Raw genomic sequence first — 72,089 nt, forward strand, 5'->3', positions numbered from 1 at the left:
TCGAGACAGGTCGCATAGCGAACTTTACGGCTTTTCTCAAAATAACAACGCATTAGTATCTTTAGGCGCGTATTTAATAATGTTATCTTCCTAAACTTGGGTGCACATTTATGTGACCCAAATCCAAATCTCAACGAAGTCGAAATGTGTCGTTAATCACGGGTACATTGATTGTGACGTGGTTTGAGATTTATTTCCATGACGTTGCAAATTCCTTTAAAAAATAATGAATGAGACGAGCCTCGACAAACAAGAATACACAAACTACGGGGCCCTCAACGGACAGTTATTTCAAATGCTTAGATTTCGAGACAGGCCGCATAGCGAACTTTACGGCTTTTCTCAAAATAACAATGCGTTAGTATCTTTAGGCGCGTATTTAATAATGTTATCTTCCTAAACTCGGGTGCACATTTATGTGACCCAAATCCAAATCTCAACGAAGTTGGAACGTATCGAAAATTGCGGGTACATTTATGTGGCGCAATTCGAGATGCATTCTCACGACGTTGCAATTCTTTGAATAAATAATAACAAAGCGGTAAACAGTTAAAATTTGCACGTAGGTTCATAATTGTATAAAATCAGATAATCAAGCCGAATATGACAGTTGAGCGACCGTGCTAGAACCACGGAACTCGGGAATGCCTAACACCTTCTCCCGGGTTAACAGAATTCCTTATCCGGATTTATGGTGCGCAGACTGTTAAACAGAGTCATTCTTTTCCTCGATTCGGGATTCAACCGGTGACTTGGGACACCACAAATCTCCCAAGTGGCGACTCTGAATCTTTAAATAAATCCCGTTTCGATTGTTCTTTGATTGGAAAAACTCCCTTCTGCGCCCCTTTGCGGCGGCGCGGGTGAAAAAGGAGGTGTGACAGCTCTGGCGACTCTGCTGGGGACCACGAACTCAAAAATCTCTGGTTCAGGGTTCAAGAGTTCGAGCTTAAAATAATTGATATATTTGGCTTTGTTTTTTATCTGGTTTTATTACATGTTTGGGCCTTATGTGCTAAATGTTGCTTTTACCGCTTTGATATTATCTGAACTATATATGTAAACTGCTACGAAATCCCTCTCTTCTTTCTCTTGAGGAGTGCACGCTGGTCGTGACTTCTTTCTGTTAGCGTCATATCCCAAAATAGAACGAGGATTCGGAGGAGTTGCAAAACCGGATGATCTTTTGGTTACAGGTACGCATTTCCCATCCTCGGCTCGAGTTGTCCTCTCGGGTAAGCCAGGTCTAGAACAAACACCCAGGATAAACCTAGTATAACAAAACCTCATGCCGGATCCCTAGTAGGAACGCATATTTTCATCATGTGCACTTGACTTAGGGGACTCAACACAGGGGTTGGGTCCGTCTAGGACAAGCAACCTGAAATATAAAGACCATCCTGCTGCATCCTGTTTGTTTTACGCATTTATTTGCCGCAGACTTGCATGCTAACCGGCTTTTGAAAATACTGGAATATCGGAAAAAGAGAAAAAACAAAATAGCAGTGTAGAGAGATAATTCTGGAAAAAAAAACAGTGCCCAAAAAGCAAACTCTATCAAAATTTTGAGAAAACGAAAAAAATGTTTTTTAGTGTAATTTATTTAAACAAGTCTTATTTTCAGAATTAGTTTATTGTCGTTGCCCGAACTACGCCGGTTTGATTCTCACCGGATGTGAGATACGTAGGTAACCCTCATCGGGTCCAACCTCCCCTTTTGCAAAAATAGCCAAAAGAACAGAATTTACTGTTATTTGGAAAATAGTTAGAGTAATGCCATTCTTGTCAGAAATAGCCGAATGTCCTTAAAAAGGGCGCCGAAATGTCGTTTTTGCAAGAACGGCCACCTGTGGTCATTTTTCGCAAGGCTTTCATCAATGAGCCGACACAGCCTTAAAATCTTCATTCTCGAAGTGCTGAAAGACCGTATTTGCGAAATTGGGTTTTATTTTATTTTTGAAAAATGTGTGTTAATTTTATTTTAAGTCAAATAAGTCTTAAACTTTAAACACCCTAATAAATGTGCAGAATGAGCACAAATCAAAATTTACACATAATGATAGTGAACAAGATCCCTTCGGAGTTGCACATATGGTGGGATGACTTGGGCGAATCAGGGCGCGACACGATCAAGCTATACCTGAGAGACCTCATTAGGTTGCTGAAGATTAATCCTGGGGGAATATCATAAAAGCTTTTGTTACATTTTGGGACACAACCCACAATGTAGTCCACTTCTCATATTTTGAACTCACGCCAAAAGAGGTAGCAGGTTATAGGGACATTACTGAGGGGCTAAGGCACAAATATCTGATTGCTCCAAGAGCCGTCAATACGCACCAGGTCATGGATCTACTAAAGATAAGCAAGGGAGTCCCGTACTCTGAGTCGGATAAAGTTTCTCTACTCTGCAGTTCATGGACATATAAGAGGGTTCGACGATCAAAAAAGCGGGGTTTGCAGCAAAGGGAATCGGGCAAAATGGGATAAACATAGGCGGTTCGCCTTCATGGTAGCATCCTTAGGCATTGTGGTGTTTCCCCGGAAAGACAGAAATATTTATTTAAAGGTGGTAGGAGTCGTCAAAACCCTGATTACCAGCAACAAAAGCACGCTTGCCCCATGATGGTATCCAAGATGTACTGAGCTCTCACAGCTTGTAAAGCCGAGGCAGATTTCTTCGAGAGGTACATAAGCACGAGCAAAGCATATGCGACAAATAAAGAGGGACTACGAAGGGAACATCACTATATTGAGCAAAACAATATCCACTCTCAAAAGAGCGGATCTTTAGACAAGCCCAAGATGCCAGAACAGATAGGAAGCATTGCTATGATCTGATGGCCCGGATGGAGAAACAGATGAATGGGTTTCCGGATCAACTCTTTCACAACGCTCAAAGTGCTGGAGATACGGAATCAATAAATAGAGTGATTTCTTATGAAAAGGGACAGAATCAAGGTAAGAATCGACGATATCAGGCACTACATCACCATAAAGTGCCTAGCTTGTGAGGATATGTCCCGTGCCACCTTATTGGCTTCAAAAATGATTCATGTCCGCCAGGTTATGGAAGATTTAAAAGATCTGCAGAGGGGCTGTGCACCAAAACCTGCGGCAAGGCCGAACGACGCCCCGCGGGCGCCAAAATTAAAACCTCTGAGACGTTCACAGTTTGAAGTCTGTATGTTCTTTGTCTTCAGAGTCTGTTGACCGTTGGAGTTTGTAATTTCCCTTTTACATAAAGTCTGTAGTCTGTGTCAAGTCCGTCAGTTTCCTTTCAAAAAGTGTTTTGCCTTGTGATAGATCTTTTGCTAATAAAGATTGAAAAATCCAAAAATGGTGTCTTTGTTTTTTTTCGCACTTGTGGTCAGAACTACGCACGGTTTGATTCATGCGGGGACATGATACGTAGGCAATCCACATAAGATTGGACCACTACTAAAAAGAAAAAGAAAAAGGGAGCACAATTATAAGAAGCCGGAATGACGCACGTCACTGAAGCAAATGCATGATAGAAAGGGTTTAATTTCCTAGTTGCATTGCATCCCTAATGTGTGTTTTCTTATCTGTTGAAAACCCTAACGCTAATAGGTTGCTTCAATTTTGTCCTCTTCCAATTCCAGAAAGGTGGTTGGTTGTGATTCTAAAGTAACGCTTCCCTGCAATACAAAGGCAAAAAACAATGGCAGAGAGCAACAAAACTGAGTGGGTTGGTACCGATGCCCGAAAGCGGTTGGTTGAATAGGACTACGGGTTGGTAGAAAAGGTTAAAATGTTGAGACAGCATGTGGCAGACATGTATCATACATGGATGACTGGGAAAGCACCACCCCCGCCACCGCCTAGCTTCTTGAACTTTGTCCTTACCCAAGCACCTAACACAATAACTGATGATCCCCCATACTCTCCATATCTACCCACTTATAACAGCTTTCCCAGCCACCCGAGTAGCTCCATCACTCGTCGTCCAACTATATTCTCCCAACACTACTCCCCTCCCTACTTCTCTCCACAGGACCCCCAAAAACATGCTTCACTTTCCCAGTACCCAGCTCCACAAAATGCATATACACCCTCACAAGCCTACCGAAAGCCCTCTGGATCAGGTTTCTGCCCTAATCAAGCATTTAAGAATGAGAGGTTGCTGAAGAAAGAAAAGGCTTTCACCCCTGTTGGAGGATCATATGCCAGTTTGTTCCAAAAGTTGAAGCAATTGGACATGCTGAAGCCGATTCATATAAAAATGCCAAAACCCTCTGTCAAAGAAGTTTGATTTTTCTCGAAGGTGCGCATATTGCTCAGATGCCCCGGGGCATGACACAGAGAAGTGTTGGAAGCTGAAGAAAGCAATTCAGAAGCTTATTGATGCAGGTGACATTGTCATGCAAAATCCAGATGCAACAGACACTCGCCAAAGTCCGTCGCCTAATCATAATGAGATGCATATGTTGAATATGACTTGTTTTGAAAAGGAATATGAGAAGTCTTCTGAGATCCTCAGAGGTCCGCACGTTGCAGAGTTTTTAGTGCTATCAGAGGTTGCCCCTAAGAATGAGCCCGCAAAGGGAACCCAAGAGCAATTTGTTAAGAACAATGAGATAGAAGCTGGTGGAGGTCCCAGTAATATTGATGCCAAATTCAGTGGCTAAGATGTCGAGCTTGGCAATTGGAAAGACGCTCCTTTCTTGGTTTGTCAGGGAGGAGATTTGGTGGTTCATTTTGTTATCATTTCTGTTGTCCGGGTTATTTGCAGGGTTGCAATCCAGACATTGTCTTGGGTCAAACCCTCTTATCCTTCCATTTTGTCATAGTGGTTTGTTTAGTATTGTCTAGGATTGTGTTAGGTTTGTTCCAAGGTTTTACCCCAGTTATTTTGCTTGTTTCGTTATACGGACCGTTTCACCGCTTGTCTAATGCAAATTCCGGTCTTTTGTTACCTCCGGTCATCTTCTTTGTTTAACTCTTATTATCCTTTTGTTTTGCCTTTGGTCAACGCCGATTCTAGTGACATGACATGCGCGCACAGTTTGGGCCTAATCTTAAAAGTTAATTATAAAGTCATTGGGAGATGATCGGGACACTTAAGGGAAATAAGAACAGCTTGAGATCATTTGAAGCCCGAGCCACGTGAAACTGGGGCAAGTAAAACATAAAGAAAAAACATAAAAGCAAGTTAGCCATATTGACAAGGGGGCCGTTCATGGTAACAAAAGTGAGAGTATTGCCCAACGGTGCTTTAAAAATGACAAATGGAAAGGCGAATGTATGGATATGGTTATCAAGTCCGGCACAATCAGAAGATGTGGCGAATATTTAATTGTGTTGTTTGTGTTTGGCATGTTTTGAAGATTGGAATGACGAAGGCATTTTATTCTGCTATCTAATCACTTTATCCTTCGTTAACCCTTTTGAGCCTTATTGGTTTTCTTTCGTACCCTTCGTTCAGAATCAGTAGCAAAGACTAGAATACACAAGCATGGAAGATAAAGAAAAAGAAAAAAAGAGGAAAAGAAAACAACAGAAACTACAGAAACAACAAAACAACAAAAGAGAAAGGAGAAAGGAGAAATGAGCAAAAGAGAAAGAAAAAGAAAAAAAAAAGAAAATCATAAATAAATGGAAAGAAAAAAAAAAGGAATTGGGAACTACGTTTGACCTGATTCCTCAAAGAAGGATACATAGGCGCCTCACGGCTCGGTCATAGTATAACGTAGTGTGCATAGTGTAACATAGTGTAAATTTTCCACTTATTGTAACATAGTGTAAAATACCCAAGCAAGAAACTGGGGCTGAAGTTGTGTTTGATGTAAAGAAATCTGGTTCCGAAGGTTGTAAATTTTGAACCCAAATTGATTTGTTTTGAGCCGCTAATACCCTTTCTTTCTAGCCCCATCCAAAACCCCACGTTACGGTCCAAAGAAAGACCTTTTGACCAGACTTCGAAAGATGCCAGGTCATGCAAATGGAAGTCGAGAATAACACTCTGATCCCCGACAGAAAAGTAATAAAATGAGAGAGACTTATCGGTGAAAACCTTCACGGGCACCTTGAGGCGGCTATAAGTTGAGAAAAAAACCAAAATGAGAGAGACTTGATAGTGAAAACCCTTCGGGCACTACAAGTCGAATAAAGATTGAGAATCATACAGGAAATCACCAGACGAATATTGTGAAAGGCGATTAACGACGGAGGATAGGCCACGTGTGCATGTCATGGCCAATAGAGTTGGTATCCACATCTGATAGGTTTTACTTTGTAGTTTTCTTGTTAGGAGTCATTTCTTTCTTTTGCCTTTTACTCTATTCCTTTTACCTTTGTCATTTCCTCTTCTTGAGTCTCTTTGGTCAGAACAAGCAAGAAATGATTTCAAAATTTGCAATCAGCTTTCCAATTATGCAAGACGAGATCTGACTAGTACATCAAAGTGGTATAAGTCAGGAAAGAACAAGCGCAATGAGCTGGTAATAGTCAACGTGCTTTGAGGTTCGCGCAAAATACCCAAGATTGGTCCATATCAATTCAGGGGCAGTGCAATGAAAAGAGGGCCAGAGGGATTGAACCGAGGGTATATTCAATGATGAGATTGACAAAAGGATGGACCAGTGTCAAGAAGGATATCCCCAGTAGAAATCGAGGGTTATAAGGCCAAGGCCAGCGGAAAATCAAGAAAGAACAACGCGGAAAGCAATGGACATAATCGGGAAATTCGTAGGAGATGGGACTAAAAGGTTGGGGAAATGCCAGTTCACAGACAGTACCGCAAAAGAAGATATTGGGTCTGCACCGAGAAAAGGTATTTCAGTAACACAGACGATGGAGGGAGTGGTTAATCAATGAACATGCAAGATCTTCAAGTGAAATTGGCTGTCATGAAAATACATAAGGTCAGATAAGGAGACTGGAAAATGGTTAAGAGGTTTGTGAATGAGGAATCGCCAAAAAGGACAGAAGGTATCAACCAAGCTTCAAGATGGTCAGACAACGCACAGATGGGAAAATGGTTGATAACATCCCCAGCAGGAGTATCACAACCAACCACCACGTTTTAAACTGGCCAAATTTTCTTTGATTTGAAGTAGGGACAGGGAATGTTACTGGTGACGGAAAGATGCGCCACAAGAAAGATTGTCAAACTGGGGCAGAAAATTTTCGTTCATTTCGAAAATTTTCGGGAAGTCTAACACAAGTTTGGTGAAAAGCGGTATCCCCAGCAGTTTTTCGGGAGAAGGCAAAACAAATTTTAAAGAAAGCAATGTCAGGAGGAAGATAACCCGAGTTTTAAGGGAGGTAGTCTTCGAAGGAAGAATATAACCAAAAAAAAGAAGAAGAAGAAGAAGAAGAAGAAGGAAAAAAAAAGAAAAAAGAAAAAAGAGGAAGACCAGTTTTGCAAAAGGAAACGGTTTGCAGAGGAATGAAACATCAGTCTTAAGGGAAGTAGTCTTGAAGGAGTAAGATAACATATTTTTGAAAAAGTGTTATCCCCAGCAGTTCACATAGAAATGAGACATCAATTTTGAGGGAAGTGGTTTTGAAGAACGGAATGACATTTTATTTTTCGAAGTTGTTGTTGAGTTCAGGAGCCCCGCTTGAAGAACGGAATGGCGATTTATTTTTCGAAATTGTTGTTGAGGTCAGGAGCCCCGCCTGAAGAACAGAATGACGATTTATTTTTCGAAGTTATTGTTGAGGTCAGGAGCCCCGCCTGAAGAACGGAATGATGATTTATTTTTCGAAGTTGTTATTGAAGTCTCGCCCGCCTGAAGAAAGGAATGGCGATTTATTTTTCGAAGTTGTTGTTGAGGTCAGGAGCCCCGCCTGAAGAACGGAATAACTATTTATTTTTCGAAGTTGTTGTTGAAGTCTCACCCGCCTGAAGAAAGGAATGACGATTTATTTTTCGAAGTTGTTGTTGAGGTCAGGAGCCCTGCCTGAAGAACAGAATGGCGTTTTATTTTTCGAAGTTGTTGTTGAGGTCAGGAGCCCCGCCTGAAGAACGAAATGACTTTTTATTTTTCGAAGTTGTTGTTGAGGTCAAGAGCCCCGCCTGAAGAACGGAATGACGTTTTATTTTTCGAAGTTGTTGTTGAGGTCAGGAGCCCCGCCTGAAGAAAGGATTGGCATTTTATTTTCAAATTTTGAAGTTGGGAGCCCACCCATATAATAGAGGAATACATTTCAGTCTTTACATTTCAAGTTTTGAAGTTGGGAGCTCGCTCATATAACAGAGGAATACATTTCAGTCTTTACATTTCAAGTTTTGAAGTTGGGAGCCCGCCCATATAACAGAGGAATACATTTCAGTCTTTGCATTTCAAGTTTTAAAGTTGGAAGCCCGCCCATATAACAGAGGAATACATTTTAGTCTTTACATTTCAAGTTTTGAAGTTGGGCGCCCGCCCATATAACAGAGGAATACATTTTAGTCTTTACATTTCAAGTTTTGAAGTTGGGAGCCCGCCCATATAACAGAGGAATACATTGAAGTTTGAAGTCAGTAAAGCGGAGTGTTACAACAAAAACCCCCAGCAGAAATCAGAAGGAAGACCACAAGTCGAGCCAGAAGTAAAGAAATGACAGAGGGGTTATCTTTAAGGAGTTATATCGAAGTCAGGAGCCCGCTTGGAGAATAAAGGTGTTATATTTTAAGAAGTAATTGGTGTTTGAAGTCAGTAAAGTAGAGGAATACAACCGAAATCCCCAGCGGGAAACAACAAAAATCCCTAGCAGAGGAAGGTAGTTCAAGATTCGATGGAAAAATAATGCGAAGCTCATGAGAAGGAAATAAGCAGTTCAAATTCGGAGATCAGAAGGAAGACCACAAGTCGAGCCAAAAAGAAAGAAACATCAGAGGAAACACCAGTCACCGAGACATCAAAGCAACAAGAGACACAAGAGCACGACTAAAGATCTAGATAAGATTTTGTAATTCATAGACTATAGTTTAGTCTAGCTTTTGTTTTCTTTCAGCATGGTGTAATAAGGAGGTCGGCAAGCAGTAATACCAACATGCAACAGCAGTGACATTGCAGTCCCATGGTAGGCCCAACTACCAAAACTTCCCGAACTACATTAACCTGATTCCCTTCTAGCCAGGGATATGTAGGAAACCTTTGAAGCAAAGGTTCGGTTAAATCTTTTCAAAATTGCTTCACACGGAGTATTCCAACGGACAAAAATTGCTCGTATCTGCTCACTTTATCTTTGCACGAAAACTCTTCGTGTTTTCGGACAAAGAGGGGCAGCTGTGAGCACGTGATTTTTGCCCTACGAGAACTACTCCCAAAAATTCAAAATAAAATAATTTTCCTTTGTGTGCAATTTTGAGAATTTTCGTGGCATTTTTGGATAATTATTTGTATTTGTCTGTGCATGTTTATTTATTAGATTAATAAAAAATATACAAAATATGTCGCATTTGCATTTAGGATTTAATTCTACAATTAGGAGCAATTAAGTTTGTCTTACAAGAACAAAAAAATCATAAAAATAATGTACGTCGTAGTTTTAGCATTTAATGTCCAAATTGTGTGATTTTATCGTTAATTGCTATGTAATTATGTCTTAATTGTTAAGAGTTGATTAGTACTTTTATAAATTAATTTAGTTCTATAGGTTAATATAGAATTTTTAGAATTTTAGTTTTATCTTTAAGAAAAGAAAAAAGAAAAAGAAGCAATGGAAATAAAAGAAGAAGAAAATCGGATTGGGCCTTTTCTTCAATTTTAAACCACAGGCCCAAAGAACCAAACCCCACCGGGTCGACCCGACCCGGTCCACCCCATAACCCCAAACAAACACCCCCTTCTTCCATTTTTCATTTTTTCATTTTTTCTAAACCCCTAACCTAAAAAACCTAAACACATGCCCCCCCTTTCTTCTCCTTCTCCAAATAAACCTCCCATGGCTGCCTACCCCTCCAACTCCAGCTCCAAACGACCCCCCCCCATGGCTGCCCTCTCCTCTTCATCTACCCCAAACGACCCCTCCAGCTCCGGCTCCCATGCACATGGCTGCCCTCCTCCAAACCAGCGACGCGAGCTCCAGCCAGTCCGCCATGGCCGCTGCTTCTTCTTCTTCGTCTGTCGCTTCTTCTTCTTCTTCATCTGTCGCTGCTTAGCACGCACACACACAGTCCGTCTTCACTACCCCAGCTCCGCCTCACGACCAGCACAGCCAGCCCGTCGCCAGCTGACCATCGACCACCCTTGTCCGTCGAGCAGCAGCGAGCAGCAACATCTCCAAGCCACTGCTGCTCCAGCTCCACTGTCGCACCAATGACCTCTCGTCGTCTCCCCCAGTCCATCCCCAAACGACCACAAACCAGTGAACTCCTTCGTCACTTCATAAAAAAAATGAAAAGGGGCTGAAAACAGCGAGGTTTGTTCATGCGTGTCGAGGTCGCCGTTCGAACCCGGTCTTTAAACTAGTAGGTTTCCGTTCTCTTTTCTTTTTAGTTAATTCAACAAATTCGTCTTCCCCTCCTTTTCTTCTTTCTCTAATTGTGTTTGTGTTCCGATGGGTTAGTTTGAATTCGAACCCAGGTCTTTGTTTGTATTATAGATAATTCATGTTCGTTTTGTTTGAAGTTTGTTAGTTCTGGTTTAAATGTAGGAACCCCAGTTTGTTAGTTTGTATTAGTTTGAATTCGAACCCAGGAATATAGACTACGATTTAATGTCGAGTGTTTTATGTACTGGTCCTTAGATTTTAGCTTCAGGGTTCATCGTTGATACACTTTCAATATTCCTACATTTTTTGTACAGGTTTAACTTAGAATTGTGTTATTTCAGCCCATGTATTTGTGTATCAATCGTAGTCTGAAATATGACCGTAATAGTTCAACATAGTTTTGTTCTAAATCATTCATCTTTGTTATGATGTTGTTTGATCTAGTTTGAGTTCAATTGATGATTGTGTTTAGTGACTTGGATTTACTTGTTTGTTCTGCTAAGTTTGTTTGGATATGAATCCGGCTTTGTTGAATTGTCCTAATGTCATTGATTGGGAGTTAGTTTCATATGTTTAAATTAGTCAATTGTTAGGATTTCTCAATTAAGGTTGGTTATAGATGCTAAAGTTTGGTTAATTGACTTAGGAAGATTGGATATAGCTGATGGGGTATAATGGTAATTTCAGTAGTTTCAGAGGCATTTTTGGGATTTTAAGTTTTAATAAATGATTAATTTGAGTTCTCTGTCCACTAAGTACTAATAATATTAAAATAATACATTATTTAATACATAGTGGGGGACAAGACATGTGGTAGTGGAAATTAATACATTGTTTAATATAGTGGGGGACAAAACATGCAGTAGTGGGGAATAAGGGAATTAAATAAAGAAAAGACATGTGGTAGTGGGAATTAATAAATTTGTTTAATATAGTCGGGGACAAGGCATGCAAGTGTGGGGAACAAAACATAATGGTATGAAAAATTTAAAAAGGATTGATTAAAATATGTTGCCCATACCTGTTTTTGGGTTATAAATAATATCATTTCAAGACAGAAAAGGGGGCTGGTTTTTGAGAGGAGAAAAAAGATTCTGAAAATCTTAAAAGAGTGCTGGAGAGTTAAAAGAGAAAAACAAAAAGAAAGAGAAGGTTTTTCATTGCATCTGTAGGAGTAACTCGAATTCGGGACAGTGAACCTGATTCCTTTTTGAATGCTTAATTGGTTCAGTGGTCTACGAGTTCAGTTTTGGGTTTAATACACGCGTGGTTGAGTCTGTTTGTGGTGATGTTGGTTGTTGCTGTTTAGTCTTTTACAAACTTTTGGGGCTCTTCTATCGAGCTTGTTTGGTTTTCTTCAAATTTTTCCGAGCCTCGAATTTGGTTTGAACTGATGCGGTTGGGTTGTTGTTGTTTTGCTGTGTTACTACTGTTGCTGACTGCTCCTTCATCTTCTTGTATTTTTATTATCCAGGTACATGTTCTAAAGCTCTCAAATTTAATGGAAAGGAAGTAAAGAGTTGTTGGAATGAATTTCTGAATTTCTCTTGCTTCTTTGTGTTTAATTTAATGTATAAGCAGTAGTTCACTTGATATCGTATAGTATGTATTAGAATGACTTGGGAATGCATAAACTGGACTGTTGAATCTATTTCTACAAACATGTGAATATCAATTGTAATTAATCTTAGTTTGTGATTACTAGTTATGAAATAGTGTAGTTATTCCTTTTTTCAGTAGTCGTGTAATAGTTTCAAATAGGTTATGCCACAAAATGGGTTCAAATAGTTCATGGAAATCAGCATGTTGGTTTAATAGGGTTAGTTCTGAAATTGCGAGTTCACTTGAGTAAGTAACATCACTTTAATTAGCAATGTGAATAACGTTAGTAACTAATATTCTCAAATGTTAGTGATTGATGTTAGCTTGATGTCAGTTTTTAAGCATCGACGCATTTCTTCGACAAGTCGTAAAAATCGTTAAAAAAATGGTTTTGTATTACACATAGTTAATTCCAATAGTTCAATTCATCTAATAATGTTAGTTTAAATTAATCAAAGAATAGTTAGTTTGTTTGATATTACTAGGTGTCAATCTTGTGTTCTATTCATAATCTCAACTTTAGTGTTATTAGCTAATAGAACAAGGAACGATACAATCTCCCTTGAGCAAGCTTTGTTGCAATTTTCCGTTTGCATTTGTCTTGATCTAATAAATAATAAGAGGCATGAGCTTATAAACATGAAACTAATTAGGACCTCTTCTCTTTTATTTTAGAGACGAACTTAATAGAAAAATGTAGTCACTTTTAGGATTGTATAAATGAGACGAGCCTCGACAAACAAAAATACACAAGCTGCAGGGCCCTCTATACGTGTTAGTAAAATTACTTAGACTCGGGATGGGACGTTTAGCAAAATTTCACGGCCTCGCCAAAACAATGATACGCTAGTCGCTTTAGGCGCGCCTTTAATAATTTACTCTCTTAAACTCGGGTGTACATTTATGTGACCGAAATCCAAGTCTCAACAAAGTCGAAATGTGTCGTTAATCACGGGTACATTGATTGTGACGTGGTTTGAGATGCATTTCCATGACGTTGCAAATTCCTTTAAAAAATAGTGAATGAGACGAGCCTCGACAAACAAGAATACACAAACTGCGGGGCCCTCAACGGACAGTTATTTCAAATGCTTAGATTTCGAGACAGGTCGCATAGCGAACTTTACGGCTTTTCTCAAAATAACAACGCATTAGTATCTTTAGGCGCGTATTTAATAATGTTATCTTCCTAAACTTGGGTGCACATTTATGTGACCCAAATCCAAATCTCAACGAAGTTGGAACGTATCGAAAATTGCGGGTACATTTATGTGGCGCAATTCGAGATGCATTCTCACAATGTTGCAATTCTTTGAATAAATAATAACAAAAGAGGTTAACAGTTAAATTTACACGTAGGTTCATAATTGTATAAAATCAGATAATCAAGCCGAATATGACAGTTGAGCGATCGTGCTAGAACCACGGAACTCGGGAATGCCTAACACCTTCTCCCGGGTTAACAGAATTCCTTATCCGGATTTATGGTGCGCAGACTGTTAAACAGAGTCATTCTTTTCCTCGATTCGGGATTCAACCGGTGACTTTGGACACCACAAATCTCCCAAGTGGCGACTCTGAATCTTTAAATAAATCCCGTTTCGATTGTCCTTTGATTGGAAAAACTCCCTTCCGCGCCCCTTTGCAGTGGCGCAGGTGAAAAAGGAGGTGTGACAGTGGGAACTCGCTCTCTTCAGTCACTTCCTCCGCCTTGGCCTTCATTCTCATGATTGATGCACTAATTCTTTGTGCAGCCTTTCGATTTTCATCTTGTAGCTCGACTACTTGCCTCAGAATATCCCTAAAATATGCATCACGTTCCATATCATGTACTTCATTGCTCCTATCAAACTCATAAACATTATTAGAAACATCATAATAAGAGCTCTAAGAAGGATAATAAGAATTAGGACAACCAACCCAATGGCCATCTTGACCACCACATATATTACAAATATTCCACTCAAAGGATTGAGATTGTACGCACAACTCGCTCCCGGGAACATTCTGACAATTTTTCCACCAGTGAGGTCCTCCACAATATGGACAAGGATCATTATAATAGGAATAACCAATATTTGACCAATTCTCATTCCAAGAAGCCATGTCAACAAAGATAATAAAATATTAAACTAAGATAAAAATAAAAAGAAACTTGAATAGACAAAAAGTAAAAATCTAAACTAGTAGACTAGTTAATTTCTAAGTCCCATGCAACCGCGCCAAAAACTTGTTGCTCCCAAACGCACAGGCAAGTATACGTGGTAGACAAGTAATATAGGATTGTAAGTCCAGATATCGTACTCACAGGGACTTGTGATTAACTATCAACTAAATTAAACCCAAACAATTAATCTATTCAAGCGAATTCTAAAGTATGAATATTTAACTAAAATTAATCTAGAGCAATAAACTATTAGATTAAAGAAAAAAAAAGTCGACGAATTATAGAGACGAATTCAATGTGAGTGAATATGCTAGAGCTGTGGCTTAGATAACAATCCCGTTGAGTTTTCTACCTAAATTGTCTAATTAATTTATCTAGTTTATTGATTGACAAGGTTAATATTGCTCGTAGCCTTCTCCCGAAGTACAACTCGCCTATTCAAGCTAACCTAACGCCTATATTCCTATGGAATTAGAAATAACATGAACGTATTTATAATTCCTGTATAGTAACCAAGCAAGCGATTAGGTATATTCCTATCCTAACCGCAAATCCGCCCCCCCCCCCTCCTAAGAGTTAAAATCTTCCTCTACTCAATCTTATATGCAATCTAGAATTCCCTCTCCCGAGTTCAACCCTAAATTCGTAGATAGTATTCAATTGGTGATCAAGCAATCAAATAATTAAGCGCAAGATTGAATAAATAAACCAATATGATAAAATAATAAGAACAATTCAAGCTTCAAACTACAGCGTTCATGTTGCACCCAAAACTCTAGAACTAATAAACTATGAGATTAAAAGAAGAAAATAGAAGAAAATTAGTTAGAAGCCTCCTCCAAGCGTGGTGTGTGTTGCCCCACGTGAATTCTCCTCCAAAGTATGTTAGATATCCTCAAAAGTGGAGTTCTCCCCCCCCCCCAAAAAAAAAAAAGGTTTAGTCTTGCTTTTATACGTGTTGGGTAGGTCTAGGACCGAAATAACCTTGTCCAGGGCGAAATTGGACAAAATCACGTCACCGGCGCCAGGCGCCCACTAGAGCACTGCCCAAATTTCACATACTGTTTTCAGCGCCATAGGTGGCGCCAGGCGCTGCCTGTGGCGCCCAAATGGCCTTTTTTCGATTTTGTTCATTTTAGCTCAAATCTTACGCGTTTCGCCCCCAATTGCTCCTGAATCATTCCTACAAGTAAAAACACTTCAAATTAATATAAATCATAGCATTTAACATCCCAAATTCATGAAACAAGAGTAAAATATGAGGCGATATACGTAGAAATATGTATATATATATATGCTTTAAGCTAAACTTCAATTTATCCTACAAAAGGTTCCATCAAAAGGCTAGATAACAAATTAACTATTCATAATAGTATGTAAAACTACAATACTAAAAGTCATAACCAACAATGAATAATAGGAAGAGGGAGGAAAAACTCGTAGAAGAATTTTCCGTCTTGCTCCTATTGTGTCTCTGTCTCCTTAGGTCCAATCTGTGTCAAAAGTATGTCTCACCTCTTCAAAATAGCGTTTTTACATGTATTTATACCAAGTAGGGTCGGGCCCAGACGAAAATACCTTCTCCCGCGCGAAATAGGACACTCACTCTGTAAAATTTGCACTACAGCGCCGCATGGGGCGACGCGCCATGCATGCTGGTAGTGGAAAAGCTCAGATTTCTGATTTTGACAGGCTGCAGAAAATTTACACAGGCGCAACGCACCACGCGCCATGGTAGTAGGAATTTGCCAAAATGCAAAACATGAAAGTTGTAGCCCTTTCAAATAGCTTTCCAACGATATATTGTGGAGCACAAACGGAGTTCTGAACGAAAACTTATATATATTTTACTAGACAATGCACCGTATGCCCGCTCGATTCTCCGTTTCGTTCTTAACTATCATCCGTTCATTTTCAAACACGATCCCGGCTTAATTCCTTGGGCTTTTGCTTAGACTTCAAAGCTTCAAATCATTTGAATTCATTTCATAACATCTATATTGCTCGGAATCACTCCTACAAGGCATAACATATACAATTAGCGAAAAACACTAGTGATTAAAGCTCAAACTCAATTAAAGTACAGTAAATTAGAGTGCGATAAGCGACTAAAATACGTAATTATAGTTTATCATCACTATTCTAGAAGCATAAAATTTTGTTTACTAATATTAGTGTATATGATTAAATTCCTTTCATGGATCCTGACGATACGGTTCAAATATCAAAGTAGCTTGTCTTAATCGGTAATCCCTCCCATAATCGTGCATAGGCAGTTATCTGTTTCTTGGACTTTTAACCCAAAAAATATTAGCCCTGAGATCAATTTCATGAAATTCATGTCATGCTGGAAGATCAGAGGTTGGAATCAAATGCTGTGTAGAAGCTACTCGATTGAGACACATGTGACATTGAAGTCGATTGCTTCTTCTTAGACCATTTACGCTTGATCCATCAAATGCTTATTGATGTGTACTACTACTGCGTAGTGGCGGAGCCATATTGAATTAAGGGGTGTCAAATGACATCCTTCGCCCAAAAATTATACTATTTTGCTAAATAATTTTTTTTTATTTTATATATATTTACTATACGTTGACTCTCCTTGACTTTTCGATATATCTAATTATTTATATTTTGATACCCCTTGATGAAATTCTGAATCCGCCATTGCTACTACATATATTTAACAAAACTTAGACAAATGAAAAGTAGTTACTTTACACTTTTTGTGTTTATTGAAATTTAAACTCTAATGTCCAGTAACTTGTTTCCAACCTCATTGTTGATAAGCCACACCCTTAAATGAAGTGGGAGAGTCACATACAACCCAGGGTGTCAATTTACACCTCTTTGTCGAAAAATTATTTTGTATTGCTAGATAAATATTTTTTGTTTTATGTATATTTACTATACGTTGACTCCCCTAAACTATTTGGCATGTTCTTTTAAAATATATTTTGGCACATCTTAATGAAAATTCTGACTCCGTCACTGCTTAAATAGCGTCATCTCATCCATCACTTCTAGCAACACTTTATCGTTTGATGCATGCTTGCGTCCATAACGTCACAAATAAGTCATGCGCTATATCTTTTGAAGGTCTATAAAAGAATGAGAGGACACTTGGAAAGAAGTCCCTTTGAAGCTACTCTAAGCACACAACATATATATATATATATATATATATATATATATATATATATATATATATATATATATATATGCGTCAACTGAAATGATAAAAGTAAGAAAATTGGAGGGGTTGGGGAAGTAGGTATGATTATCACGTAATCCCCAACTAAATCACCAATAATAGTAGGCTTGTCAACCAAATCCTTGTTTTAAGAAATCGTTATTTTTGCGTCAGCTTTATCCAATTTATGTTCTTTCTCTTTGGGTTCTTCTACTTTCGGCAGTTTGGATTAAGAGCGTAATTAAACAGAAAAATTACTTTTCTTTGATAGCTTTGGAACTACGTGAACTCTTTAAGAAATTAACTCCTTTTCCTTTTTGTTCATTGAAGTCACATAATGATGCCTTTTGTATAAAGCTCGAAGAAGACTTGTTTTACGAGCTGGATGGACTGATTAAGTTTGCTGTCCACAAATCAAATAAAAAGAGTATGCTTAATGTGCTTGTAAAACCCTCTCTAATTTTCCAAAAATCATTGAAAGAAATCTTTTGTCAACGTTAAATATTACTTCAGTATGCAAACTATAAATTTTGTTTTAAAAGGTAAATATAAGAACGCACCTTTGGCAGGGCAAAGTTTTTTGTTTTTAGTGGTATATCATCGAAAAAACCCTTCAAAATCAAAGTTTATTTCATTTTGTGAGATGTCCATTGGGGTCAAGCAAAGTTTTGTATTGTTACAAGCGTCATTGCTCAACTTGTCCAATATTATATATACTGGAATCACTCTAAATTGTCCAGCCCATATTGATACTACAATTTATAGAACTCAACCTAATTATTTACTTACTTTCTAGCTTTGACTTGTTTTAGAAACAAAATACCTAATGACAATAGATAGTGTAATATAAGATTTAAAGTTTCTGGGAATTACCAAGAAAGAACTGATAATAACATAAATGGATGATTCATATTCACTGGCCGGCTTATTTGTTTCCACTACAAGAAAAAGGCCCATTTTAAAACATGTTCGTCTGATTCATAACAGTTATCCCCTTCTCAATCCTTATATTAATCTTACCCTCGTGGTATAGAAATATTCTGCATCTGAAGTTAACTGAGTTTTTAACCAAAATAGGAGTTGGTCTAATTTTGTCCTTGATATTTCATCTTGAGTACTTGTAGTCCTTTATCTTTGCTAAAATGGAGCACATTTAGTCTAGTTAACAGCAAATCCAAACAAAAGGCACAAAACTAACTGCTCTTTTCCACGTGCAATGCATGTGACAGTAGAAACAAGACCCACATAGGCTCATCTTCTCCAAATAACCAATTCAGCGTAACCACTGAACCGCGTGGAAAACCCAGATGAAGTTCTTCTCTAAACACAACGTGTAATGAATGATTAGCATGACTAGTGACATAATCAATCCCAAAATAGGCAAAACTAAACTATACCATCAGTTCTTATCTTAAAGGAATTATTAAATTTTTTCTTTGTTGTTCTTGAAACTATTTATAGGTTAGGAATCAAAAAAATTCTGCTCACCCCACCACAGCATAAAGATGAGTAAATTCAGCGCCAACAAATGATAATATTACGGCTCTGACTATTCAATTGGACAAAATGTTGATATAATTAGCCAGTTTTGTTTACCCTTAAAACTAATAACAATTAAAATTTGTATGCGGTTTTAAGGATACATGGATTGATTCAACACAAGTAATCAAATGTTAGATAAACGAATTAAAAATGAGATAAATAACCAAATCAGTTGTGACGTTGAGCCCGAGCTCGAATTTTAGCTTAACAATGGTTTTGCCCTCAACCGGACCCTGAATTCGAAGTCAAATACGTATGAAGAACTATGATTAAAATAAAAACCTTTCAATAGCTAGAACGCAGAGAAATAATTTAGTATTATCTTGATATGGGTGTTACAATGTGTCTATTGAATAAGAGGCCTCCCCTTTATATAGCAGGGGAGTTTTACCTCTAGTACAATTCTAAAAAGGGTAAAAATCATCCTTGTAAATCAATCGTTGATACGCTATCGGTATCGAGCGAGATCTGCATCGTGATATCCGGTTGGGTGCGGATATCACGTCCCGTTGTTAGTCGTGTGCAACCATTTGTAATGCTTTCCGAGGTCTTGAACTCATTCCGGGCTCGGGAGGTGTTGACTTGTAGGGCCTGGTGGCGAGTATTCCGTTCTGGCCTCGAACCAATGAGTTCTCAGATTTGGTCTCTATCTCATACATTCGTACTTCGTCTGACTCACCGAGAGCTCGGGGTGTATGCTGGCCCCGAGTTCATCCGTATACAGATAGTCCCCGCGTTTTTCATATAGTAGGTTTTTCGAAACGATGGGAAACGATAGATGTATCCCGGTTCCTTCCTTCGTACGTTACAACCGAGACAATAGAGAAGCTGAAACTCCCGGGAAGGTTCGAGCAACTTTGATTTTACAGCGGTGCTATTGCCGCCTGTTGATCCTGCAACATTTCGAAAATCACTCGTAGACTGACTCCATTGCCTTCACCTTCGGGTGCTCCTTGAGCTGTTGGTCGGGCTCCTCCGCGAACGCTGGTCTTGGAACTCATTTCGGGCTCGGGGGTGTTGACTTGTCGGGCCCGGTGGCGAGCACCCCATTCCGGCCTCGAACCAATGAGTTCTCAAATTCGATCTCTATCTCATATATTCGTACTTGGTCTGATTCACCGAGAACTTGGGGTGTGTGTTGACCCCTAGTTCACCCATATACAAGTTTATTTACTTGAACATGAAGCATTAGCGGTTCCATATGCAGTTTTAGTTTACACGACTAAATTTACAAGTTTCGAACCGTCGGGATTGAGTTTCTCTTTCATGACTGCAAGATATAAAGCATGTAGCTTCACATATAATTAGGGATTGAGGGTGTACAGGGGAAAATGGTGTTTTAGGAAGACGACCTCTATAAGGCTCATGTTTTTACTGTCAAGTGAGATGGGGCCGTTAGTTTTGTGGGCTTTGTTGTTAACTAGACTATGTGCTCCATTTTAGCAAAGATAAAGTACTATATGTGCTCAAAGTAAAATATCAAGGATAAAATTAGACGTACTCCTATATACTCCTATATTTAAGGGACAACTTTGGTTAAAACTCGAAGTTAACTCGTGATAACTCAAATGCTAACGATGCAGGATAAATGAAAATAGTTTTATTTTAAAGGGTTGAATTCTCCATATATTCTAATGTCGACCTTGTTATTTTAATTGATAAAACATCTAGTTTGTTGAACTACTATATCGAAGACTATACTAATCACATAAAATATTTTGAATGTATCACATATTGCTAGTTTGGCCTCAATGTTTCGTTATTCTTGTGACTGGCCATTATGTCTTTCCTTAATATATCCATTTTTGTCCCATTATCGATTAGTCCAAAAACGTAAAAACAGGCATGTGTTACGCATGAAATCCTTCTAAGGTTAGGGTTGGGAATTACCGAAAGTATGAAGAGAGAAGCAAAATGCAGTAATCATCCTTGATTAATATCATCAAATCAAGTTTAACATTAATATGCCGTAATATCATATGTTGTTGTTTGACTCAAAAGTTGTCAAATACTTTTTAAGCAAACCAATCAAAAGAAATGAAGGGGTAAATCATAGTCAATCGTAACTAATACTGGATCAAAAGTCAAAATTGCATCAAGAAATATTAAACAGAAATAATATCGGAGAGTTTTATTGATCATAGAAATTTGCCCTGCCTCTCCTTAAAGAGGGTCAGGAAATTACAATGATATTGCCCATTTTTGGGTAATTGAAAATGGAATCTCTATCCTTTCCCGTAGGTTAAGGATTTTGTTCTTAGAACTCTGCCACCCGTTTTTGGGCTATCTGAGTAATGGAGAAGAAGCCTCGGGCCGGAGATCTCTTTCAGCTCTTTTACCTTGTATTTATAGTCGAAAACTTCCCGTGCTTGTCATGATTTATCATGGTCAGGTCGGGGAGGTTTTCCCCGTCGTGGAGAGGCCTTGACCTCGTCGCTTATATCGAAAGTAACAATGACGAGACGAAGTCGAGTTTGTTGACTACTTTCGTAGGATGGTTGGGACGGGGTCATTGTCGTCGTGGTCGAGTGGTCAGATTTTGACCAATATAGTTAGTCCCTCCGTTTGTCGGGGTCATGCCTTGCCGACCTCGGCGGACGGATCATATGTGTAATGTAGTCGGGGGCAGTCGAATTCGTATTTTGTTCCTTAGTCGCGTTATGAATTTCGAAATTGCCCGGGGGCATCTTTCTAGTACTCGTGTACCGTTATGATGGTTTCGAAACTGAAGCGCCGGTTGATAAACGAAACGTCACTTCGTGCAGGTAGTCATAATGGCACACGTTTCCGAGAAGCTGAATCGTTTCACGTTTGGTCAGGTTCTAATGGCGACTACTGGGTTTTGTGCACGGAGAATTTATGTCTTATAAATTGAAGGAATCTGTCATTTGCTTTTCACATTTCATTGTTCATCTTTGAGAGAATTCCCAGGATATCTCCCTTTCTGTTAATTTGAGCTCTTCCTAACTCCTTTGCTCGCAACAATCTTTAATTCTCTCACTTTCCCCGCAAAGTTCTTTCTCTTCTTTTTTGTGGGCTAAAGATGGCAGGCACTTCTTCTCATGATAATCTCCCGGTTGCCCCTCCGGCAGCTGAGAACCCTGCTCCGGCAGCCGGAGATGCAGAACCGGTGGAATGCGAAGATGTTCCTTCGATGGAGGAAATATTATCCCGCCCGGGGAGGGCAGTGGTAGATTTTGGCGCCGATGGCAGCGAAGAGCAAGTAGATATTCCTCCCTTCATAGGGGAGGTTGGGATAGCGGATTTACGGGAACGATGGGGCATTCCCAATTATGTCGAGATGGTACCGGCAGGGAGAGACGACCGGGGTCTAAATTGACCGTCCCGGGTTCTGCATGTTCTATGCTTACCCCTTCCTCGTGGGGTATACGCTCCCACTGCTATGTTGGTGGTCGACTTCTGCCGCTATTATGAGGTGTGTCCTGCCTAACTTTCTCCTTACCTGTACAAGATGTTCCTCATGTTCATCAAATATGTGGAGCTGGCCGGTCGCGAGGTTACTCTGGGACACGTACTCAGCCTATTCGCTCCTCAGAAGATTCGCGGTACGATGATCCATGCGCGTCCCCGAGGGTCAAAAGGTCTGGTGGTCAAGATGGATGACAGGACCAATCGTCGCTTTTTTGAGAACTTTTTCTATGTGCGGACCGAGCACCTCGTGGCGGACCCAACTGGATTTCCCAAAGTGTGGAATTTTGCCCGTAAGTCTTCGCCCCTGATTAGTGGAGTACTCGTTTTGTCCCCATCCTCTTTTCCTTTTATGTTGTATGTATTGATCTACCTCGTTGCTTTGCAGTCGAGAAGCTACCTCCGCCCCCTTTGGAGGGGATTCGAGAGTGGGTCGAGGCTGTCCTTCACCATACAGTAGAACCTTTTACGAGAGATTCGGGCGTAGGCCCCTTACAGGTGAGATAACGTCCTTATTTTCTATTCGTTCTCTTTTGTTTCGGTTTTACCTTTCGAACATTGTCTGTTGTTGCCAGGGAGAGTTCGTAAAGTTAGGGCTCCTTAACTAGCCTTCCGTCGGCCGGCTGCGTCTGCTCGCCTCAACGCGGTGTTCGTCGCTCGTCCTTCGTCGAGGGCTGCCTCAGTCGAGTCTACAGCCTTGGCTACTCCGACCCGGGCCTCCTCCCAGGATGAAGTTCCCTCTGGTGCTATCTTCCATCAGAATGATTCGTCATCGATCGGGGAGGAAGAAGGGTCGTCGAAGAGGCGAAGGGTAGGGTTTGAGATGGCGCCTCCGACAGTGATCAATTTGGATTTTCCTCCGACGGGACCAGAGGAAAACATTGTTGCAACGTCTTCCACAGGGGTAGAGCGAGTAGGCAAAGTTGGTGCTGGTAGTCAGAGCCAGGAAAATATGGCCGTTGTGGTGGTTCAGTCTGATGCTCCTGTTGCAGATAACGCAGGACGTCTTGCCGGAGTTGAGAATCGGCCCCCTAGTGCGTCCGTAATGACATTAAGCGCACCTTCTTCATCCACGGCGGGTCGTGTCCCACCCTCGGTGGCGGAGAGAGGAAAGAGTGTAGTGGTCGATGAGTATGAATCTAAATCCGACTTGGACCCCGATGATGTTCGGATGTTTGAGGAGGGCATTACTCACTTAGTCGTACATACGAGGGGGGGGGGTCGGCCCGTGTTCTCCACATTCCTTCCGACGTGAACCTTCTGGAGCAGGGGGATAACTTGGTGCCGCAGTTTAGCTTGCTATGCTCGGAGGCCGAGAACAAGTCCCTGCAGAACATCTCTGATGCCGAATCGAGGGACAAAGTGGCTGTTATGGGTTTGCGGGTATGCTATCTCTGACTTTTGTTTTTCCCTTGACGCGAACAAGTATTGGTCTAACTGTTTTCTTATTTTTCAGACGTATCTGGTGGAGGTGGAGTGCATCCGTAGAGCCAATATCAGGTCGAGGATTTTCTTGCAGATGTTGGGGAAGTATCGTCGCTATCGCAATAGGTGTCGTGAGTTGCATGAAAGGTTAAGGACGGACCCCCGAAACCAGGCTCTGGGCGAGGAATTGGAGAGGGGGGATCGCGAGCTGATGCAGACGATCCGCAGCAAGAGCGAGCTCGAAGAGAAACTTCGCCTCAAGAACGAGAAGTTTGTGCTGGGAAAGGGGGTCGCCGCTGAATGCGAGCACTTGCAAGGCAAGTTGAGGGAGATGCAGTTGGAGATAGATCGACGTCGGGCACATTTTGAGGAGGCGAGCGCCGAATGGAGAGGGAAGCTTTCTGTGATAGAAGGCAGGGTTGTCGATTTGGAGCACATTGAGAGAGCCTGGTCTGAGGCCCTAGCGAAGGCAGCGGCTCTGGAAGAAACTATTTGCGTACTCTAGTCCCAGCAAGAAAATGAGAGGGCGACTGCGACCCTTATGGAGGAAAGGCTCGAGGAGAGGATCAGCACACTCGGTCAGGAGGCAGGGACTCTGGTAGAGCAAGCTGCGGCCTTGGAGGCAGAGAACCAACATCTGAGGGCCCAGGCTGGACCGTCCCGTGCTGCCGTCCCTCGCCTGACTCATGAGCTTTGGATCTATGCCGAAGCCTAGCGGGACATATTCAAGAGTTTATGGGAAGCAGGCACCGTGACAGAGGCTGCCTACGAGGAGGCGCGAGTGAAGGCTCGCGAAGCTCGTGCTAACTGTGGGTATGATGTGGCGACGCCCGAAGCTGATGAAGATGCAGGCGGTGATCATGAGGAGCCCTATGGGGATGATGGTGACAACATCGGTGATGGCGCCGAGTAAAAAAAAATTGTACTTTGTTTTTCTTTTTGTTTCGTTCGCCGGTTCGCGTTTGTGTGCTTCTTATTGTTTTCCTTCTTTTCCTTCCTTTCCCTTCTTTTTTTTAGTTGACCGTCCTGGACCGGGTGTAAGCGGCGATAACCCGCATTCCTGACTTTATGAATAATAAATTCTCTTTTTTGCTACTTGTCTTGCGTTTAAGTTTTTCTTTCGGTTGATTTATGATCTTGTCGCGAAGTGAGGGCTCGTCAGATGAGTCCCGGTTTTACATCTTCTCGTGTCAAAGGCTTGTAGCCTTAAGGGTGTTTTTTCGAATCTATCAAAGTAACAAACTGTCTTGAGTTCGAGCAAGGTCGAACCTATCGAACTTTGGTGGCGAAGGCATTTGGCCTTAGTCCTAGTTCGAGCGAAGTCGAACTTTGTCAAACTTTGATGGCGAAGGCACTTAGCCTAAGTCCCAATTCGAGCGAGGTCGAACTTGTCAAACTTTGATGGTGAAGGCACTTAGCCTGAGTCCCAGTTCGAGCGAGGTCGAACTCGTCAAACTTTGATGGCGAAGGCACTTAGCCTGAGTCCCAGTTCGAGCGAGGTCAAACTTGTCAAACTTTGATGGCGAAGGCACTTAGCCTAACTCCCAGTTCGAGCTAGGTCGAACTTACCAAACTTTAGTGGCGAAGGCACTTAGCCTGAGTCCCAGTTCGAGCAAGGTCGACCTTGTCAAACTTTGATGGCGAAGGCACTTAGCCTTAGTTTCAGTTCGAGTGAAGTCGAACTTGTCAAACTTTGATGGCGAAGGCACTTAGCCTTAGTTTCAGTTCAAGCGAGGTCGAACTTTGTCAAACTTTGATGGCGAAGGCACTTAGCCTGAGTCCCAGTTCGAGCGAGGTCGAACTTGTCAAACTTTGATGGCGAAGGCACTTAGCCATAATTTCAGTTCGAGCGAGGTCGAACTTTGTCAAACTTTGATGGCGAAGGCACTTAGCTTGAGTCCCTATTTGAGCGAGGTCGAACTTGTCAAACTTTGATGGCGAAGGCACTTAGCCCGAGTCCCAGTTCGAGCGAGGTCGAACTTTTCAAGCTTTGATGGCGAAGGCACTTAGCCTGAGTTGACGCATTCGATTCTTCTTTTCTCGATGCGCTGCCTTCGAATCTGGTTTGAGTTGGATTTTTTTTGGTGTTTCTTTGGCTTCGATCCAGGAAGAACTAGGTATTTTCACTAGGAAATCCCCACAGACGGCGCCAAATTGTTTGACTCAAAAGTTGTCAAATACTTTTTAAGCAAATCAATCAAAAGAGATGAAGGGGTAAATCATAGTCAATCGTAATTAATACTGGATCGAAAGTCAAAATCGCATCACATAAATATTAGACAGAAATAATATCGGAGAGTTTTATTGATCATAGAAATTTGTCCTGCCTCTCCTTAAATAGGGTCAGAAAATTACAATGATATTGCCCATTGTTGGGTAATTGAATTAAGGAAGAAGCCTCGGGCCAAAGACCTCTTTTACCTTGCATTTATAGTCGAAAACTTCCCGTGCTTGTCATGATTTATCATGGTCAGGTCGGGGAGGTTTCCCGTTGTGGAGAGGCCTTGACCTCGTCGCTCATATCGAAAGTAACAATGACGAGACGAAGTCGAGTTTGTTGACTACTTTCGTAGGATGGTTGGGACGGGGTCATTGCCGCCGTGGTCGTGTGGTCAGATTTTGATCAATACAGTTGTGACTATCACTGTTTTTCGTACTGGATTTTGAAAACTAAACTGAAAAGATGTAAGCTGAGATTCAAGAGGTACAAATTTGAAACAAGACTGAGTATACTCAACTTAATTTAAATAATATTTTGACTCAATTTTTTTTTTTTTTTTTTTTTTGGGAATTCACGTGTATAAGTACAATAGGTTAGAACATATGAATAATTTGATTTTTTTATATGCTTTTGCTGTCGATAATCAACAATCTTAATTTGTCACGAATCTGAAGGAGCTCAACATATTGAAGGATGGGGTTGAAGCAAATAGAGCACACTCAATGCAACGCAGAATTCGGTTGAAGTAGAGAGTGGACTACTACATTGGCTAAGATGAATTTAAGCCTTAAACAGACTGACTAAAGTGAGCTCATTTTTTGGAGAAAAACACTATAGAATATTTTGAGCATATTGATAATTAGACTACCTACGAGTAGGGAATATGTAGGAAAATAGATTAGTAATAACGAGTCAGAAAACAACTAAAGTTTATAGTAATAAATGGAGCAGCTTAAGACAATAATAAATCTCTATCGTAACCTTTGCACCGAGGATGCGGGATTTCATATCTCATAACAATTTCATAATTTTGATGATTTTGTCTTTCGTAGACTGAAATAGGCTGTTAAAATGCAAGAAAACAAAGTACTATATTAAATAACTATATTAACATTTGGTCTATAGTCTATATGTAGAATAAGATAAGGAAATTAAATATTGAATCTTAGACTGGTCGTTTAATTTTGACCACGTAAATAATTTACTCCCTTTAACTATCAACATCAACAATCAACACGACTATTTCAAATACAGTAATCACAATAATTTTATTAAGTTTTAGGAAATATTTCGTCTAGTAAGAGTGAAATAATTAAGATAGTGAATTTCAAATACAAAATGTTTATATAAAAAAAAAAAAAAACTTGGTAAAGGAAAAAAAGAAAAAGAAGAAGAGGAGAACTACAATATTTGTAAGTTACCACCATTGTTTCTATTTGTATACGCATTGATGTACGTAGGCGTAGAATTGAAAAGACAACGGGGAAGGAAGGTCCAGATATTGGCAAACTTCTAGTGGTTTGTCCAGACAGATAAGGCCGCAAAATAGGTGGACAAATTGGGGGTTGATAGAGAATCCGACCAAACTATCACATCATTTCTTACCAATTGACTATCATTTCTCGCTCCCAATCATCTATGCCAAAACAAGCAGCCAAGCCGCCGTACTTGAAACTAAAAATCTCTACTGAACTACTTAAAAACAATCTTCGATTGAATCGGTTCTATCACAAATCTTACAATTCAAATTTCTATAACTCCCTCTCTATTTGAAGCAAGACTTAATTAATGCTGGTCTAGACGAGACACGTCCATGCCCAATTTGGATGCAAAACATTTGATTTGGATGCAAAACCTTTGATTTGGGTACGAAGTAGGGGCGGAGCTAGCCCTTTAGATACGGATTCGGCTAACCCAATAACTTTTATCCAAACTCTGTATTTATCTTAAAAAGTTATTGAATTATACACAAATTCTTAATTTAAGAATTAGAATATTGAACCCATAAGTTTCAAATACTGGCTCCGCCTCTGTACGAAGTGTATCTTGCGGGTAGGGGGCAGGTGGTCAATTAGATATAGTCCTTTTATATAGTAACTATTTAGTCCATATTTCATTGGATGATCGATACAAAGGCTAGAAATTGAAACATATTGAATCCACATTGTTCATATCCTTAGTTTCAGGCCTTTTTCTCGATGTGATAACAATGTAAAGGCAGATATTATGTTGATTGGTGCTAGAGAAAAGGAGTGAATAAGAAATAGAGAGGGGGAAGTTTGAAAAGGACAAAATGAAAGAAAGTAAAATGTGGGCGGAAGAAGGAGAATGGAGAAAGAAATAAGAGAGAGAGAGAATGGAGGGGTTGTGCGTGGGCTTTTGATAGAATCCCATCCCAGGTTAGGCGGATCTCCTCCCCATTCTCATTCACTTCCCTTCCTTTCTTCTTTACACATAATAATTTCTGTTTGATTTCCTCTTCCGCTCTGTAATCTCTTTCCATTTCCCTACAAAATCTGTATATAAGTAACTCAGCAACAGCACGCGCACAACACTATTTGTTTGTCTAACTCTGACTCTGACTCTGACTCTGACTACCCCTCTCATTTTCATTCTCTTTTTTTATCGTTTTCTCGCCGCAGATCCCTTCATCTTCTCTTTCTTTTGTCTTCTTTGTTCTTCTTCCCCTTTCTTCTCCCTCTGTAACGTCGACTTTCCTTTTCGATCTGGACCGTTCGATGCTTCGACTTTTCTCCCTTTGACTGACTTCAACTCTTCTAGTTTTTGCTGGTGGCACTGAGCTTCTACCATGGGCCAGTGTTACGGCAAGACCATCCCCACCGTTCGGGACTCTGATGGAACAACTATCACTACTATTACCTCCGTCGCTGGCGACTCCGATCACCCCTTACCGGCGACTCCGGTCAACAACAACGTTCCCTCAGTCAAAAATACTCCTGCTCGATCCTCTGCTAACAGTCCTTGGCCAAGCCCTTACCCTCACGGTGTAGTAGCAGGTGTGACTCCTTCTCCTGCCAGGTCCACGCCTAGAAGGTTCTTCAAACGACCTTTTCCTCCGCCGTCTCCGGCCAAGCACATTAAGGCGTCGCTTGCCAGGCGATTTGGCCATGCGAAGCCCCCGACGGAGGGGCCAATTCCCGAGGATGGTACGGCTGAGCCTGATCAGTCGCTTGATAAGAATTTTGGATACAATAAGAACTTCGGTGCTAAGTATGAATTGGGGAAAGAGATCGGCCGGGGGCATTTTGGTCATACCTGTCACGCGAAAGGCAAGAAAGGAGACCTTAAGGACCTGCCTCTTGCTGTCAAAATCATCTCCAAAGCTAAGGTAGCTTCTCCTTCATTTTTTTGTTTGTTTGTTTTTGCTTTGTCTTTTTCTTCCTCTTTGAAAGCATTGGTCTTGTCAGTTATGTCCAAGGAGACTGCTCCTTTGTTCTTTTAATAATCATTTCGCCGTGCTGAGCTATTTTGAGCATACAAGATAACAAATTTGCAGTAGTCAAACTCTTAGCATAGTCAAATTTAATGTCTAATTGTTACCTTTTCCTTTTGGATTTCTGTATTTAGAGGGTAAAGTTCGAATTTTTAAATATGGATGAAACGTTAAAGGGCTAAAAAATCCATCAAAGCTGTTGAAATCTGCAAATAGCAGATAATCTTCCAGATGTGGTTATATTTAGTTTCTGGTTTCAAATATTCTAAATGCATTTATATTCTTCCTTGTGGACTACTCCTAAACGTATGAGGTCTCACGTTATGAAGGAAGGTGTTACAGAGAAACAAATGTGGAAATGATGAAGAAGATGTGAGCATGTTCAGTACGGATTTCATGCGTGGTTTTGTTTTCACTGCAGCATATGCCATCATTCGTTTGAGGAAGTGCACCCTTGTAAATTCTGGGATCCACTGTCGAGCTTATACCGTGGATGATCTGTTTAATCCAACCAAATCAGAACTGAGATCTTTTTTTTTTTGTTTAAAGAATTTTCGTTTTCACTGAAAATTCAAGAATATTACTGTTTATGTTTTTTTTTATAAGGGTTTTATGTTTTGTTAATCAAACAACAACAACAACAACCCAGTGAATTCCCTCAAGTAGGGTCTTGGGAGGGTAATGTGTACGCAGACCAAGGGTAGTGTGTACACAGACCTTACCCCTACTCGGGGAGTAGAGAGGCTGTTTCCAATAGGCCCTCGACTCAAGGAGATGAAAAGGGACAATATATCAGTACCATCTACTGAATCGTTGGTTGGAGTTTCCTCCGAATGACATATACTTTGTGTACTCAGGACAGGCGTAAACTGATTTTAGTATCCAGAATCAGCAAGGTTTTTGTGGTACAACCTGGAAATTGGAAAACAAAAATGAAAGTTATTGAAAATAAAAAAAGGTTTGGCAATATTGGTTTGGCTCTGGTATTCATATAAACTTTAGCTTGCAGCTTGCTTGTGAATAAGGTCTTGTTTTGGGGTTGAGCGAAGGTTAACCTGGAAGGCTGGAATGATTTTCGTTTGAAATGGTATTTCAAGTGAATCTAAAGATTAGTTTTTTTTTTTTTTTCAATTTTCCTTTTGGAAGCTCATATATTGCTGCTTCTCTTCATATTCAGTAGCCTAATATGAACTTTTTGAGTTTAATATGCTCATAGGGTTTGCCATCCTTGAATTTGGTATGGCTTACTGGAGTATGCTTAGAATCAAAAATATACTCAAAAAACTATACTTACCCATACCTTTATCTTGCAATCAAAAATATGGTTGAATGATTAGAATATCATATAGGCTCAAAGGAGCTTGCTGTCAAGACTTTACAGTTATGCTATTTACTCCTTAAGTTTTTAATGAATGAACAAAAATCGCTATTCTCTTTGGACCGGTTAGGAGGGTAAAGGTCTTATAATAGAGCTTTATATTAGCTCAATGTCTCTTTGGTGATTGTGGTGTTCAGGCAAGCTTTGCACCTCAACTATTCCACTGGTACTTACTGCCTCATATCACACCAGCATAAGTACCGGGGAACTCTCCCCACCAAGTCTAGGCAGATGGGAAGAAATTATCTAATTATTTGTCTTTACGCGGATTTGGCCTATGGTCTCCAAAGTTTTCACCCACTTCATTTTGCCACTAGGCCACATTATCTTAGCTCAATATTGGTCAACACATCTTACGATCATTGTGGTGATGGTATGCTAGTGATTTTGTATGCCGAGTGGTCGTTTTAATACTCCCTTCATTTCAAAAACTACAAAACGGCTTGGAGTACAAGGATCAAACCTTCTAATTTATATTTCAATTCAGACACTTTCACATAAAATTTAGATATTTAGAAACGACATAAAAAAGATACTGTAATTAGAACTTTTTACAATTTTAATTTTTTTAAATATATATGTAAAAGTTGTAGTCAAAGAAATAGTTGTTTGACTTCCCAAATAGTAATAGTGTCATATAAAGTGGAACATAAGGAGTAAGTGATTTAGAACACTTGAAGCGATTGCTCAAATATTATGCCCTATGGTTTGCCAGCTATATTTTAGGGAAAGAATGCTGACAAGGTATTTATATAGAACTCATTGGTCTTTCAAGCAACTCAACTCTATTAGATATAACATATCTAGCAACTTAATCTCAAACCTTTTATGACTAGCATTAACCATTTTAGTTGAAATGCTTGAGGGAATAACTATCAATATTTCAAGAAACCTTTTTATGCATAGAGAAATTTAATCCAGTCTGCAGCTTTACATTCTTTGGCAATCCTATTGTCGATTCCTGGCGATGTAAACATCATGTTTTATTTTTACTGTTTTCTCCCTTTAAATACTAGCCTAGGTGTAAAGTTTTATTAGCTTCCTTAAATTTTTGTCGCATTTATGAATAAGAAGGTTTAGATCCGAAAGCTTTTACCGATGGAATGCATCCAACCGTTGTGTTGAAGACTATTTTCACAGGTGAAATCATAAGGATCGCAAATTATGGGTCCTAGATTACTGTAATTTATAAATCTATTGAGGATGTAAATAAATGTGTGTGTACACAATTTATGATGTTAAATTCGTGTATTACATGCATGTACTATTTACCTTTTTGCTGCATTTTATACCTAGATCTACTCCTGTATTCACTGAATTACGTATTGAGTTCTCTTAGCTGCCGTTTTAATGCAGCTGGTCGTGTTCTCTTTTTTTGTTGGTATGTACACTATAATGGAAAGGGGGAAATACTTTATTGTAAAGTTCGAAGTTGAGCATTTAATATTGTTGTTTTAAATTGCTGTGATGTCATTTTCTTTTGGTGAAAAAGCTTGACTGTATAATCTTACATGAATTGTAAATGAACAAGATTTTGAAAATCTGTAGCTTGACTGCATTAACTTGTGTGAATTATAAATGAACAAGATTTTAATTAATCTGTATGTTTCTTTTATCGATTGAGTCTATCAGGTCTGATTCTTTTAATTCAGGATTTTAGGATTTTTTGCTGAATAGTTTCATTAGAACTCTAGTGGTTGATACCCAGTCATCATCACAGAATGCTGCTTGTTTCCCAATGTTTATTGATTTACTGACTTATGTTCAAATTTTATGTCCAGATGACAACGGCAATATCCATCGAAGATGTGCGCAGAGAAGTGAAAATTTTAAAGGCTCTTTCATGCCATAAACATCTTGTCAAATTTCATGATGCTTGTGAGGATGCTAATAATGTGTACATAGTAATGGAGTATGTGCTTCATCTTTCATTAATATATTGTTTGTCTTTTAACTTCTCATACACAGATTCCAGTAACCAATGCCAAATCTAGATTTTTTTCAGGACTGTCAGTATTTGATTTAGTAATGAGCAGGTAGTATTCTCCTCCCACTAGGATAGCTTTGTGACTTATGGTCCTTTATATTTTGAATATGCAGATTGTGTGAAGGAGGGGAATTACTTGACAGAATATTGTCAAGGTAAATGGAATTCTTTTCGTAAACTAAGTAATCTTTTTTGGGTGCTTGTAGTTTGTATTTTAATGTTCTATATTTCTATTGCAGGGGTGGTAAATATTCAGAGGATGATGCCAAACTTATTGTTGTCCAAATTCTTAGTGTAGTTGCATTTTGTCATCTCCAAGGTGTGGTCCACCGTGACTTGAAGCCTGAGGTTTGTAGGAATTGTTTTGCTCTCTGTGAAGACTAATTGCTTTCTGTTTCCTTGTGGTATCGTCATTAACAATGCTTTTTCCATTGTTGGCATCACAGAATTTCCTTTTCACCTCCAGAAATGAAGATGCTGATATGAAGCTTATTGATTTCGGGCTTTCCGACTTTATAAGACCAGGTAACTTTCTTAGAATGCTTTCTTAAAATCTGTTTAAGTTATCATACCGCCAGTCTGAAGCACTCAGCTAGATTAACACGCATTTTATCCCAATTACTGATGTCATTTTAGCAATGGGTTGTTGTTAGAAGTGACTTATGCTTGAAATTTCAACGTGCTTGCAGAAGTGAGTGAACCTATAGTTGCCTCCATGTCGTCTGTATCAATTAGGTTTCTGTATGCTGCGTCTCTGGTGATTTCTACCTTTCTACTAGTAAAGTATGTCACTGAAGTCAGTAAGAACTTAAGTACTCAACCTTGAGAAGTACTAGATCTGCTCCACAATATGATTGTCAAGTTTTCCCTGGCCGGTGACTTTTTCGCTTGCTTCTGGACCTAATTAGCTTCTTTACCGCCGCCCCAAACTGTTCGTATGAGCAGGATTCTCTTACTTTAATTCTGTTCATGTGAGCAGGAAGGTGTGACACCGTGAAGATTGAAGGTGTTGCAAGTGGATGAGGTAGACTTAAGATCATTTGGATTGGAGTAGTTGCAATTCATCAACAATTCTTGGAATCAGTGTGGACTTAGTGGAGAACTGAACACAATGGAAGTAGATCCCCCTAGGCGATACCAACTAGTTGGAATTAAGGTTTAGTGTTATTGATACAATTAGATCAGGTCCAGGTTTGTCAAATACCTTTTTAGTTTCCTTAGAGATTGTATGACAGCATAAGGGTAGTTGTGAGAATTAGAGAATTCGTAGTTTTATGGAACTCATAATTTTAAGACAAATTGTTATGTGGTAGATAGGGACGGGCTCCAAATGGAGCAGATGTATATAGGGGATTCAAACAGCCAACTGCGACTAGTTTGGTATTGAGGCACATTTGTTGTAGTAGTTGTTCTATCTCACATAAAGTTATTAGTATCGAGCTAGATGTTCATTTTTAGTATAGTTGGAGTAAAGTATATTTCAATGTTCTGCTGGCTTCATGATTCCTCACTGTCACTTATTTCTGTCCTTTGTTGTTTTTGTTCTGAAATGAATTGGTTCCAATTCTACACCGACAATGAGCTATGAGGAAACAGTCCTTGTTCTATTATCATGGCCTTGTATTGGAGTAGAAGTGTAAAATAATGAAAGAAAATGACTTGGGCACTGACACTTTATTCGCCCCCCCCCCCCCCCTCCCCCCAAAAAAAACAACCTCCTCAAGATAAGGACATGGACAATGATACTTTTTTTTAATAAGAAAAAAGTCATGGGCAATGGTATTAGTAATTAAAGAAACTCTCATAGCCATAAACTACAGTTTGATTGATTAGCCACAAACTCTATACTGCTACTGTTAATATGTGGCTAATATAGAAGTTTGGTTGGCATCATGGCGTTTATTATTTTCAAAGGGTGCTTAGATCAACTCAAGAGTTTATTTGTCTTTGACATATTCCACATTTGGTGTTTTGCAGATGAAAGACTTAATGATATTGTGGGAAGTGCATATTATGTGGCACCAGAAGTTCTCCACAGATCTTACAGCTTGGAAGCGGATATCTGGAGTATTGGGGTGATAACCTACATTTTGTTATGTGGAAGCAGACCATTCTGGGCAAGGACAGAATCTGGAATTTTTCGTGCAGTATTGAGAGCTGACCCTAACTTTGAAGACTTGCCTTGGCCTTCTGTGTCCCCTGAGGCCAAGGACTTTGTAAAGAGGCTTTTAAATAAGGACTACCGTAAGAGGATGACTGCTGCTCAAGCTTTGAGTAAGTAATTAACCCCCTCCACAAATTCAGTGGTTGATTCTCAGCCTGTTGTTTTTTCATGTGAGGGTTTCAAAAAATTATGATGGGTCAGCTTGACCGAACTGAATTGTGGAGCACAGTACAATATGTTTAGAGGCGACCATTGTCCATATAGGGGATTGGATCAGATATTCTTATACTCATCACACTATGTTCCCGGTTTATGGGGTACTTTTTAATTTCAATTCACGGGATGGTCATGATGAAGGGAAACCTTGGCGTAACTAGTAAAGTTGCTGCTATGTGACCAGGAGGTCATGGGTTCGAGCCATGAAAATAGCGTCTTGCAGAAATGTAGGGTAAATAGACCCTTGTGGACCGATCCTTCCCCGTACCCCGTGCATAGCGGGAACTTAGTACATTGGGCTGCCTTTTTTTTGGATGGTCATGATATATGGTGAAAAACTTTTTGTCAGGTGTACTTGCAGTGTGCTTTAAGCTTTCTCAAAAATTGGAGGTGTGGGTGGGGGTGGTGTTATTGTTGCTAAACATTTGTTATTTTTAGCTGAACCATATTCTATAATAGATTTACTTGGGTGTTTGTTATGTCCATGCACACAGTTTCTTGTAAAAATATATAAAGTAACACAAATTTTTGCAATTTCAGCACATCCATGGTTGCGCAGCGAAAGCCATCCTATTCCTTTGGATATATTGGTCTATAAGTTGGTGAAGTCATATTTGCATGCTACACCCCTCAAACGTGCAGCACTAAAGGTATAATGTTTTCTTTTTATTCGTTTTTCCTTTTTCTCAGTTGACAATTATAACAGGGGATGAAAACCAACTATATAACCAAATTATATTTCTCGTGTTTAGAAAATTTTGACATTCATCTGGAATTACATCCGGAAATATTGTTGAAGACCCTATTGCATGCCAAATTGTTCTATAGAAGGTCTGTAAATTAGGGCAGTTAGATTTCGGATATTAATTTACTGTAAGTACTAAAACTTTTGGTAGTCCAGAAGAGAGCAAACTGATGACTGATTGTTCTAGATATGAAGCAACTAGGAAGAGGTAAAAAGAAAATAATTGAGTTGGAGAAGCAAATGGAAACTGGAAAACATATACGTAACTAAAAATTTCTTAAGAAAAATTATGTATCTAAATATGATCAATGCAGTTGGCAGGATAGTTCTCCTCCCACTTTATCTAAGTTGGTATCTTGTATTACTACACAATCAACTTTGGGCTCTCATTCAAACTTTGCTATCTTTCCACCTGCGAGTCTAGATTTGGAATGCTTACTGGCATTCATTTCAACACAATTCTGCTTTAAGTATCGAACTTTCCTCCTTGTATAGGCTCCTGCATTCTAAGCCTCACCGGATAGTGAGTGCAGAGTCTTCCTGTCTATTTCCTTGCTTTTGCTTTGGAGCTTTTCTTCTTAACAATTAATTAAAAAATGGAAGACTCCATTCGAGCAATCTGGGAAGTCAATTAATAGAGAATTCTCTTAGCTCAGCTCCTTGCCCCCGAGAAAATGGTTATCTGACATTGTTTATTTATTGTTATATAATATCGGATAAAAATGTCATTTTCTTCTCACTTTTAATTAGTCTCATGGTTAACCCTGTTATTTTGTTCATCTTTCTGGTGATTGATATGGAAGTGTCTTTTATTGATGAAATTCTTTGTTGTGGTGCTGTTTTTCTTGGATGGGTTGCTCTTCTGACTTGCTAATTTAACTTGGATCAAAATGTAATCAGAATCTTGCTATGTAACAATGTGCTAAATTTTAAATACTTTTGTGGCTGTATGTTCAGGCTCTTTCTAAAGCTTTAACGGAAGATGAACTGGTTTACCTTAGAGCGCAATTCAGGCTTATGGAACCTAGTAAAGACGGCCGTGTTTCTCTTGAAAACTTCAAAATGGTTAGTATCTTGACAACTTCTCTTCCCGTCATTTTTATGATAAATTAATAATGATTTATGAGACCGAACTGATCAAACATAATAACAGAGATGTCAGATTCTCTTTAGCTATCTCTCTGTCAGTTGTGCAATCAGAAGTTACAAGCAGAATGTTTTGAAACTGCAGGCTCTTATAGGAAATGCTACTGATGCTATGAAGGAGTCAAGGGTGCCAGATATTCTGAATGCGGTGAGATGCGTCTGATCTTTGTAATCAACTTTTAAACAACTTTTCATAGGTAGATACCTGGTTAAGTTTCAGTGGAGAAATATGTAGCCTGCTTCCATCTCCGAATAATTTGGAAAGTGTAGCCAGCCATTTTACTACTGAAGGCTAGCTTCCATGCATATATTGTCTCGGACATGTTGGGAGATCTGCTTGTGGACGTACATGGAGATCTGTCTTCTGACCGAGCCAAAAGGATTTTTCTTTTGAAAGGCTCAAATATTTAATTATCATTTGTCTTCAATCATTTTTATCATTATGTGAAGCTTATTATCCTTTTACGTTTCAGATGGCAACACTGTCATATAGGAAGCTGGACTTTGAAGAATTTTGTGCAGCTGCAATCAGCACATATCAATTGGAGGCCCTTGAGGGATGGGAGCAGATTGCATCAGTGGCATTTGAACATTTTGAGCGAGAGGGGAATCGGCCTATTTCAGTGGAGGAGTTGGCTAGGGTATCTTTCTATTACTATAGCTGTTAAGTACTCTTCAATATTCAACAAATTCTTGTTTGAGGAAATTCTGAGTTTGGTTCACAACTATGCAGGAGTTGAATGTAGGCCCGACTGCTCATTCCATTCTCAGAGATTGGATAAGAAGTGACGGAAAACTGAGTTTACTTGGATATACCAAATTTTTACATGGTGTGACACTTCGTAGTGCACATATGAGACATCATTAGCATGTGTTTTTCTCCATTTCTTAACCTACTCATTTGGTTAGTGTTTGACAAAATGATAGAGATCAACTGTTGATTTAAAAGAAAAAAAAAAGGTGTTGATGATATGAAAGAGATTTTTCCCTTCTTTCTTTCTAGTTTTCTTTTCAAGTGGGATTTTGGTGGCAGGCGAGATTTATACATATACGAGTGGCAAATTACTCGGAAGTTCGGGTGGCAGGAATTTGTTCAGTGAGATGTGTGTGTAGGTCATGGATTTCTTTTATTTGAATTCACTTCTTACTTGCACAGGAACTTTTAGAAGCTAAGAAATATGCAAGTACACCTGATGTGCAGTAGCATATTTAATAGTTGTGCAAATAGGAATGTAGATAATCAGAATTTCTAACTTGCTGTTTCTTATAATTTACTCTTTTTTCTTTCTAGTGATTTATAGAAAATAGGAATATTAATTATAGTCTGGTCCAAATGTGAAAAATCAACTATGGCAATCTGTTGAAGCCCCATGGAGTTAAATCTCTCCAACTAATTCGGATGACATTTGATTGTATGAGCATAGCTCCTGCTCCTGCTCCTGCTCCTGCTAAGATAAATAAATCGGGCACAAGATCTGATCCATCAAAGGTCTGGTTTATCAGAGAAAAGGAAGTTAAGCAAAAGTTTGTAGAATAAAGGGAGTGTACAATTAATGAATTTACACGACGAGAATCCGAATGAGTTAAATTCCCAACAGAAAAGGATAATTCTTTCTAGTATCAACTATTGTAATAGTATCTTTACAAGTTGTTATATTTGTTCTATTAATTAATAGGAACTCCCTTTTCTACAATTCTAAGTGCTAATTTACAATATACTTATGCTATAAGCCTGTAGGTACATATGTTCCGCTTCCTCCAAGTATGAAAAAACAATTATTTCTAATGTTTGTGCATATGTTAGTACATTTATATACTTTGATCTTCATTTTTTTAAAGTAACTATAATTTCTATGTGATTTTTACATTTTTGGGGATTTAACCTAATTTTAATAATTAATAAAATATTAAAAACTAAACATTCAACCGGCTTACCTTTCTCTACCAATTACGTCATGTCTCATAACAAGTGTTATTTTTCGACGTGAAGATTACGTTCTTCCGTTATATGCAATTATCAATATTCTAATTTAAATCAATTCGCATCTTTTTTATCATGAATTACATATCCAATTCAACTCTTGAACTTGTATGTTTTAAAAGAAAAAACTGCCCCTGAAACAACTTTCTACTAGTAACATATTAAGATCCAATAATTAGGAAGAAACGTAAGCTTACCTCCCGCAATTTCATAATGATGAATGGACATATCGTCCACCTCTACAACATAATAATCCTTAGGATCCCTCCAAATTTAATTCTAATCTTACGAATGAAAAAATGAAATCGGGATAAAGAATACCTTTCTTTTAATAGATCTTAGGTGATGTAAATTCAAATTATTCAGAGTTCACTAAAGCAAACTAAAAAAATCCTTAAAGAAACCGGTATTTTCATGATTATTGAGACTTTATATTCCACAAGCAGTATTTAAATGATAATGTGGGCTGCAAATTTAACAGAAAGAGAAGAAGAATACAGAAAAGAAAACGATAAAGTAAACCAGAATTCAACTTAACCATTACTTTAAGCTAACAAATTCAGTCACCAATGACAAAGCATTGGAAACAAACAGAAGCATTTGTCGTCATTATCATCGGCTATCCCTATCCATTCCTTGCCTCCATCTCTACCATTCTAAGAATCTAAAAAACTAAAAAAACTGATAATTATAGATTCTCAAGCCCTAAAGCACGGAACATAAAGATGGTGATGGTGGTGGTGGTGGTGTTTATCAATCTCTCCCTGAACGCAGCGGAAGTGTTCAACATGACAAGGAATAGTAATATTTCCCTTGTGATCAAAACCATAAACTTCCTCTGCTTCTTTGAGCAACTGAATGAAAAGCGGGTGATTGAAATAAGAAACAGGAACAACAAATCTCTGTTGCTCTTCTTCTTCTTGCCCTACTTTTATAGCCAGATACCCTTTGGGCAGAACATCTTTTTTCCCATGTTTCTTCCCTTGATGATGATGAATAAGAAGGTGAGAAAAGTGCAGATGTTTGTTAAGAAGACTCAGACTCCTCTCTCCACCACCCATTTATATTACTTAATCCTGCAAATTAAACAAATAGTACTAGAAAAAGAAATAACAGAGGCTTTAAACTATTTTAATGGAAGGAGGGTTAGAGAAAAAGGGAAGAATTAGAAAGGATAGCCTGTTTGAAAAGGGTTAAAGAAGAATAACAGAGAGACCTTGGGAAGTTAGTCATGGCTGAATTTGTAACATATAGGAAGATGGAGAAGAAGAGAATAATGTGGAATAAAAAGGTTTGATAGAGATTCCTAAACCTATTCCAAAGCTTATATACGGGCCCATATGTTGAGGTGTATGTATTTGATTTGGCATAAGGCTTTAATAAATGAAGGAAAAACATTTAAAATTTAAAACTGAAAGAGAATATAAATATTGCGTAATATTTGCGTGTGCTTAGAATTATATTATTAGGATATTATTCTTTTCTTAGAGATTAAATATGTAACACTCTTTACTATTTAGTTTTATTTAACCTTATTCTATACGTAAAAATAATTTTTATTTTCCTATTCTTAATACTACATTTTTACAGACGCATATGTATCACAGATGGAATTCAAAATATTAATAGTCTATTTTTTCCCCCCTAAACTTTTTTCCGAATCAAGTGTCGCTACATAAGTTGAAATAATCCTTTTTTGCTTTTGCGATTAGAATTTTTTTTTTAATTTTATACTAGCGATGATGATATTATTGAGAAACGTTTTTATCAAAATATTTTTGCTTCTCACTTCGGTCAACTAACAATTAATTTTTCTGTGAATTTCCACTTGGCAATGAAATTTTAAGTGGTAAAGCTTGTGAGCACGTGATTTTTGCTCTATATGAATTACTCCCAGAAATTCAAAACAAAATAATTTCTTTCGGTGTTTGCAATTTTGTGGATTTTCATGGCATTTTCTGATAATTGTGTGCACTTTTGTCTGTGCATTTTAATTAACGAAAAATACAAAAATATATGTGCATTGGTTTCTAGGATTTAATTTAGCATTTTAAGAATTAATTAGTGATTAGTTATTTTATAAAAAAAGAAAAATCACAAAAATAGTTTAATTTGCATTTTTGGAATTAATGTTTGATTTTAGTGGTTTTTAATTTAATTAGTGGTGATAATTATCATTTAGGTTCAACTACTGCTTTTAAGATTTAATTTTGAAAAAGAAAAAAGAAGAAGAAGAAATGAATTTTTGTAAATTGATTTGAAATTAGAAAAATGAAAAAAAGAGAGAAGAAAGAAAAGAGGAAGAGAATGAAGGAGATCATTTATTTGGGCCAATTTATTGATTTAATTCCCCAGCCCAATCAGTTACCATCTGATCCAGCCCAGTTTCACCCCATTTTACCCGGTCCAAACATCAGGTTCTGAGACAACTAAAACGATGTAGTATTGAAGCCATACTACGTCGTTTTGAGTTCCAGAGTTAAAAAAAGATCTCGGTCGTTCAATATCCACCATCCAACGGTCGAGAATCCCCCCCCCCTCCGTTATATTAATATGTCCAAACAGCCTGTAGAGACCAGTTCATTCAAAGGCCCCTGTACTGTTCTCATCTCTCTCGTCTCTATCAATTTTCAACCTTAGAACAACCCTTAGGAATTCCGCCATTTTCACAAGTGATTGACCTTCCAAACATCACCAAAAATCAACCCTCTACTCCCCATGATCCTTCAAGTACCATGCTGGTACAAATCTCTGCAAATTCCCCCCCTCGAATCCAGTCAATCCAGATTTAAAAGAAGGAAAAGAAGAGAAGGGTAAAACCTCTCAAAGTCATCGAGTCTCAGAGGACGATTAGGGCTGAAGTCGCCCTTGGTGGTTTGTTCTCAACGAGAACAATCGATTGAGGCCGATTTTGGATCGAATCAAATTCCGCATGAGTTCATCAAGCCTCATCCGCATACCTATGTAGGTATTTCCATTTTTCCCTCGTTCTTCTCTGTTTCATTGTTTCGTTTCTTGCCACTGTCCCCTCTGTTTCCTCTTTTCTTGTTTATTTTTGTTTACTGTTTTAAATTGTTATGTTTGCGTGATCGAAATCGAGTCGTTTCAGCGCAATGTTTAGTTGATTTCGGATTAGTAATTGCCAGTTTTACTTTGTTTTATTTAGTTGTTCAATTCTGTTTTTGGGTCTAATTTCAGAATGTGAAGTCGTTTGTTTTCTTTAATTTGATTGGGGAATTCACCGGCCTAAAATGAAATTGGGTCTGCTAAGGGTGAAAAGCCCATTTAGTTGTTTAACTCGATGGGGCAGGGGCCCAAGGGTATTTGGGCAGTTTGGGGTGCAAGGTCTGTCAGTAGGTAAATACAGGGTGCAGGGAGGGTAGTTTAGGAAATAGGACATGGGGGAATCTTTTGATAACAGAAATAGAAGCTTCTAGGGAGGGGTTCTGGGATATTTCAGACCTTTCGATGGGTTAGCTTGGGTAGCAAGTCATAAATTTAGGGATCCCTAAGCTAAAATAAGAGTTTAAAAGGGGGTAGAAAGTGAATATGTGATTCTGAAGGTTGCCCTATGGCCTGGCCTCTAAAGGCATATCATTTTTGCCTTTAAAGGCAAGAATTGAAGAGCTAAAAATCCACAAAAAACAAAACGGCTGAAAGGTTTCAAAAGGCACTGTTTCATTGATTTCTTTTGGTGATCTTTGAAATTTTCTTGGTGCTAAAACAATTTTCTGGTTAGCTGGTATCAAGATGGGATAAAATCGAGTTTGTTTTGAGGTCTGTTGGTCCATTGAGCGACTAAAATTAGAATTTGGGTCATTGTATCTTCTCTGCTGGTTTAAAAATTGATCTGTTGGTCCACTTTCTGGTTTGCTGGGCTCCACTGTTGTTGCTGTTGTCGATCCCTGTTGTTAACACTGCTGATTCCTCTTTATTTCTTTGTTCTCAATCTCAGGTACAATTCTGCATTCCCTTTAAATGTAAAGTTGATTTGGAATAAAAAAAATGGAGATCTGGAACTCTTGAATCATATTCTTCAACAAGTTTGGGTCGTAGATTATCTTATTTGCCTGTTTCATCTTATTTAGAGAATTTCATTTACAAGCTATAATATGTAATTCGAATCTGAGTTATGAACATCATATGTTAGATAATGTCTGCCTTAGTTTGGCCGTTAAATGTAGCTGTTGGTATTACTTGTTTGCTTTAAGGCTGGTATATGGGCTTGATTGAGTGCAGTGGATTCATTTTTGCGATATGCTAAGGGCAATTTCTGTAGGTTTTGAATGGGTGCCTCAATATCATAGTTTTGTTGGATTTAGGTAGTAAGGCTTAATATTATCAATGTTCTGTTTGCCTTTGGCAGTGGTTAAGATGTGATTTAGCCTAAATGGGTTTGTGTTTAGCTTAGTTTTGCCTTCAGAATTTGAACATTATTTTAGCTTAGTTCTGTCAAATGATTAGTATGGTTCAACAAGTCACAAAGCTGATGCAATGGTGTGAGATTTTTTTTATTAACTCTATTTCCTTGACATTGACAAATTTCATGTAATGCTAATAATCCAACTTGTTCGAAAATGGGTTCAGACTCCTTCCACGATCAGGGTTTCGATCTTTTAATTCAAAACAAGCGTCCATTTCAATTCAATCCATTATGCCATGTTGTGTACATTAACTAGCACTCTTTGGTCAGTAAATAGGGGCACAAGCTTGGGCATAACGCAGGCCCAGATGAGAATGAGGTCACATTCCTCCCTCTTTTCTCGTCACGCATTAGGCTTTTTAAGCCTGAAGCCCGGGAATTTCCCAAGTTGGAATGCCTGCTTGTTTATTTTGAAGAGATGCTTTTGGGTTTGTGAATCTGTAGTACATTGTTCAGTCTATCTCATGAGGCCAAGTCCTCAATTCAAGACAATTAGAATCCCTCCAGCCTTCCTCATTTAATTGTTGGAGGTGTGCCATGATATAGTACAAGTAGTCTTGGCCCTCGTAATTTAATTTAAAAACCTCTTAATTAGAATAATTCGAGGTGCGCCATGCCGAACAAAAAGGACAAATTGCATGGCCCTAGCCTAATTAATTTTGTTTCAATCTTTAGAATCCGAGGCGTGCTGTTTAGTAAATTTCCACGGCCCTCGCAAAGTTAATAACACGTTAGCTGCTTTAGGCGCGTATTTTAATAATTTAATTTTCTAAACTCGGGTGCGCATTTATGTGACCCAAATCCAAATCCTAACAACGTTATATAAAATGTGTTGCGTACTGCGGGTGTATTTATGTGACGCGGTTCAAAACATATTTTATGTGACGTTGAATTTTTCTTAAAAATGGTTAAAATCGGTTAATAAAGTTAAAAAAAATACACATAGGTTTCAAAGTGTTTAAAATCAGATAATTAGGCCATTTATAACAGTTGAGCGACCGTGCTAGAACCATGGAACTCGGGAATGCCTAACATCTTCTCCCGGGTTAACATAATTCCTTATCCGGATTTCTGGTTCGCGGACCGTAATACAGAGTCAATCTTTTCCTCGATTCGGGATTTGAACCGGTGGCTTGGGACACCATTAATCTCCCAAGTGGCGGCTCTGAATCTTTTAATAAATAATCCCGATTCGATTGTCCTTTAATTCTAAAACCCTCTTTATACCCTTCCGGGTGTAGGAAAAAGGAGGTATGACAAAGCTTATTCCCCGTCGTCTCGTTAGTTGACTTTAAATCCTGTTATTTTAAGGTCATATGGTATTCAGCATTTATCACGATTTGATACCTTGCTCTTGCAGCGCAACAATACTTTACCATGGATGTCCCTAAATATTGATATTCTTCATTTGTTCCGTTAGAGCTACAATGCCGTCTGAGGCTCGTGGAAGGACAACTTATTAGTGAAGTCAAAAGTCCTAGGAAAGATGATAAGTGGCAGAAGGTGAGACACGTGGGAAAACAAAGGTCTTTCTCTGAGATGCTACCTATAATTTTGGTAACAAATTTCCACCATATATTGAGAATCTTATCAATTCTCCGGAATTTTATTGCTACCAATCAGAGGATTACACTTCCTAAATTGGAGCCCATGAATTTGAAAAAGACCTGACCACGAATATTTAGTTAGAAATCTAGGTAATGAATGTTTATCACATATATGGAGCAAGAAATTAAATAATATCCATGTTATAAACCGGAGCTTATTTGGAAAAATCGCTTTTCTAATTAGGGATGCAATTCAGAATCATATTACCGGATGATACGCTGTATAGAATGTTTACTATATTTAGGGCCTGATTAATTGAACTTTAAAAAAATTCCTTATATTAAAATGACTTTTTTTCATATGAAGTTTCAAAAGAAATGCTACTTCTTAAGTGTGTTTAACCAGATTTTTAAAAAATGTCTATTTCAATATCAAGGGAACAGTTCATATTTGGTCGATCTCTTTACACAGTGATTAAGAAAAAGAACATGTAAAAATGCACTTTACAATTAGTATCATTTAAATTAATAAATAACTTGTAAATATTTATTGTGAGAGATTTTAGTTGTGTATCTAGCTAGAGACGGGGTAAGAATTGAGAGATTTTGAAAGACATGTTTAAATTTAGGAGTAATAGTTTTTTTTGCCAAAATTCTTTTTATAAGATTGTCCGGAAAGAAATTATTGTCTTGTTTCCCCCCCAAAACAGCAGGAAAATTGTTTCAGCACACAGTCACTTAGTATTTTTTTATTTCCAACACAGTTTTTCTAAATTAGTACTTTTTCTTTGAAAAGTAAGAAGCTTATTTTCTAAGAAAATTGGTTAAACAGGCTATTAAGACTCTAGATCTTAGATATGAAAATGCAATATAAACAGCTGTACAATCTTGGCCACTCACTACCCAAAGTATCAAGAATTCACCAATTATGAAGCTTTTTACTCATCCGTTTCAATTTAGATGAGGTAGTTTGACTCGGCACGGAGTGTAAGAAAAAAAAAACTTTTAAAATTTGTGGTCTTAAAAACTTAAGGGGTAAAAGTTTTATAGGGCCATGACATTTGTGTGATTACAAAAGCTTCTCATTAAGGGTAAAATGAAGAGTTTAAAGTTGAATTATTTCCAAATTTAGAAATGTGTCGTTTATTTGGAACTGACTAAAAAAAAGTATCTCATCTAATTTGAAACGGATGAAGTACTAGATATCTTGCCTATAAGTGAGCACATATAGATGTACATAATTACATTTAGTAGTAATTTTTTTAATTTACCAAGGGAAAAAACCATCCTATATCGGCTTCTCCTTCTCTTTTTTCTTTTTGGGCACGCAAGATAAGTCATAATGTACACTAATAATATGCATTTCTACTTACCAAGAGACATTGTGTTTCGTTGGGATTTATCCATTTCTTGTTTACTTTTTTCTACTTCTAGTGATATGTGATCTGATGTTGCGTTACAACTTCTCTTATGGAAGGTATGGGTGTACAAAGGAAACCAACAAACTGCACCAACCCGATAATCCGAATCAAATCGAGAAAAAAAACTCGACTATGGTTTAGTTTGGTGTTGGAAAAAAAACCCGACCATAATTAATTTGGTGTGGTTTTAACTAAAGAAAGTCAAACCGAAACCAAACCAACCCGACATTACGTATATAGAAATTTTAGCTATATTTAATATATAAATATACTTATTGTGATGTAATTTATAAATATTTCTTAAAATATTTCATAATTTCATCTTTTAAGCTATTATTTTAAGGTTGGACTTAGAACTTTTGAATGTTCCCTTGTTAGTCTACTTATTTTAGCATGACTTAGTACTTTTAGATTATGTTTATTTTTATTATGGCTTTTTAATTAGCAATATTTATATTACATAATTTTATTGTCTTTATTGTTGAATATTTTAGGATAATGCCTTGACACATCTCATATTTCTTGAAAAATACTTTATATAGTTGTATCTTACTAGGATTAAAGAACTATTTTGAGCACAATTTATATGTTTTGTTCTACGAAGATTTTATCGGAAAAAAAACTCGACTAACCCGAAAATCCGAGAAAACCCGAGAGCGAAAAACTCGAGTTTAATTGGTTTGGTTTGATCTTTAGATTTAATAACCCGACACAATTAGTTTGGTTTGGTAATTATAAAATCCGAACCAACCCGACCTATGTACACCCTTAATGGAAGGTTTATATTCGGGTCTTCTAAAAACACAAAGGCAAAGGAATTTCTCGGGCTCATTAAAGAAGAATGCACTTCTTACCAGATTTTTTTTTTGCTTTTATTGCATGATTCTGAGACCTCTAACTAAGGATTAAGGAATTTCATTCTTTCCATCACATCGTTTGATGGTTAAAGTATGAGTGTCAAAAGGGCCGAACTGGCTGGACTATCGGATCGGACCGGTGGTAAGGGGGTCGGGAAGGGATGGGAACCGGCCGGTGCTGGAGAAAATTTTAAACACCGATTAATCAGACCGGTAAAACTCGGTAAGGTTTTGTCATTTTTGAACTGGTTAACCGGATCGGGCCGGACCGGTTCAATTGCTAGTTAAATTTTATTTTTATTTTTTTAATAATCTTGACCGTTGGCAACGGTCAGCTGCCATTTTGACCGTTGTCCAACCGCTAATTTGCAAGAATAGCCTTTTTGGGCATTTTATTTTCAAAAATAACACTTTTATTATTTAGTAATTTAGTCCTTTGAAAAACTATAAATAGATTCTTCCTCTTCTTCATTTCTTCACTCACCTCTCAATTCTCAAACCCAAATTCTCAATTCAAGTTAAATCATACTCCGTGCTATTTAGGCTCTGGATCTAAGGTATGAAAATGCAATATAAACAGCTCTTTCTGTGTTCACCCTTAAAATGGATAACAATTAGATTTATATGTGGTTTTAAGAATATGTAGATTAATTCAATACGAATGATTAATAATGTTAGATAAACAAATGAACGATAAAATAAACACCCAAACCAACAGTAATATTGAATTCGGGCTTGGTTGTGGGCTTAACGATTAATCTACCTTCGATTCGTAGCCAAAATATATATGAAAAGCTATGAAAAAGAATAAGAACATTTAAATAGCTTAGAAACAGAGAAAGCAAGTTTATATTGTCTTGATATGCCTATTACAGTATTCTTATTCAACAATAATCTTCTTCTTTATATAGCAGGTGAATTTTACCCTAAGTATAATTCTAAGAAAGGTAAAAATCTTCTTTTTCATTAATCACTAATTCACTATCGATACGGGCCAAGATCCATGCTGTGATATCCAGTTGGGTGCGGATATCATGGCCCTTTATTAGTCGTGTGCAATCGTTTGGTTATGTATTCCGAGGTCTTGGAGCCCGTATCAGATTTAGGGGGGGGGGGTGTCTTGACGATCCCGGTGGTAAGAGCTTCATTCGGGCTTTAGTACGAGAGGCTCTTAGCTTCGATCCCGATTCCATGTAGTTATGTACTTGCTTCTCTTGACCCAACCGGAAAATCCGGATGCTCACTAGACCTGGTTTTACTCGTATACAGATAGTCCCTTCGTTTCTCAGAGAGTAGGTTTGCCAAAACGATGGGAAACGATAGATGTTCTCCGGTTCTTTCCTCTGTACGTTATAACCAAAACATCGAAGAAGTCGAAACGTCCCATCAGTCGTGTCATTCTGACTTCAAGCATGTGTCATGTAACAGCCCAGCCCGCTAGTGATATTGTTCGCCCTAGGCCTAGGCCCTCTCGGGTTTAAAATGCGTCACTAGGGTCTAAGGCTTGTTAACTTATATACCCAGCATCCCTTTTGTATTTTACTGATGTGGGACTCTGTCTAAAGTCTGGGGTGTTATATACACCCCCTATTATAGGCTCAGCATCCTCGCTGAGGTTTGCCCCACCGCATGGGATTTGCCTAGACTTAGCACTGAGATTTGCCCTGCTTAATCGGGATTTGCCTAAATTCAGTTGAACTGTGAACCACCATCGGCAAGGCTGACACAAGAGTGACTCTGATAGTATCTGTAACAACCCATCCCGCTAGTGATATTTTCCGCTCTGGGCCTAGGCCCTCACGGGTTTAAAATGCGTCACTAGGGTCTAAGATTTGTTAACTTATATACCCAACATCCCTCTTGTATTTTACCGATGTGAGACTCTGTCTAAAGTTTGGGGTGTTACATCTCAACCATCGGCTGGTTACCTCCAAATGCGAAGCGTCGCGTACCTCCCCTATAAAAGCTTCCACCTTTGTTCTTTTTCCACTTTCCGATCAAGCTTCTACCTTCGAATTTTCTAGCTATCATCAACTTCTTTCAAACCTTCATATCTTCATCTTTTGATCTTTAAATCTTCATAGTTGTTCTTAGGTTCTTACCCAGATCTTTTTCAAATCTTTATACCCTATTGTTTAGCCTTCGAACTTGTTCTTCCAAACCTTCATACATTTTCTTCAAAATTTCAAATTTTACCAGATAGCAATGTTCAAAACTTTCAAATCAGTTCCCCATCAAGCTGCCTCTTCATCTTCCCAATTCACCACTGGTACTGAACCGGTCGCTCCTCAAATAGTTGTCCCCGAGACGACTGCTCACTACTAAAAAAATCAGGTCTTAGCGACAGACAAATTCTGTAGCTAAACAACAAAATCCGTCGCTAATCTCATTTAGCGATGGATTATCAAAAGATTCTGCTAGTTACGAGCGTTTTAGCGACAGATTAGCGTCGACGTTCGTAGCTAATTCTAGTTTTTTTGTAGTGGCTCCTGATGTGGCTTCTACTGAGTTGGCTACCATCGAATCGGCTCCCGAGCCCCCTTGAAAATGTTTATTCCCGAAGGCTGTTCATATGCGAACAACTTCAAGGTCGAGAAACCCTCATCCAAACAAGACCGAGGTGAAGGAGCATCGACGTATATACGCTCTGTTATTCAGGACGTCCTTCCTACGGTCTAGGAGGACTATAAATGAGAAGGCAAGTATGTAGTAGTCCCCCCGGGCTTGAGGATGCTATTACTACCCATGTGGAGGGGTATTTAAGTGTTTACACTTTTTCCTTCATACTGGACCCGGTAGACCCAGTTATTTTGGATTTTTGCAAGAGATACGAGGTGTGTCTTGGGCAAATCCACCCATCTCGTTGGAGGATCGTAATCCTCTTCTGCTATTTTGTGAATAACACCGAGTCTCGTCAGTTTACCATCGACTACCTACTTCGTCTATACAGTCCCCAAATTTTCTGAGGGGGGCTAATCAAACTCACTCGCTGAGACAGCGAGGCCCTCTTCTCGAGTGTTGACGAAGATCAAGATCGAGGTTTGCAGAGGCGCTTCATTTGGGTGAAGATTGAAAACTTGATCCCTCTCGAGTGCATACCATTCCCCGAGAAGTGGAATGTATCTTGTAAGTGCAGTCTTTCCTTAACTGTCAATTTTTCTTCATTTCCTTTCTCATCATTCGTATTTGTGGTTGTGCAGTTGTTGCTCGGGTTCCAAATGCGTTCCCCCGGCTTAAGGAGTGGATCGACGATATCTGCAAATAGATGTCATACTTCGAGTGCTCATGGCGCAAGCTTTCGAAGGGCCACTGAGAGGCCCGTTCTCATGGTAAGGTTCTCCTTGAATAGCTATTACTGTGTTCTTAACTCACATCATACTGACCTTTCTTCTTTCTTTCTTAGGTTTGCCTAAGACCACCGAGCCTAGACCATTGGAAGGGAACGAGGACATATCTTTGTCCGTTGATTCCTTAGTTACGGGACAGTTAGGGGTTGCCGCAGGGGAAAAGAAGAAGAGAAAAAGAAAATAGTCGGCTCTCGAGGTCCCGGGTGAAGCCAAAGAAGAGGGTGGCTAGTAAGCCGAAGAAGAGTACCAGCTCCCGGTAGCCAGATTTCGACTCGCTTCTCCGGCTCACGGATGAGCCGGAAGAAGACGACATTTTTATCACCTATGGATCGACACCTCTTGGGGACCAAGCGGTAGCTGAGGGTGGGAGACTTGTGAGGCCGACCTCCCTCAGACTCAAGAGTACGATATGTAGATTGGGGGTGGGACCCCCTGGGACGCTGGCTTTGCTCTGAAGGAAGCGTCGACATAATAGACATTTTGGAAATGCCTTCCTAAACCGAGTCCATGCGTGAGGAGGCCCAAGCAAGAAAAGAGAAGTTCAACGAAGGGGTTCATGGCACGGACGATCCCCTTCATTCTTTCTACGATGGTGTGGACTCATCCACTTTGGAAGATTTTTCTAGGCCAGGCGACCTGGAAGTACCGAAGAAGGATATATCTTCGGAATCTCGCGGGCCGAGTTCAAGCACAAAATTGATTAATTAGTTTCCCGCTTCGAGTATAGACAGTGGTCACAAGAGAGCACTTATTCTTAGTGAGGATGCTCATGTTCTATATGCTCCCGTTGGCGTAGCCAGCTACCTCCGATGCTTGGTGACTGAGGAGGATCAGGCAAAATGAATGAAGTGGACTTCAATGAGGCGTAACAAGCGCTGAACCAGGTAAGGCATCATTACATCTACTTGCATTTTACTTAAGTTTTGAAATTTCTCACGACCTTAAATTTTTTGCTGGCATGAGTACTTAATCACGAGAGCTTCCTCTGGTACCGTGTCAAGGTCAATCAGCTCGAGCTCAAGGAGCAGGCTCAAAAGAAGGATATATACAAGATCCTCAGCGAGCAAGAAGACATGGCTATTAAGGATCTTCAGGACGAGCTGGATAGGTCCTAGAAGAACGTCGGCCCTGAGGCGGGAACATGCCGACTTGGTCAAAAGGTAAAGGTCTTTCAAGTTAGAAATGAGGAACTAGTGGTAGTGGATAATGACAAAACCTCACAGGTCCAACAGAATATCGACCAACTTCGAAATGAGATGAACGAGGTCCAAGCCATGGCCGATGGGTGGAAGAGCAAGATGGATCTACTGGCTTCAGAAAAGGAAACCGCCCAGGAAAAGCTGACATCGGTAAAGGTTCAACTTCAGGTGGAGAAGGAGAAAGCTGATAAGCGGGTTCAGCTGAATGAAGATCTCCAAGAACAACTGAGCTCCGCTGTCGCAGAAAGGGATTCCCTCGATAGAGAGCATGAGTCAATGAAGTCCAAGGTGGATACAACTATCACGCCCCGAACCTGGGGGGCGAGACTGGCACCCAGTGCCTCTCCTATCTTTGCGTACTAACTTGCAACTAAGGGACTCTGAACATATGATGGAATACTTTGGCCATGGGCCACATTGCAAGATAACTGCAAATGCTGACTAAATGTCAATATACAATTGGGCAGACAAGGCCGTCATACTATTACAACTGACAAACCAACCAAATATACATACAAGGCCTGAAAGCCTAACATACTATACTAACTGATAAGATATGTCTACAAGCCTCTACTAATGGATATAATGTGATCGAAACGACTCTCCGACCTACTCATGACATATATATACAGACAAGATATATATAAGGCTCTAGACCCAAAAATTCGAATGGCATGGAGCTTACCGATCAAGCTGAACTCGGGCAATACTTATTGAAGAGGCCTACTCGTCTGTCTGTCTACACGCATCAAATGCAGTGCCCCCAAAAAAGGGACGTCAGTACGAAATAATGTCCTGAGTATGTAAGGCAATATATTGAAAGCTGAAACTGAACTGATAATATAATAACTGCAAGTATATGGTAGTCAAAGATAATCTGAAGATATGCTTACATGCTGATACTGACTCAATTCTCTCAATATAGTAAGTAAAATAACTGTCCGACCCTATAAGGCTCGATATACATATATATCTGCTCTGCCGTAGTAGGCTCTCTCATATGCGCTCGGCCATACTAGACTCTGTATCTCGACCAACTGGGCTCGCTCATATGTGCTCGGCCACAGTAGGATCGTCATATAACTTACCATCTGATCAGAGGTTGCCTAATAGGGGTCTGCCCATCGATTATAGCTCGATGGAAATGAAAATACTTTTAATATTGTATATATAAACTCTCTACTCTCTTGACTGGAAGAGAGAAATACTCAATTGAATATGAAATCCCGATAAGGAGAATATTATAACTTACTGTCACACCTCCTTTTTTTACACACCACCCCCGGAAAGATATTGTATAAGGGAGTTTTTCCACTTTAAGTGACATTATCCGAAATGGGATTATTTATTTATCAGAGTCGCCACTTGGGATAGTTTATTTGGTGTCCCAAGTCACCGACTTATTTTGAATCCCAAATCGAGGAAGATTTCGACTTTCCAAGTGAAGTCTGCGAACCAGAAATTCTTGAGTAAGGAATTCTGTTAACCCGGGGGAAGGTGTTAGGCACCCCTGGATTTCGTGGTTCTAGCACGGTCGCTTAAACTAACATAATTGGCATATTACCTGATTTTAATACATGTTTCAACCCATAGTGCAATTTTAGATTATTTACCGCTTTTATATAATTTTAAGAAATATTGTAACGTTATTAAAACACATCTTGAACCACGTCACATAAATGCACCCGTGGTTTTTGACATATTTTAACATTGTTGAGATTTGGATTTGGATCACATAAATGTGCACCCGAGTTTAGGAAAGTAGATTATTAAAATACACGCCTAAAGCAATTAACGTGTTGTTATCTTTGCGGGGGCCATGGAAATTCGCTAAATGGCACGCCTAAATTCTAATTTCAAAGGATTGTACTCAACTAAAGCAAACTATGGATGTTCATAATCATTTTACTAAACTACCTTGAGATTAGTATGGAAGGTCAAGAATTAGCAATGTAATTTATGTCAAACTAACTTAAAATACCTTTCTTAAATACCTTGTATACTTTTCCACATTTAAACTAACATTTTATTTTAACGCTCAAGAGATTCCTTTTTATACAAAATGGTAAAGTATCCAGCAACTTGAAAAGCAAATGACATCTACTGTTGCATCATTTGTAATTACCATACTATTAATAAACAAATAGAAGCATCTTCCAAAAAGAGATCTAGTGACTCATAAAACTTCCCCAGCCCTCCTCCTCCTAGTTCACCGTTAACTATTGACACCTAGATAATATAATTACTATACAATCTCCACACAATTAATGATTCCAAAACTGAAAGAGCTAAACAACTTACTATAGCTCATGTTAGCACAAGGAATATAAAATATTTCCACTTCAAATGATTAATACCAGAGAAAGTAACCAAGAAGTCGGACTATCATATACAACACACAGGACTAGTATAGATTGGACAAAACGGACCAACAATCTTTTAATTTTGCCCAACAACCCAACTATTCAAATCAATTCCAGTTAAACTTCAAATTCGAGCTTCTCATTCGATTAAGACCAAGTACCAATTTGTTATTTCAGTAACAATCACATATGTTAATGAGCCAAACTTTATCACAGAATCAAAGCACCACCACTAGTCATGAAGAACATAAGAATCTGCCATTCAAATATATGTGACAAAATCAGGAAGTGAAAGATTAAAGATGGAAATGAACCTTAGAATTCTTCCTTTTATACTGAAAAACAGAGCTTCAAATCAAGCGCGTATCAATCACTGCTTCGATCTCACGGATCCGAATGAAGGGATTCCAACAGATCTTCAAACCAGGACAACGAACCGCGACAAGAAACACGAACGACGGCTCTGAAATTTCGAACACCTTCTCAGCTTTCACCCATTTTGGACAAAATACAGAATATGAAACTTGCTTTTTATATCAATATTTCATATTCTGTCTTGGTTTTCAGCTGTGCTGGTATGTGTGTGTGTATCTGTTTCCAGTAGTGAGGATGAAGAAGACAAAATAGTGGTCGTCTGGGGTGGGGTTCATGACCTTGTATTTTTTAATGGCTGCCCGTGTATATCCAGTGTATATCGAGAGTAGTGTATATAGAATGTATATCGAGTGTATACCCTCTGCCTCCATTAAGAAGAAGCCATCCCTTTTTTTTCGTCTCTGTGTTTTGAACTTCTCCTCTCGTTTCTTCTTACTTGAATTATTGTTTTTTTCTTTTGGCACTAAATCTTTGTTGTCTCTTTATAGAGAAGAAAATTAATAATTTTTTGTTCCTCCAACTTGGAGTGGAGAACGTGGGTTTTGAGTGGAGGAAAATGGGAATTGGCTTAGTAGAATTATGAGTGGAATGGAGTGGGGATGTGGGATTATGAGTGGAGGAAAATGTGAAAGTGGAGTGTGAGTGTGTGCATTAGTGGTAGAGTGACGTGAGGGGTGGGGAAATTGGGATTCTATCAGATGGGAGTTTCTTCATTTCTTTTTTAGATTTCGTTAGTTTTTAGTTTTTTTTTTAAATAATTTTTATTTTATGTTTCTTAACCCCTTTTTTTAATTAAAATAAATAAACAAAATAAAATAACAGACACACACATACACACACACACATACATATATATATACACTTCTATTTAAACATAGGAACAAATCTTATATTCTAAGAATATGAATATTTTTTGTGATTTTTTTATTTTTTGTAAAATAAGTAATTTTCTACTCAACTCCAAAATTATAAAATTAAATCCTAAATGAAAATGCAACCTATTTTTGTATTTTTTCATTTATTTAAACCAATAAACATGCACGTACAAATGCAAATAATGATAGAAAATACCACAAAAATTCACAAAATTGCACACAAAGAAAAGAAATTATTTTATTTTGAGTTCTTTGGGAGTAATTCACATAGGGCAAAAATCACGTGCTCACAGCTGCTCCTCTTTGCCCGTAAATACGAAGAGTTTTCGTGCAAAGACAAAGTGAGTGGATACGAGCGATTTTTGCCCGTTTGAACACTCCGTGTGAAGCATGTGTTTGAAAGATTTTGACCGAACCTTTGCTTCAAAGGTTTCCTACATATCCTTGGCTAAAAAGGAATCAGGTCAATGTAGTTCGGGTGAGTGAGATGATGGAGTATGCCGAGGTGAAGAGCCAGTCGAGGTGCCGTTCCGCCGTGGTTCCGGTCCGCGATCCTGATGTTACATCAAAAATCAAAACATGAAAAAAACTAGTTAAGCCTATCAACTATGAGTTACAAGATTCCTATCTATAAGTCTTCTGAAGCTTGATTTTGAGTCTTGAACGGTTCTTCATGCAGACCTTAGATTTGAACCTTGACGCTTGCTAGTTGCAGGCGCTAGTTCATCCTTCTTCAACTTTTCAGATCAAAATCGGACACACCATGTTTGTGACCTCTTATCTTAGCTTCTGCATTTTGGATTCACTTCTTTTTTCTTTTTTTTTCTTTTTTTTTTGTGATTAACTTCTGTTGATCACCTCGGACTGTTGACTCGCATTCTTGCCGCGAGCTTCTTTTGTTGCTAACTTGAATCGTATTCTGAGATGTTTTTCTTTCCTCCAAGTGGATGCCTGACTGCAAAACTTGAATGTATTCCCTGCTCTCCAGGCAGGCTCCTGATTGCTGACCTTGAAATGTACTCCCTGCTCTCTAGGCGGGTTCCTGACTTCAATAAAATAGACAAAACAAAGAAAATTTTATGCCGCCGTTTGGGCATCTGGGCACACATGTAAGTGTAAAACGGATCACATTACCAAATATAAATAAGAACTTGAAAGTTAAAACTTTGAATTGTACTCCCTTGTTCTCCAGGCGGGCTCCTGACTGCTGAACTTGAATGTATTCCCTACTCTCCAGGTGGGCTCCTGACTGTTGAACTTGAATGTATTCCCTGCTCTCCAGGCGGGCTCCTGACTGCTAAACTTGAATGTATTCCCTGCTCTCTAGGCGGACTCCTGACTGTTGAACTTGAAATGTATTCCCTGCTCTCCAGGCGGGCTCCTGACTTCAAAATAAACAAAGCAAAGAATTTGAAAACTAAAACTTAAATTGTACTCCCTTGTTCTCCAAGCGGGTTCCTGACTGCTGCGCTTCAACTATTGTTCCTTGTTCTCCAGGTGCACACCTGATTGCTGATGCTTGGACTGTTGTTCTTTGTTCTCTAGGTGGTTGCCTGATTACTAGTACTTGATCACACTCTTATCTTTAATATTCGTGTTGTTCTCCCTGTTCTTTAGATGGGCACCTGACTTCAATAAAAAATAGACAAAACAAAAGAAAATTTCTGCCCCATTTTGGTAGTTGGGTGCATCTGTTAGTGTTAAATTGAATCATATTACCAAATATTACTAAGAATTTGAAAGCTAGGTCCTATTATCCTGGGGGGGTCCTGACAACTCGACAATATTAAATCTAAGCTATATCTTTTAAAGGTACGACTTTCGCTAAATCTTGTTATTTAATGGAAAATCTCAAAGCTAGGTCCCATTATTCAGGAGGGTCCTGAAAACTCCTAATTGAATCCTATCTTAAACATGCAAACTCTGAAATCAACTTATATTCCTTTGGGGTACATTTATGCTAGATCTTGCTATTTACGATTGTTTCGATTTTTTAAACTAGGTCCCATTTTTCAGGAGGGTCCTGAGAATTCTACGATTAAACCTGCATGGTGCTTTCTTTCCTTACAGGGTGCTCCCCGAAACAAATGTCATCTTTGCCCCTGTTTCAAATCAAAGAAAATCTTATCAGTTTAAAGCGTGGCAGTTAGTTATGACATTCTTGCTGGGGGTGGTTTTCTCTTTGCTAGGCTTTGCTTCATTCCGACTGCCTTGAACATGGTCGAAGGATTGTTTTGACCTTTTGACTGATCCTTAACTGCAAGATCCCCAACTGTTGTTCTCCATTTCTGACCTTTCTGTCTGAACTCGTATATATCCCATGACATTACTGAACCATTCCACCGATTTAACTTTTGCTTACACCCTATGTCTCATTTTTCATCATATTATCTCTGGCATGTCCTAGCCGCATCTTGCTTTGTGCAATTTCGAAACTGGTAGTAAACTTTGAAATTCCTTCTTATTTGTTGAAACAAGGCTAAACTTGGAAGAGCTTTAGAGGAGTAAAATTAACAGCAATGAAATGCAATGATTTTGAGAATTAGGAATAAAAAAGATAATCCAAATTTGGATGACTGTTGGAGATAGGAAAAAGGAACTTATCTGAGTGGAGTCACTGGCACCAATGATCATGATATGCATTTTGGATTAATCAGCCCAGTCTATTTAACCAATCTCCTTTCCAATTGTTTTACTTTGTGCTCCAAGATTTCCATAACCCAATTTTTACTTTCCGCCAACTTACGGATCTTGTTTGACTTGCAGTGCCCTGAAGGGTTTTCACCGACAAACCTCTCTCATTTATTTATTCCTCAATTCCTTGTCGCCTCATGGTGCCCATGAGGGTTTTCACCGATGAGACTCTCTCATTTTTACTTTCTCTCAGCTTTCATCGCCTTATGGTGCTTGTGAAAGTTTTCACCAATAAGACTCTCTCATTTTTTGATTTTCACTTGCTTAAACCGGAGTGTTGTCCCTAATATGAATTCTCTTTACATTGCTTGACTTGGCATCTCTCGAAGACTGATCGGGAGGTCTTTCTTTGGACAACAATGTGGGTTCTTGGATATGTTTTGGAACTAAAAGGGTATAAAATGGGCTCAAAACAACTTCAAATGGTTCAGAATTACAACTTTTGGAATCACATTTCTTATTACAAACACAACTTCTGCCCCAGTTTCTTGCCGGGGGATCTTTTGACTTTTATTTTACTATGACCGAGCCGTAAGGCTGCCTACGTATTCTTTTCTTTCTTTTTCTCTCTTTTTCATTATTGATTCCAAAAGAGGGGTATGAAAGAAATGAATAAGGCTCAAAAGGGGGAACAAAGGGTAAAGTGTTTAGATAGCAGAACAAATTGCCTTCGTCATTTCAATCTTCGAAATAATGCCAAATACAAACAATCAACAATTATACCAAAGAAATCATACATAATATCTCTTTACTGCATCAGAATTGATAGCCATGTCTATGCATTTTCCTTCGATATATGTTAAACATAAAGCACCATCGGATAATACTCTGGTCACAATGAATGGCCCTTGCCAATTTGGGGCGAACTTGCCTTTTGCTTCAGCCTGGTGTGGAAGAATACGTTTCAGCACCTGCTGACCTACTTCAAACTTCTGGGGATGCACCTTTTTGTTGTATGCTCTTGCCATTCTCTTTTAATATAACTGGCCATGACACACTGCTGCCAGTCTTTTTTCATCAATCAAGTTCAACTACTCCAAACGGGTTTTGACCCACTCATCATCATCAATTTCAGCCTCAGCAACAATCTGAAGGGACGGGAGTTCAACTTCTGCAGGTATTACTGCTTCAGTGCCATATACCAACAAATAAGGAGTTGCACCTACTGAAGTACGGACAGTAATGCGATAACCCAACAACGCAAATGGTAATTTTTCATGCCATTGCCTGGAACCTTCTACCATTTTCCGAAGTATCTTCTTTATGTTTTTGTTGGCTGCCTCAACTGCTCCATTCGCCTTGGGACGATATGGGGTGAACTTGCGGTATGTAATCTTAAACTGTTGACATACCTCTTTCATCAAATTGCTGTTAAGATTAGCACCATTATCCGTGATGATCGCCTTTGGAATTCCAAATTGACAGATGATGTTTGCGTGAACAAAATCAACCACTACTTTCTTGGTTATAGACTTGAAAGTTTTAGCCTCGACCCTCTTGGTGAAATAATCAATGGCTACTAGAATGAACCTATGCCCATTGGATGCAGCTGGCTTGATCGGTCCAATGACATTCATACCCCAAGCAACGAAGGACTATGGTGCTGACATTGTGTGCAATTTCGATGGTGGAGAATGAATCAAATCTCCGTGTATCTGGCACTGATGACATTTGCGCACAAAACTGATACAATCTCGCTCCATGGTGAGCCAATAATAACCTGCTTGGAGAATTTTCTTTGCCAGCAAATATCCGCTCATATGTGGTCCACAAACTCCCGAATGAACTTCGGACATGATAGCCGTAGCTTGTCTAGCATCTATGCATCTTAACAATCCAAGGTCTGGAGTTCTTTTATACAAAACTCCTCGACTTAAGAAAAACCCACTTGCCAACCGTCGAATTGTTCTCTTTTGATCCCTCGTGGCTTGCACTGGATCTATCCCCATTCTGATGTATTCCTTGATATCGTGGAACCATGGTTCACCATCAAGTTCTTCTTCAATCATGTTACAATAAGCATGTTGATCTCGGATTTGAATGTGCAAAGGATCGACATAGGCTTTGTCCGGAAGGTGCAACATTGACGCTAGGGTAGCCAAAGCATCGGTGACCTCATTATGGACTCTTGGAATATGCCTAAACTCCATTGATCGAAACCGTTGACAAAGATCATGCAAACATTGTCGGTATGGTATGAGCTTCAAATCTCGTGTTTCCCATTCTCCTTGAATTTGGTGTACCAGAAGATCTGAGTCTCCCAAGACCAAGACTTCCTGGACATCCATGTCTGCAGCTAGCCTTAAACCCAAAAAGCATGCTTCGTACTCAGCCATATTGTTAGTACAATAAAAACGAAGTTGAGCTGTAACATGATAGTGATGCCCTGTTTCAGAAATAACCATGGCTCCTATTCCCACTCCTTTCATGTTAGCAGCCCCATCAAAGAAAAGTTTCCAACCTGGTTTTTCAGCCAGCTCTAGCTCATCAATATGCATCACCTCTTCATTGGGAAAATAAGTCCTCAGTGGCTTATACTCTTCATCGATCGGGTTCTCGGCCAAATGATCGGCCAATGCTTGGGCTTTCATCGCAGTCCGAGTCACATAGATTATGTCAAACTCTTTGAGCTAAATATGCCACTTCACAAGTCTTCCTGTCGGCATAGGCTTTTGAAAGATATACTTCAATGGATCCAAGCGTGAAATGAGGTAAGTAGTGTAGGATGACAAATAATGTTTCAATTTCTGTGCCACCCAAGTTAGGGCGCAACATGTCTTTTCTAGGTGAGTGTACTTAACCTCATAAGCCATGAACTTCTTGCTAAGGTAGTAGATGGCCTGTTCTTTCCTGCCTGTGACATCATCTGCCCAGTACACAACCAAATGAATTTTCCAGGACAGTCAAGTAAAGAATCAAAGGTCTCCCTAGTTCTGGTAGTACCAGCACAGGCGGGTTAGACAAGTACCCCTTTATCTCGTCGAATGCTTCTTGACACTCATCAGTCCACTTGATCGCAACATCCTTCTTCAGCAACTTAAAAATAGGCTCACAAGTTGTTGTGAGCTGAGCAATAAACCTGTTGATGTAGTTCAACCTTCCTAAGAGACTCATCACTTCAGTCTTGTTCCTCGGAGGTGGCAATTCTTGTATGGCTTTGATCTTTGATGGGTCCAATTCGATGCCTCGCCGGCTGACTATGAATCCCAACAGCTTTCCGGATGGAACACCAAATGCACACTTGGCAGGGTTAAGCTTGAGGTTGTACATGCGAAGCTTCTAGAAGAATTTCCTCAAATCCCCAACGTGGTCGGCCTGACGCTTTGATTTTATGATCACATCATCTACGTATACCTCAATCTCTTTGTGTATCATATCGTGAAACACGGTAGTCATGGCCCTCATGTAAATTGCCCCAGCGTTCTTCAAACCAAATGGCATTACCCTGTAGCAATAAGTCCCCCATGGCGTGATGAAAGCCGTCTTTTCTGCATCTTCTTCATCCATTAGAATCTGATGATACCCGACATAGCAATCCACAAAAGATCCTATCTCACGCTTGGCACAATTATCGATCAAAATGTAGATATTGGGTAATGGGAAGTTATCCTTTGGACTTGCTTTGTTGAGATTGCGGTAATCGACGCATACTCTGATCTTGCCGTCCTTTTTCGGTACAGGTACGACATTAGCCAACCAAACAGGATATCGAGTGACTCGAATAACCTTTGCATCCAACTGCTTAGTAATTTATTTTTTAATCTTCACACTCATATCAGTTTTGATTTTCCTCAACTTTTGCTTGACGGGAGGGAATGCTGGATCAGTAGGCAATTTGTGGACCACTAAATCAGTGCTCAAACCTGGCATGTCGTCATATGACCTTGCAAAAACATCTTTGTACTTGATGAGTTCTTTGATTAACTCTTCTCGGATCTCTGGCTCGAGGTGGACACTTATTTTAGTCTCTCGGATATTGTCTGTGTCCCCTAAATTGACGACTTCTGTATTATTCAGGTTGGGTTTGGTTTTTTCTTCGAAGTGAATTAACTCCTTACTAATCTCTTCGAAGGCTTCATCCTCATCATCGTATTCTGATTCGTAATCACAATCTACTTCTTGAACTAATATTTCGGAATCAGACTGATTTTTAAGACTGGGCTGAGGATTCCTTATGCATGACATGTCATTAGAACCAGCTTAAAAAGAACTATATAGAAAAGAAAAGAAAACAAAAAGGAAAACCATCAGGAATGATGAAGAAAGGGAAATTGTATTTCATTGAATGATAAAAGATATTTCATTAACAAGGTTTGCACACTCAAACAGACTGAAAAAAAATGAAATATGGATTATAACCCTAGAATAATCCGTACAAACTTAAAGGAAAATCAAAGTAAACTACCAAGACTCCTTCTGAGTAGGGAGAGGAGTAGCCTTCCAATTATTAAGCTTTGTTTTTGGCCCGACAAATTGCACTTTTGCGTTACTAGAAGCTTCTCCAATTTCCACCATGTTCACACTGTCGAACAACTTCTCAAATCTTTCAATTAACTCTTTGTCAGGATCAATCATAGAACTGGGAATTGTTGTTACTGGGCGACTCCTCGTACCAGACTTGACAAATGATCTGGAAAGACGTGGGACCGGCTTTGGAAGGACCCATGCCCTCTGTTTCAATTTCCTAGCTCTTTTTATGTCTATGGCTGTGGGCTTGAATCCCAGACCAAATGTTCCCAAGTTTTCAGGAAGAGACACGGGTTGTATGATGCCTTGCAGAGTTGATCCCAAACCCTTTCCTTGTACAAAACCATTCTTCAGCATTTCATACGCTACCATGACTGATGGGGCGGTTATCTTTGGATTTGGAATACACTTCCCTTCTGGAACTTTCACGACTGACATTGCGTCAGAAACTTTGTAGACCCATGGTCCCTTGTCATCTTCCATTTCAATGAATGGCACAATGGTGTTGTTGTGAGCGTAAATATTATCTTCGCCGTGCACAACTATTTCCTATCTGTCCCATTCAAACTTGACCATCTGATGGAGTGTTGATGGTACTGCTTTAGCGGTGTGAATCCACGGTCGCCCTAATAGCAAATTGTAGGAAACAGCTATATCCAGCACTTGGAATTCCATTGTGAATTCTACTGGACCTATAGTCAGCTCCAACATTATGTCCCCGGCGGAGTCTTTGCCCCCGCCATCAAATCCCCGCACACAGATACTATTCTTATGGATCCTTTCATCTTCTACTTTCAGCTTGCTTAGAGTGGAGAGAGGACAGATGTTCACACTTGAACAATTATCAATTAATACCCGGGTAACCACAGAATCCTCACATTTCACTGTAAGGTAAAGGGCTTTGTTATGCTCAATACCCTCTAAGGGCAATTCATTATCGGAAAAAGTGACTCTTTTTACTTCAAAAATTTTGTTGGCTATCTTTTCCAGATGGTTTACCGAGATCTTGTCGGGGACATGGGCCTCATTCAAGATTTTCATCAGCGACTGACGGTGCTCATCTAAATGGATTAGCAATGAGAGCAATGAGATCTGAGGGAGCATTTTCCTCAACTGCTCTACAACAGAATAGTCATGCACTTTCATTTTCCTCAAAAATTCCTCTGCCTCTTCTTTAGTTACAGCTTTCTTTAACGGCATTGGATTATCTTTAAATCACTGTCACCCGTTCATAATTACAAGGAACAACCTTGTTGTTAATTACTGGTGTCACACCTCCTTTTTTCGCCCCCGCAAGGGGTGAAAGAGTTTTTCCAATTAAAGGACAATCGAAACGGGATTTGTTTATTTATTTCAGAGTCACCACTTGGGAGATTTAGGGTGTCCCAAGTCACCAGTTTAATCCCGAATCGAGGAAAAGAATGACTCTGTTAATAGTCCGCGAACCAAAAATCCGGATAAGGAATTCCGTTAACCTGGGAGAAGGTGTTAGGCATTCCCAAGTTCCGTGGCTCTAGCACGGTCACTCAACTATCATATTCGGCTTGATTATCTGGTTTTAACAATTGTGCACTGATATGCAAATTATAACTCTTTTACCTCTTTTATCATTATCATTATTTTATTCAAAGAATTGCAACGTTGTGAAAATGCATCTCGAATTGCGCCACATAAATGTACCCGCAATTTTTGATGCGTTCCGACTTCGTTGAGATTTGGATTTGGGTCACATAAATGTGCACCCGAGTTTTAAGAAAATAACGTTATGAAATACGCGCCTAAAGACTAACACGTTGTTATTTTGAGAAAAAAAAAATCGTAAAGTTCGCTATGCGGCCTGTCTCGAAATCTATGCATTCAAAATAACTATCTGTTGAGGGCCCCGCACTTTGAGTATTCTTGTTTGTCGAGGCTCGTCTCATTCATTATTTTAAAAAAAAAAGGAATTTGCAACGTCGTGGACACGCATCTCGAACCACGTCACAATCAATGTACCCGTGATTAGAGACATATTTCGACTCCGTTGAGATTTGGATTTGGGTCACATAAATGCACACCCGTATTTAAGAAGGTAAGATTAATTAAGACGCGTCCTAAAGAGATTAACGTATTGTTATTTTAGAAAAAGGCCGTGAAAATTCAGTAAATGGCCAACTCCAAAGTCTAACCAATGGTTATGTGTTTATTGAGGGCCCCCGCGATTTGTAATTTTTTGGCGAGGCGCGCCTCATTTTATTTTAAAGGTCGTCCTATAATGGCTATGTTTTCTATTAAGTTTGTCTCTAAAAATGAAAGAAGAAAAGGGTCCAACTTTATTTACATGCTTACGAGTTAGTTATAGTTGGGTTCCGAATATGATTCGCAAAATCCGAAACATGAACGCGTATATGGGCAGTCGTTTGGATATTATGGGCCCAGGACCAACGCACACAGTATTGATTGGACCTGGGCCACTTCTCTTCCAATAGGGGCCTGGTTAGTTCATTCGACTCAGGCTCGACATTTATAAGGCTGAAATGTAAACCTGTGCTATATACTCTAACGGTATTGTTGCAAGTTATAACGAGGCAACCTGCTAAATGAGGTGAGATTATCTAGCAATGGACAGTTTAGTGCCTAACGTACATTTGGAAGATATGCTACTCAACAGACACAACTGAAATAATCAGGATATTGCTTACTACACCATCACTTCTTTTCTAGCTACCGGCATACACAGATGATGAGCCATTAAATTACCATATGTGGATGTCTAATTATACATGATAACTACCTTCATTATCCTAATAGAAGACATGAACTATTATATATACAACTTAATGTTCAATATACAACTAAAGCAAATTCGAAAGAGGCAACTTCAGCTCTTCATTTCTATATTCATGTTTGAACTTTCAGCAACAAAACCCAGTGACAGATATTTAAAACCAAGCAGGAAATCCAGTTTGCAGCCCAGTAATACCAAAAAACAAGCACAGGCAAAGCAGAGAAGGAACCAGATGCAAGAAGGCAATAGCCTCTGATTTTCTAAATCTCAAAGAGAAACAACCCCAGGCTCTTAGTGTAAAGCTCAGCCTCAAACCCTCAATATCTCTGGAAATTATGTTCAAATTCCAGCCAAACCTCACTCTATATCTCTCTGAAGTGTCTTAAAGTTTCAGCCTAGAAATGACCTTCTGATTACTTAGATTCTTAGGGTAAAAAGCCAGCCTATTCAACTCTATTCTCTGGACTTGTTGTCTGAAAAATCCAGCCTATGTGCTCTGAAAATAAACTGATCTTCTAAAGGTTGAAAGACCAGCCCAGTTTTTGTTTTTTTAAGAATCTGAAATCCTAGTGTTCAGCCCCTTTTTGTTCTAAATGAGGCTATTTATAACCCACAAGAGACCTCTAAGGTCTGCCTCGAACCAAAACAGATCCTATATCTGCCCCTACCCCTTAACTTCCCATGCCTAAGTGTCTTTTCTTGATGTAAACTATTTTGCTCCCCATGCTAGCATGCATTGTCTCTATTTGTTTTAATCAAGAGTTATGGGAGAGGTTATAATATTCAAATAAACCTATGCTCTCATGTTATGCACCCCACTGACAATTAAACTAAGGTTAACAAATGACCACTAGGCAAACTTAAGCTTACAACCTGTTAAAATCCTATTAAACTCCCAAAATTACCCCTTAACCCTTGCATATTACTGTATTACCCTAAGCCTTACTTGACTGAACTTACCAACTATATAAGCTTAAACTTAACACTGATTTCTGATTGATCTACTAGATTTCTACAGCTATATCCAATTCTCAGCCTAAGTTCAACTTAAAATCAGATCACAAAGGGGTGTCAATCAGATGAAATAAGTTGATCAAATTGGAAACCAATCCTGATTAACTTAAATCAAACAATCAACAGGGAGCAAATGATGAATCAGTGACAATCAGGCTTCTATGGCAAACTATGAAGAACATGGGATTACTGACTGAACGAGCAGTCTAGTTCAAAGACAAAACTGAACATATTCAACAGGTTCATAAGTTAGCATAGCAGATGTAGAACTGGTAAACATACATGGAGAACATCAATGAACTACTATCATGTTTCCTCTAATTTTTAAACAAATTAATTGACGACACTTATTTAACCGACTATACAAGCTATAATAGATAACAAACAATCAATAAACACACAAGCTAACAGGTGATTCCAGCGGCTTTGGACAAAACCGGGACTTTATACGAAACTAACTAATCGACGAACTTGTTCGTATTTATTGTATAGTTTAAAGAAACATTCAAACGAACAGAAGAAATTTCGACCAAATAAAAGGTCTGGAGATCAACAGACTCGACAGAAAAGTCAAAAAATAAACTAAACTAAACATGAAAACAGATAAAAATCATAGAAGAACAAAAGAAAGGGAACAACTACCTCAGGGACTCGAAATCAAACTGACCCAGGCTCGAACTCGGACTCGACCATTTTTGAGGTAGAATGGACCTTAATCGAGTGCTTGACTAAAGTCGATTAGACCCCACATCGTCTTTTAATTTGGACAGATCTCAACTTTTGGTCTTTTAGGGTTCTTTGTGGTTTGATTTGGGATTCGTCCAACTCCGGTCAGGTTCGAACCCAACCTTCGTTGGTTTAGGCCTAAGTGGTCCAGGGGAGTGTTAGATATCAATTTGGGATGGTTTGGCGTGGGTTGAGTCTTGGCTAGAATCTTCGATTGAAGATTCGAGAAGATGCTGCTGGATTGGAGCCAAGGGAGTAAGGGATTTGGGTTCAGGGAGTGAAGGGGGTGCTATGGTGTTAAAGGGGTAACCGGCGGCGTAGATGCCACCGGGTTTCCGGCGGAGGAGGCTTAGGGCGGCTAGGGTTTTGCCTCTGAGCTTCAAAGAGACGAGGAGGGGGGGTTTGGTTATGGGGGGGCGTGGGGTGAGGGATTGAGGTTTTTATACGGAGTGGGTAGTTTGATCCTGGCCGTTGGATCTAGTGAGAACAGTGGACAGGATCTTTTTTGTCAATGGGAACGACATCGTGTGGTTAATTTGTGAGACTGGGTCAGTCTCAAACGGGAATGGGTCGGGCTGTGAGGCGTGTTTGAGACCGTTGGATCAAGGGAGATGAACGGCTCGGATCTAAGACGCCTATACGACGTCGTTTGGACTTGCGAGAGTCCCGATCACGTGGACTGGGCTACCGTATCGATTTGGGCCTGATTTTCGTTTGGATTTTTGGCCCAAACCGAGTATTCTTATTATTTCCAACTCTTTTCTTTTTCTACTTTTAATTAACAATCAATAAAGCTCTAAAATAATTTGTAAAACCAAAATTAGCCTACAAAAATGTTAATTAAACTTCAACATCAATTAACACACAAGGTCAAACATTTAATTAAAAAATAAAAATAAAATTACACAACAGCACACATAAATGGCAAAATACAACAAAATACATATTTTTTGTGATTTTCTTTCTTTAAAATAAAACACGGTTTAATTAATTAAAAAAATGTACAATTAAATCTTGAGTGTGCATGCAACATGTATTTTTGTATTTTTTAATTAATCACGACAAGGGTAAATATTTACAGACAAAACAATTACAAAAATGTCACGTAAATTCTCCAAATTGTACACAAATAAAATTTGTTTTATTTTTTATTTATTTTGGAGTAGTTTTCGTGAAGCAAAAATCATGTGCTCACAGCTGCCCCTCTTTGTCCGAAAACACAAAGAGTTTTCGTGCAAAGATAAAGTGAGCAGATACGAGCGATTTTTGCCCGTTGGAATACTCCGTGTGAAGCATTTTTGAAAAGATTTAACCGAACCTTTGCTTCAAAGGTTTCCTACATATCCCTGGCTAAAGGGGAATCAGGTTAATGTAGTTCGGGAAGTTTTGGTAGCTGGGACTACCATGGACCTGTGGATTTACTGTTACTGATGTTGCTGCTGCTGCCGCTACTTACTGACCTCCTTATTACACCATGCTGAAAGAAAACAAGAAGCTAGACTAAACTACAGTCTATGCATTACAAAATCTTATTAAGATCTTCAGTCTTGCTCCTGTGTCTCTCGTTGCCTTGATGTCTCATTGATTTGTGTTTCCTCCACTATTTCTCTACTTCGGGCTCGGCTCGCGGTCTTCCTTCTGACTCCTACTGCGCTTCATGCTGGGGGTATTTTTTGTTGTAACCCTTCGTATTACTGGCTTCTGACTTGATCTTGAGATGTATTCCTCTGTTATACATGCGGGTTCCTGCAACCAAAGTGAACAAAACAAACGAAATTTTTGCCCTAGTTTGTACTAGGAATATTCGTGAGTTGTTAGCCAAAATGTAAACCACTTTTACTATTGATGCAATAATGAGAGTAAACGCACTTAGGAGGAAATGCCTTTCCTATGGGTAAAACTAAACTTAGGAGGAAATGCCTCTCCTATGGGTAAAATTAACTTAGGAGGAAATGCCTCTCATATGAGTGAAACTAAACTTAGGAGGAAATGCCTCTCCTATGGGTAAAACTAAACTTAAGAGAAAATGCCTCTCCTATGGGTGAAACTAAACTTAGGAGGAAATGCCTCTCCTATGGGTGAAACTAACTTAGGAGAAAATGCCTCTCTTATGGGTGAAACTAAACTTAGGAGGAAATGCCTCTCCTATGGGTGAAACTAACTTAGGAGGAAATGCCTCTCATATGGGTGAAACTAAACTTAGGAGGAAATGCCTCTCCTATGGGTGAAACTAACTTAGGAGGAAATGCCTCTCCTATGGGTAAAACTAACTTAGGAGGAAATGCCTCTCCTATGGGTAAAATTAACTTATGAGGAAATTCCTCTCCTCTGGGTGAAATTAAACTTAGGAGGAAATGCCTCTCCTATGGGTGAAACTAACTTAAGAGGAAATGCCTCTCCTATGGGTAAAATTAACTTAGAAGAAAATACCTCTCCTATGGGTAAAACTAAACTTAGGAGGAAATGCCTCTCCTATGGGTGAAACTAACTTAGGAGGAAATGCCTCTCCTATGGGTAAAATTAACTTAGGAGGAAATGCCTCTCCTATGAGTGAAACTAAACTTAGGAGGAAATGCCTTTCCTATGGGTGAAACTAACTTAGGAGGAAATGCCTCTCCTATGGGTGAAACTAAACTTAGGAGGAAATGCCTCTCCTATGGGTGAAACTAACTTAGGAGGAAATGCCTCTCTTATGGGTGAAACTAAACTTAGGAGGAAATGCCTCTCCTATGGGTGAAACTAACTTAGGAGAAAATGCCTCTCCTATGGGTAAAATTAACTTAGGATGAAATGCCTCTCCTCTGGGTGAAATTAAACTTAGGAGGAAATGCCACTCCTATGGGTGAAACTAACTTAGGAGGAAATGCCTCTCCTATGAGTAAAACTAAACTTAGGAGGAAATGCCTCTCCTATGGGTGAAACTAACTTAGGAGGAAATGCCTCTCCTATGGGTAAAACTAAACTTAGGAGGAAATGCCTCTCCTATGGGTGAAACTAAACTTAGGAGGAAATGCCTCTTCTATGGGTAAAACTAACTTAGGAGGAAATGCCTCTCCTATGGGTAAAACTAAACTTAGGAGGAAATGCCTCTCCTATGGGTGAAACTAACTTAGGACGAAATGCCTCTCCTATGGGTAAAACTAACTTAAGACGAAATGCCTCTCCTATGGGTAAAATTAACTTAGGAGGAAATGCCTCTCCTATGGGTAAAACTAAACTTAGGAGGAAATGCCTCTCTTATGGGTAAAACTAAACTTCGGAGGAAATGCCTCTCCTATGGATGAAACTAACTTAGGAGGAAATGCCTCTCCTATGGGTAAAAGTAACTTAGGAGGAAATGCCTCTCCTATGGGTAAAACTAAACTTAGGAGGAAATGCCTCTCCTATGGGTAAAACTAAACTTATGAGGAAATGCCTCTCCTATGGGTGAAACTAAACTTAGGAGGAAATGCCTCTCCTATGGGTAAAATAAACTTAAGAGGTAATGCCTCTCCTATGGGTAAAACTAAACTTAGGAGGAAATGCCTCTCCTATGGGTAAAACTAAACTTAGAAGGAAATGCCTCTCCTATGGGTGAAACTAACTTAGGAGGAAATGCCTCTCCTATGGGTAAAATAAACTTAGGAGGAAATGCCTCTCCTATGCTTTGATATGAACCTAGCTTCCGTCCATGTTTCAAACAAAGGAAACTTGTGAGTTTAATCATGGTGGTTGGTTGCGCTACTCCTGCTGGGGATTCTATCAACCCTTTTCCTTCTGTCCTGACTTATCTTTCTTCAAAACTACTTCCCTCAAACCTGTACTGTCTTCTATGCGAGCTGCTGGGGATGACATTTTCTCAAAAATGTGTTATCTTACTCCTCCAAAGACTACTTCCCTTATGACTAATGTTTCATTCCTCTGCCCACTGTTTTTCTGCTTATATTTTTCCTTCAAAGACTATCTCCCTTAAGACTCGTGTTACCTTCCTCCTGACATTGCTTTCTTTAAAGCTTGTTTTGCCTTCTCCCGAAAAACTGTTGGGGATACCGATTTTCACCAAACTCGTGTTAGACTTCTCTGTTCGACAATCTTTCAGAGTTAAAACGTGGTGAGTTGTCGTGCCCTTTCTGCTGTGGATGGTTCTTCTTTTCTCTTCCTTGCTTTGCTATAAAACTTGTTGGGGCTGACATTCTTGCTGGGGATGGTTCTTCTCTTCTCTTCCTTCCCGCTCTGTGTTATCCGACCATTATGGAGCTTGGTCGAGAATCTGTCGGAGTTATCCCTGTGTCTTGCAAGTCTGCTAGGGATCCTCAGAACCTTTTAACTATTGCTTTTCCGTTTTCTCCAACTTCCCCTGGAAATTTTGCCCTCTTGGGTCTAGACCCATTCATCATTTGTTCTTGAGACCAACCTTTTTTCGCTTTGCTGCCTTGTCCTTTGGGCCTGTCCTATTTGCATTTTGTTTGGTATTATTTTGGCGACTGGTAGTAAGCTCTGAAAATCCTTTTCAAAAACAACTGCCGGGGAAGCAAAGTCTCTTAAAACCAAGAAATGAAAAGTGATGATCTCAAAAAAAAAATAGGAAAAAGAAGAAGTCTTTCTGAACAAATGCTGGGGAAAAAGGAAAGAAAAGAACTTATCTGAATGATATAACCAATCCCAACGATCATGTCGCGCATTCCGAATTAATCAACCCAGTCTATTTGTATCAATCAACCTTTCGGACGACCTCAGGTTGTTGGGGATAAACAAACACTCAACTCTTTGCCAAATGCGGATCCTTTATGCCAATCTTGTCTTGTCGCCTCATAGTGCCTTTCGAGGGGTTTTCACTAATAAGACTTTCTCATTTCTCTCAACTCCCGTCGCCTTACGGTGCCTGTGAAGGTTTTCACCGATAAGACTCTCTCATTTTATTTCGTTTTTC

At 39.1% G+C, this 72,089-nt stretch overlaps 2 protein-coding genes across 2 annotated transcripts; one reads left to right on the plus strand and one right to left on the minus strand.

The window, feature by feature from the left end:
- Window positions 1–28,702: 28,702 nt before the first annotated feature.
- On the plus strand, window positions 28,703–38,116 carry LOC104243049 (CDPK-related kinase 3). The gene is made up of 11 exons (XM_009798175.2): window positions 28,703–29,383; window positions 32,648–32,778; window positions 32,967–33,008; window positions 33,093–33,201; window positions 33,300–33,378; window positions 34,831–35,127; window positions 35,774–35,883; window positions 36,936–37,043; window positions 37,210–37,272; window positions 37,598–37,765; window positions 37,858–38,116. Exons 1-11 carry the CDS (start codon window positions 28,844–28,846, stop codon window positions 37,990–37,992), a joined length of 1,782 nt encoding a protein of 593 aa, XP_009796477.1. The 5' UTR covers window positions 28,703–28,843; the 3' UTR covers window positions 37,993–38,116.
- Window positions 38,117–39,803: 1,687 nt separating this feature from the next.
- LOC104243048 (auxin-responsive protein SAUR32-like) lies at window positions 39,804–40,166 on the minus strand. The gene has a single exon (XM_009798173.2). The coding sequence runs from the start codon at window positions 40,164–40,166 to the stop codon at window positions 39,804–39,806; it is 363 nt and encodes a 120-aa protein (XP_009796475.1).
- Between the last annotated feature and the right edge of the window lie 31,923 nt (window positions 40,167–72,089).

This window comes from Nicotiana sylvestris, chromosome 1 (genome assembly GCF_000393655.2).
Source record: "Nicotiana sylvestris chromosome 1, ASM39365v2, whole genome shotgun sequence".
Classification (NCBI taxonomy): Eukaryota; Viridiplantae; Streptophyta; class Magnoliopsida; order Solanales; family Solanaceae; genus Nicotiana; species Nicotiana sylvestris.

Excerpts from the sequence above, each read along its gene's own strand:
- LOC104243049 (XM_009798175.2), top strand. The coding sequence starts at position 28,844 with ATGGGCCAGTGTTACGGCAAGACCATCCCCACCGTTCGGGACTCTGAT. Across the intron at positions 35,128-35,773 it reads GACTGCTGCTCAAGCTTTGA|CACATCCATGGTTGCGCAGC; the intron begins GTAAGTAATTAA and ends TTGCAATTTCAG. Across the intron at positions 37,766-37,857 it reads CAGTGGAGGAGTTGGCTAGG|GAGTTGAATGTAGGCCCGAC; the intron begins GTATCTTTCTAT and ends ACAACTATGCAG.
- LOC104243048 (XM_009798173.2), bottom strand. The coding sequence starts at position 40,166 with ATGGGTGGTGGAGAGAGGAGTCTGAGTCTTCTTAACAAACATCTGCAC.